Below are 67,610 nucleotides of genomic sequence, written 5' to 3' on the forward strand. Positions count from 1 at the left end.
TTAAATAAAATTTTTATTTGAATAAGATAAATTTTTTTTATAATTAAGCAGATTTAGCGCAAAATATAACAATATTCTTTAATAATCTGCTCTTGGGAAGGAAATTTTAAATAATAATTCGGCTTTAAAATAGAAGTACACAGAGCGTAAATGTGTCATGTCGCCAAAGACACTATTTGCTTTGATAGCTATCAACATACTACTCGCCACATCCGTTATCAGAGGCGATGAGAGAAATTGATGAGAATGCTTAAGGCATTCCCCGTTCTCCTCGCATTTACTTCATATTCGACCTTACCCTGCGGAAGCTTCCGTCCTCCACCCTTCCATGCCGAAGAGCCAAAAGGGTCTCTCTACCCCACGACAGAATCTTCAGCCGCAGCTTTTTACGGCGAACCAATAATGAACTTTTTTTCTCGGTATAAAACTTGATTTGTAGGGCTCTTTCTCTTTCTCTCTTGCCTTTTCCTCTCTCGCTGCTCTCGCACCCTTAACTTCTTAAAGCGGCGAGAAGTATCTCGTTCTCGCACGCTGATATCACTCGCGGCATTGCTCATTACTCACGGCGTCTTATCGTCCTTACCCCCCATCGTGGCACCATTCCCCTCCCTTCTCTGCTACACTCTCGTCTCACCTACCTTCACATCATACCGACAGCCTCTTCACTTTTACACCCCCGCCTTCACCCTTCCTTCACTCTCGCGACTTCTCTCTCCCTGGCCTCGTAAAATCTTATTTTGATCTTGAGATTGCGCTCCAGTTATGTTTCTAGCGACTCTTTTTTCCGTTCTTTCATGTTTAATGTTATTAAAAATCTTAAATATGTGTCAAATAAACAAAATATGGATATATTCTTATTGCATTAGGCGTATATTGCAATAAATTATTATAATTTAATATTTATATGGTAGTTTTATAAAGTAAATCGGTAAATTTTATTCAATTAGATAAGCATGTCGAGTAAAACGCTTATTTATCCTATCAGTTCTAGAAAAACTTAGAAAAAGACAATGCAAATCTCCGTATTTAGCAGCAGATTACGTCATTTTTGTACGCTCAATAATGAGGGGTGAGCGAGATGGCAGTAATTCCGGCTTTTTAAGATATCAGACTTCGCGCGCCGGCCAAGATACGAACCAATAAGTATTGAGCCGATGAGAAGGCGGTGCGATGGGGTGGCGAAGAGTCTTCGTGTGTTTCTTATCAGTGAATTAGCAGTCGGTGTGCTCATCAGATGGGTGGTATCCTTACCCAGAGTTGACGATGATGATGAGGCGATGTTTCGCGAAGTGGTATGTATCGAATAATGCACCACCCACTACTACGTATCGAACGAGTTTCTGATAAACTATATTTTCTTTCAAAGAATATCAATCGTAACGTTAATAATAATTAAGTGGTTAAAAAAGATAAACTGTCGTAATTTATTCCTAATCGTGTAGAAATCTGTTTTTAAGTATATTACGTTATATCTACTTGTTTCTTTGTAATTCGCTATAATTCGCTCGTTACATCTTTGTAACAAGAATGAATTTAAGAAAATTAGAATATGAAAAGTATTCTGATAAATATCCTGAAAAATATTCTGATCGCCGTCTCGGGATATTTCCATTGTTGATGTAAGCTGCTACGAGGATAGCTCTGAGGAAGAAGACGGAAAGGGACGATTATCCCCCGATATCAGCATACCAGGCGCGATGCACACCCCCGTGAACACTTCATTTATTATGCGGTTAGTTATCGCGTCTTTTCGTCTGATTTCCCTGGCAACAATGCAGCGTCACCGGCGCAGACAGGTCCCAGCGGCCTTAGAATCCTGACATGTCGACGTCTCGCTCTCTCCTTCTCTCTTTATCTATCCCTTCTCTTTTCTCTCTCTCTCTCTCTCTCTCTCTCTCTCTCTCTCTCTCTCTCTCTTCCTCTCTTTCTAGCTCATAAGATACTTTCTCATCCGCCACTCTAAGTGACGTTCCATGACGACATGCCATACGTCACGAAAGGGCTTCTTATCCCTCCTGCGCCTCTCGCCGTCCCTCTCCTTCTTCATTTTCCTACGTCGTTCTCCGCAGTCGCGGAACTTCAGCCAGGTACACACATCGCATGCCGCCATTTACGTATTCTTTGCTTTCCACGTTGCAGTTCTATCGTTCCTTTTTGCTCTTTCACGCTTCGTATTCCTTGCCGCTTTCTTCTACCGTTTTTTTTTTCGGCGCGACGCGCGGTTTCGCCTACCACGTCGAGCTACTGCGCGACGTGGAGAAGAGAAAAAGTCGTTCGTTGCTTGAGTTACGATCGGAGGCGATGGAGATGAAACGTGCCCGGTTCATATATTTCCCTGAATTTTACCGAAACGCCCTTCAATCGCGTATGAAGCGGTACGTGGAAATCGGCGCGCTATGTTGCGCAAGCTGTTGCTCGTTAAAAAAAAAATTTAGGGAAAAAGGACGCCGCACGCATGATCGTCGCGTATGTGCCCTATACGAATATGTAATTTCTTGAATTTGTGACGCAATATTCATAGGAATTAATTAATATTATATATATCGTTATTATTTTTGTTTAAATTACAATATATTGTTATTATCTTCTGCTTTTATTATTATTTTTGCTTATTTTGCAAGAATATTTGCGAGAATATTTCTTACTATATTACTATTAAAAGTTTAAAATAATGTTTAAAATTATATATCATCGAATTATACTTTGTGCATTGGATTTTATTAGGTATTTTCGCGATTTGAGAATACCGCAAGAAAGAAGTAAAAATATTTCCACGTGCTGTGTTTAAAGATTTGTTACATTGGCAATAAAAATTTTCGCAAAGAATTTTACGTAAGGAGTGAAGGCCGTAGGTCTAGGAGGGCCGAGAGGACGCCCAAGAAGTGATGGATGAACGCGGGCCGGTTTCTCGAAGACGAGCTTCGCTAGACTGACATGTTTATACGAAGCCTGTCTGTAAAGGTGCCCATGGCTTTGCTTTCGTGCTCCTCTTTTGTATATATGTCTCAAGCAAAGTGCGCTGCTTACGATTTATCCGGTGAATGTCTACGGATACCTATTGCCGCGTCGAGTAGTCGAAAAGGGGAACGGGATGCTTCTTCGGGTGAGGGACGTGGGATACGCGCGCGCGGTCTTAAATGGGAAGTAATACAGTTGAGTGATTAATTAAAGTTGACGTTTATCGTGCCCACCTACGAAGCTTATGAATGATCCACCTGACAAGAGTCCCTGCTTTCTATTATTCGATGCCTCGTGTCCTCGTCGTCTACGTGGAGTAATTTGTTATACTGTAAAAATTGTAGTTTTAACTGATCTAAGTGTTTTTCAGCACTTTTACCGTTAATTTTCAGGCACGTCAATTTTTAAATATTTCTCAGGGTCAATAAATTTGCGCGAGCGCAATATTTTCAACCAAATAATATAATAATATCTCTATATCTTTATATTGTAATAAAAATGTACTATGAATTAAGATAAAGCATAACTTTTATAAAGCCGTAAACAGAATAAAACTTTACAATGTATTTATTGTTATCTGTTTAGAAAAGGTTATTTTAATAAATACATTCCGTCTATAGAATAAAATTATATCTTTTGTTATACTTTTAAAAAATATATCTAACAGATATTCTAAGATGTAGGTACCTACGTTTTTTCTAAATTCTTATATTAAGTACTTGAAATGCACGTGTAATGATCACATGCTCGTGTAATGTGTCTATTATATCTAATCTTATTTAAATATTTAGATTAACAAACATATGTCTTTAAATTTCAAGTGGAATCGACGTCTCAAATAAAGTAATACGAGTCGTAGTCGCAATGATTTATGCAGAGCAAACATTTCGCTCTTCACGCATTAGGCCGTATTTGCATAGACGCATTTGCTCAGTCTGGATGAAGCAAGTCGCGATATAACCGACCCAGTCAATCAATAAGTATTTTACGGTGATGGACGATCTCTTTAATTGATGCAAAATGCAGCTTTGAAAAAGTAATATAAGAACTTATTTTTTATAGTCATACGAAGAAAAACATGTAATCAAATCTTTCATAAAAATTTCGAAGACACATAAGATAACTCGCCTAAATTGCTATCTATATTAATTTCTTTCTATAGACATTTTAGTAAATTTCTAAAAAATTGTTTGGTTTTAAAGAAACTATGTGATAACCATGTTGATTTTTAACTCATTGGCTTGGTATTCATAGTTCAATCTTATAATATTCAATATCGTCTTAAGTACGATTTCAAGATGCTGTAGTTTGTTTCATTGACTGGACGGACTCTCTCTTATTAAGACCACCCATGATCATACTTAAGACGATCTTGAATATAAGATCCGGACTATACACTGCCCAGTATCCAATTATTTAAAAATGTAATTGTAAAAAATATCTATCTTACTAACTATATGACTTCACATCGATATCTCATTGTTAATATTAAAATTTTATGTGCAAAATGAGAAAAAATATTGAGTTTTGTAAAGAAATTATGTGTTTACATAATCCATAAAAAATTAAGATTATGAAAATTAATATCTTTGTTAGTTACATTAAAAGTAGAAAAAATGGAAACTATAAAAACTGTTTTTATTACAATACAGTTTTCTTAAAACACAAAACGATAATCTCTTTAACTTTCGTGTAAAGTTTCTTGAAAGAAAGTTGATATGTGGGCGAACAATTTAAGTGAATCACTCTGTATACGCAATATTTAGTATAAGGTAATTATCTAAAATCGATGAGCAGTTCGGCCCGCTACCGAAACTACCCGCAGACCGCTTTGCGCGAATAACGTTTTTCGTGAAGTACGAAATAACGTACCGTAACTTTTGCGGCGGGCGTGGCGGTCTGCGGCATGAATAGAAAGCACCTTTAATTAAAAAGGAAAACTTACTACCTTGAAGAAGATTACGACCACGTGCATTCGTAAATTTCGTATCAAGGTTAAATATATCGGTCCTCTAATCGATAATTGTAAAATATGCAAAGAAGAGGTAAGAAGTATATATGTTCATACTATAAAGAGCAAATGAATATGGCATTTAAAAGATCGCATTGCACCTACCATTGAATTACATGTGACAAACAGCGTGTGAAATTCGTACATGTAGAATCTCTGCGAATACATCCGACAGGTTCCCAAGAAACTATCGAAACAATCAGTCATTCCGTATTTTTATACCGCGGCGGTAAGCGAAAACACAATCTCGTGAAACTCCGAATCTGAATCCGAGAATGTATCCCCACATTGAGAAAATTGACTGCAGTTAACTTAAGTGCACAGTGTAAAGTAACGTGACCGACTTAAGGCTGACGGATTTCGAGCGGAATATGAATAAATTTATCGAAAGAGTACGTGGACGGTGGGATGGGATGGAGAGTGAAGGAGGGTGCGGGAGGGTGAGAGACCGGGATGAGAGCTCGATGGAAAGCCAAATGGTGGTGGGGCGCGTAGGACAGGGGCAAAGGGGGAGTCAAAAAGAGTTTGAAACTGCTCGGGGAACCCCTGTATTATAAATATCACCTATGAAAGATGGCGCAGACAGCAGCAGGGAGGCGATGGGGCTGGGGGACGCCTGGGTAAAGGAGTGGAACAGAACCGGAATTAGCATAATCAGAATAATTTCCACCAGCTGACAGCGCCCTCATTCTTTTTCCTGCGACGCGATTCTTCCGCTGCTTTATTTTCCGTTGTTTTCCGCCTTCCACTGCCTCCTCCGCCACCGCCACCGCCACCGACCACAATCTCTCAGTCTCTCGAATTCTCGCGCCGTTTTCGCGACGCTGCATCGCGCATTGACCTATACACTTGGTAGTTACGAAACTGATTTAATTCTTAACGTGGCAAACACATCAGTACATGAGCGGTATCTTGAATACCTATTAAATGCAATTATAAAATACGTGTTATTATGTGCTTATTTATGAATAGAGCAATGCTCTTTCTTGAAAACCGAAACGATCGTCCTTTGACAAGAATATCGAAGCACGAATAATTTTTGAAAAAAGAGGATTTTGATGGATTAATTCTTCAACAATGTGTAATCGAATTTCATAAATAATAAAACCATTAACCGTCGCATTTAGCGTCGAATCGATCTATATATTCGTGTACCGATCGTGTACCGAGCTTTCTTTAAAATTGTGAAAATCCTTAAAGAGATAAGGTAGGCACAATTTCTTGGAAAAAGATGCTATCAGAAAGTTGCAGGTCACGTATGGTTCGGATACTTGCCGCGATATGGCGTCTTATGCCGCCATGCTCGACCGCCGCTCACCTTCTCCACGCTTTGACTACTTCTTCCCCCGTCTCCCCTTCCTTCACCCTCTCTTCCTACTACCTCACGAATATATCAAAGTTCATGCGTTTCTACCTAATATCACTTGCGTGCACGAGCAAACCGACCCCTCCTTTTCCCTTCTCGCAGCTTCTCCTCACTTCCTCGGCACACCAAGTTGCGCTTTACGTGCTGGCAACCCTCCGGGCTTTCCCCTCTCTCTTCCTCTTCTCTCTTCTTTATTCATTTTCTCATCTTGCCCATTTCAATTGTATGTATATATACATATACATATATGCTTTACGTTTTAACCGAAGGAAACTTGAATTTTGTCTCGCGTGCACATAAGAAACCTAAACGCGCTCAATAAATTTTGTAGTTTATGTTTATAACGTTGATCGCTTGTGTAACGCAATTAATTTCGGAATAGAATAGCAGAGTTTTGCCATTAGATCGCTTTATGAATTCTATTTTAATAATACATTTTGAACACAACTAATGCATACATGCTCATATTAAAAGCGTTATAAGAATCTAGGCAACACCTACTTCTATGAAAAAAAAATTTTTCTATGAAAATAAAATAACGTCGTTATTTTTCTTAATAGTATCTGCTTATCTTTTTTCTTTCTTTCCTGTCTCTCTCTCTCTCTCTCTCTCTCTCTCTCTCTCTCTCTCTCTCTCTCTCTCTCTCTTCAGTTCGTAATTAATATTATTGTGATAATGCGTAGAAAGAGAGTGTGAGTTACTTAAAAAATTCTAGAAGCTCAGCGCTCCGTCTTCCGATAATAGGCCGTCCTGTTTCGATATTATCCATCCATTATTCATCCGGAATAAAAGTGGAATCTCTTAGAATCGCATTCGCAGTAAATCCGAACGGCGAAAAACGCCTGATTCAGATTCAAATGCTCATAGATCCCGCTGTAGATCCACGGGCATTCCGCAGTCCATTGTATTTATTGGTAGAAACAGGCGACCGGGGTGAAAGCTACCTTATGTAAGTATACATGTACTCATACCTCACTATCGTTCACGCACGCGTGGTCGCATTCATCCGTACATGAGTACGTACGTTTACAAAGACGTTTCGGTCGAGGAGATCTCGCAGCGCGATCGACTGGAGGCCACAGTGCAAAAGTTGTGAACTCTCTCAACGATTTCGTAAGAGTTAGCAAAAGAAATATACACCTGTATGTATATCTAAGATGTAAGCGCAAGTGTCGTAATGAAGACAGTGATATCATTACAGTAGAATACATTTTTTTTAAATTTAGAGATTTTTAAAATCTTCATGTGTACTTCAACATAGGTTTTTTGAAATTATAGCTTTGACGCTCGCGTAGTCAAAGTCGGTTCTCTTGCAGTTAATGTTCGTTTCTTCTGGCGTAAAAGGAATCGGCATTACTGATCAGAAATTTTTTTTTAAATTTCTCTTTCTCGTAATTTCTTACATCTCTACGCATTGTGCTATATGTATTATATCGAGGGTGAGATATAAAAGCAATTTTGCTGTACGAGTGTCGCTGGAAACGAATTTTTCACACGGACGCGAAGTTTAAAGGCACGCAAAGCTTCACATAGCGCACTCACACTCAGGAGCACGCAGACACACACATACACACACACACAACATGCAAGACTTGCCACGTCACCAGCACTCGGATCCGCGTCTATCTGTCAGTTTCCAGTCTCAAACAAGATGGATGGCTGGCGAATGGAAATCATGGTTGAAACCCAACCCCATACCCTTGCTTCCTTCCACTGTGAGAGAGCGCCCCTCCATTCTGTTTGCGACCACCCTTATGCCGAGAGGGCCACCTCCCCCGCGTTATTCCACACTTCGTTCTCGTATCATCCTCCTGCCCGTCTCACCCTTCCCAAAATACAAATATATTAGGAAGAACTATTTGTCATATATTTATAATATTTTTGGCGATTTATAATTATTTCTATGCAATTTTCTATATTCATTTATATAAACACACACGGTGCAACAATTCTGTGATTTGCATATGTGTAGGATATTTCAGAATAGGTGTAAAAGAGTTTTGTCAAAGAGGTCATTTCAAGTAAAAAATATGCGCACACATATTTTATTGTAATTAGTTCTGTGAGAGTATAATTGTAAGAAATCTTTTTTTTTTCAATTCTACACTAATTGTAAATACATTTAATAATATATACTATACAATTTAAGATACAAAGAATGTAATAGAATGAAATCGTCTATGTCTTTCCCGTAGATGCAAAATCTAAAATAGAGGAAAATTTTATATATAATAACGAAAGAGTTAGTAGCGTCAAATCATATATAGTGTTGAGCAATTATTAAACTACGACATAAACTTAATAATTATTATGAAAATGTTGTATAACTTCGAACATTTCGCTAAACACTTGGATTTGAGAAGGTAGAGTTTTTAATAAATATAGTCATTAAAACAATGTTGAAATAAAAGAGCCTGCTCACTCTCGGTGTTTTCTGAAATATAAGGCGGGATCCAGAGTACATTTAGATATAATACTAGACCAACGTGAACCTTTATGTTTATTCGTAACGATGGCATTACGGTAAATTACGAGTCTATAGAAATATATTGCTTTCAGTCTTTAATCAAAATTCTTTGCTATAGATATGCGAGCGAGAAGAAATATCGGGCGATTATATCAAATAGCCAATTATAACTTTCTGCTTGTCCGTTGACATTTTTTACATAGGTAATAAGAGTAAGACACATGTATCGCGGAGCGAATTATACATAAAGACAAAGCAATTGCACGCAGCATGATTGCGCTGTAGTTCCCAAAATAATGTCTACGACCTTATTTCAAATAACGTCCTGTCATAATCACATAGCCTGACAATTGATATGGACTAGCAATTCGGAACTATTCGCATGTAGTTTCACAGTACAAATTACATAGAAAAAATTGAATCACAAACAATACTCTTACGAATCACTTTTCTCAATATTTTCTTAACTTTACGCTTATTTATATTGTACATAAAATATAGTATTATATGTGTTATATGCAGTTATATATGTAAGATAATACTTTGTTTTATTTACAATTTTAAGTAATTCTCCTCGTTAGAGATAGTTTTGACAGTTTCAAGTGAATGCGATGTAATTTGATCCTACATCGTTGTTAAAAAAATTCATTGTTGTTATATACATATATTATCTGCTTCTGCATCAACAAAAATTCAAATTGCTTGGTATTATTTTGCGTATGAGGATGGTTCTATAGTTGCAAGTAATTGTTGTTCTGCTGATGTAGTTGAGGGTAGTGCGTAACGAGATAGTCGGCCCGCTGCAGGCACAATTAATCGACAAAATATGTATCATCTTGTGAAACGTTGTAAGCGGACTGCATTTGCGTCTGTTGTGCTCGTATGACCACTTGATATTTCTGTGCTCCTCCGTGCTGGATAAGATCGAGAGACTTATAATTGAATATTGCCTGAATTGAATATCGCTGTTTTTTTGTTGCTAGGATATAAATTATTTACAGTATTTTATCCAGGCTAGAGTAACCAGCGAATTCAATGATGTCGAGTCGTTAACATTGCTTCAATAAATATATTCGAAGTCTTCGTGCTGCTAAACTACGTGCTTTGGAAAATATCATAGTCGAATTGTTCGATTCGTTCTTAGAATCTTTTTTCTTTTATACTTTATTTAATTATTTTCGAATTATATTTGTCTCTCGGTCAAGTTAAAGTCATGCGCTATATGAATACGTTGAATTTTGCTAAGATAATGCTCAGTGCTGAATACCATTCTTCAACGCCATCAAGTGCACTATATAGGCCGTTCTGATATGTTTTCTTTTCTTCTTCTTCACGGTTGCTAGAATAGAAAATTTATAATTGTCGCAAAGTAGATAAAACATCAATTTAAAACATATTTAGTATTTTCAATAAGAAAAAAAATATACTAGCTAAGAGTTAGTTTCACTTAAATAGCAATTAGAATGAATGCAATTACTTTAAACTATGTAATTTATTTGAGATAAGGAAAGATAGTTAATAAAAAAACATCCTTGTAATGATATATGTTTCAGTAATAATAATATATGTTTCAGTATTTATATAACATCTCTAATTAAAAAATAATATTTAACTACAGCTTTTTTCTTAAAAATAAAATTCATTGATCTTTTTTATCTGACAATGAGATAAAATATTAGTGACTAATACTGATAAAAAAAAACGTTGCTATACGCCTTTGGAAGCAGATTCATCATTAACAGATTATTACTTTAGAATATTTTGGGAAATTTATGTCTCTAAGAATTTATATATTTTATCTTGTATCTTGTATCTTATCTTAGTAAAAATTGAAGAATTATTTACTTTGTGTTCCATTTAAATAATAATTTAAATATATTTGCTTTATATGAACAATATTATTAAATATGCATTCTATATTATAATTACATGATTCAAGAAATTTTGTTATTAATTTTTTAATCAAATATATATATTCAAAAATACGCGAGAATCAGCAATGCTGACAGCGGACAGGAAAGTACTGTCAAGGGTCGCCCAGCGGGAAACTCGTCGACCCACAAGGAAGCCGCTACACCTGCTGAGCGTTTCAAAAGCCCGAACAGTAAAGGCGTGTTATTTCGATTAAACGGTCCCATTGGGATTTATTACTGAAGATTAATCAGTGACCAAAATCGGATGGAAATAGCTGTAGGATAGTTCGATTTAGTATACGAATTTAGTATACGAATTATTTTCTTAAAACTGGAACCTTAATTGCAAAAGTTTAGCTTGTGAGATAAATATCAATAGATTGTTTTGTTACTTAAATCAGCATCATTGTTGAATTCTTATATATTCTATACGTCGATATTGAATAATCGACGGATCATAACTCGAATATTATTTTGTTTTGTTTACGAGTTTGTGTTCTTAATATATAGTATTTTATATCAAGATTTTCGAACAACGTATACATCCGTATATCGGCGCGCGATAGATTTTTGACTACATAAACAGACTTTTTCTTCGAACTTATGTTATGAAATAGCGTTGGCGAAGAGAAGGAAAAACGCGGATCGGTTTGGGGTCTGGACTTCGAGATACGAAACCGGGAGATTGATCAGCGTCATCCTGTCCGTCTATCCCTGGACTCTTCTCCGGTATTTCTCCTCCCCTTTCACTACCGCGAGATTCTATATTGTCTTTTTGTCCATTTCGCGTCTCTTTTCTCTGCGCCTCTCTCCTTTTCCTTTCCTTTTCTCTCCTCACAGAATCAGCCATTCGCTATCCGCGCCGGAGAGCTGTCTGCAGATCCGCGCCACCGGTTTTCCAACCTTCCTTGCCCACCCCAAAGACGAACATCCTCCGACTCTCGGCCACATCCACCCCTCGCCGAAGCTTCCTCCGCGTCGTCTGAACGTCCTCTTTTTCTACGCCTGCTTGTTCCGTAGACAAAGATCGCCGCGATAGAAAAAGACGACCAACGGTTGTAGGGGGAGGCGATGAGTGTAGGGGTGAGTAATACCACAGGAGAAAAAAAAGAGAGAGCATCCTCTCGTTGCTTCTTTCATTCTTTTCTTGCAATCAACTTTTTGGATGGGATCACGCGTCCGCACCTTCTCCGTTTCCGCTACCACCGAAAATTATTGTTTCATGCTGCGATATACGCGCTACAATTCATGGATAGTTCAAGAGCTCATAAAATATTCATCCTATAAAGAAGGTATAAAGATGCGATTAAATATGCAAAAAAAACTTTTTTATTAATATTCCTTTGGACAGAAGCAAATATGTTTAACGTATATTCCGAGTATTATTACGTATTACAGATATGTTTATATTTAGTGCTCACTGTTATATTTGAATAGCAGTTATATGCAATTTTCTTTGCGTTTTTCACATTTATACCCGTACAGTAATGAATAATTATCGCACATCGTGCATACTAATAATCTTCGAGATGTCGGGATGCGTATTGATATAGAGAACAACAGAGATGGAGAACGGAGCAAGATATTTCAACCGCAAGAACGAGCGAGCTGACATCAGGAAGAAGGAGAAGCGGGTATGAAGGGCTTGGTTAGAATATGGGGAGATAGTAGACAACGTGCATACGTATACTGAGACGGGTGAGTAAGGCGATGGAGGACAGGAAGGATGATGAGGGGACAGTGGGGTGGGAAGGGGGGGATCGGTTGAAGTAGGAGGGTAAACCTTTCCCGACCCTTAGCAACGCTCTCGCGACGCGCTATCCTGCGGATAACATCAGCGGCTTCAGGGCAGGAAATGAAAATCGCGCCGACACTGTTTAATTTAGATAAAAGCATATGTTACACGACGAATGGCGTCGCGAGATGGTATATCCTTGAAGAGGCCACATTATGTCTTTCCTCAGAAGGAATCTACGCGGGGACGCACGCCGGGCACGGAAACATTCTATTTTCGTGCATTTGTATGCCCTCTGAATGCGTTTTGCACAATTCTTTGAGATGATATGTTAAATTGCGGTATAATATATAACATATATTATCACACATATTTTAGCATGTGATAAGTAAAGGTAAAGGATTTATATATGTGTACAAGAAAAATATTTTTGTAAACTTAAAAAAGAATATTATCCTTTTTTAATTATTAGATTATAAGATACTTGCTGTTTGTATTTCTTAATTTTCTCTCTTAAATGCATATCGATCTTTACAACTGATATATTGATGCGAAAATTGATCTCGATCATATTGAGATATCGTGGTTGCGGACATTGAAGAAGACGACGGTATTCGGCAAAATGAGTCGAAAACCGTTTTTACTAGGGATTGGGGACTTGGTTTCGCGCAAGAACCACCCGCGGATATGACGTGTTTTTATCGGCAGTACCTCGGCCAGACTCCGAAGAGCCGTCAACTTCAAGGCGGATGCCGAGATTCGTGCGAGCAGATAGAAAAGGCATAGCACTTTTATACTCTGGAGGTTAAAGTTTACGAAGTTATTTTGACTTTCGGGGTTGAATACCTCTGCCCATACCATACTTTGGTGGGAAAAGCAACCCTGTCAGCTTGGTTGACGTCTTCCGTCATAGCCACCCTCACCAAAATGTAGATCTTCCCTCTCATCGTTCCTCTCTTGCCCATCACTTCTTTTCTCTTATCCAATTATTGTTGTTACTTTCGAGTTTACTTTCTTTTAATTAAATTTTCTTATATATCTTATATATACATGTATATTATATTCTTTCTTATATATCTTATTATAATAGTTTTCTTTAGAAATTGAAGGTAATCAGAAGTGAGATATTATTGATTCTTTAAATAGTTACTTTAATTTTAATATCGTTTTAATATCAAATTTTGAATATCATTCTCTGTTTATTATTTTGTACTATTTTCTTATTCAGTCTATCATATTATTTTTTTGTTCTATTTTTTTCTGTTGTCCATTCGGTGTCCCCGGTTTGAGTAAAAAGTTAGCAATCTTATAATAAAACTTTGCTGAATACAAAATCAGTGGCCCGTCGCTCTTCATGGCCAACTTGTACTGTATTTTAATGGAACGAACTTGCTACGGTTATACACACCGTCTGTACAATACTAAAAAATTATTATTATTATTACTATACAAATTCCAATCTTTATAATATTCGTAAATATTCTTTTTTGTTAGAATTGAAAAAAGATAAATATCGTCAAATTTGAAGAAACTGACATTGTCCATGTATATCAATCAAGAATCTTCAAATCTTGGTACAATTATTATGAAAATAATATTACAAGTTACACAAACCTTACTACTCGTTAGAAGACATGTGGTCAACGGGGGACATCCACCATAATGCTTACAGCATGCCTTCCTTCAGGCGTGTTGCAAGTGTATGTACAAGGGTAGCGCGGGGAGTTGCTTGCGTAACGGATGATATATTATCGGGCGCTGTTTGCACTTTGACAACATCGCGGGGCATAAAAACGCTGACTCATTTAAAGCGGCCCCCGGGATTGTGCGGTGCTTCGGGAGGATCCGCGTGCCGGCCTCCCTCTGCCTCCCTCTGCCTCTCCCTTCGCCCTCGAGCCCTCCTCTTTCTCTCTCTTTTCCGATCCTCCGGTGTTCCAACTACCCGCCCGGCTTCCCTTTTCCGTTCCGGCGCAAACCACCACTACCACCCCAATTGCACCCCCCGACGTTCTCCTTCCCACCACCCTCGCTTTGTCCACCGGCTCCTCGTCCCAGCTTCTACCGCATCTCGGCCCCGCGACTCTCCTGCGGGTCCCACAAACCTACCCAGCATCTCGTGACTCTCTTTTCTTCCGCGCCAACGGCAACCGGACTCATCCTTCGTCCGCTTTCCCGCCTTCGTTCTCTCCCGCCGCCCCGTTTACTCTCACTCCTCTCCCTGCGTTGCCCGCAAACTGCTTCCAGCGTTTCCCATGACCTGCTCTTTCTCTCGCTCTTTTCTTAGAGATTTCTCCTTTCCTCCAGATCCATTGAAGCGTCGACCAACGATCGCTTATAATTGCGATTCTTGGCATAATTTGTATTAAGGCTAATTAATTGCAATGGCTTGTATAATTCAGTTCACTATCATTTTCCTCTTCACCTGTTCGCGACCAGTGGATGTTTATTCTACTATAAGGATTACTATTGGACTTGTAAGTTTTGCGAGATTGTTTATTTGAGCGAGCATTTATATATGTAACATTCATTAGTTTGAAAATTATGTTATAAAAACACATTTAATTTGTGCAATCCAAACTGACTCTACATACACACATATAAATAAATATATGTATACATATGTACACACACGCACACATATATAGATCTTACGCTTTTTAGCCTCCGGATTAGGAATCTTACGCAAAAGTTGATAAGTGGGATGAGGTGAAATGTGGGTCGCAAGGCTCCCTCGAGTGGATTCAGTGGGGTATTCAATGGGGTAAATGGGGTATTGCATATTAAATGCGCAGATAGGGGGTTATAACGGTAAAAGGAGGAAGCGCGGTATAGCTCGGGATTTAAGAGGAACGTGTGGAACAATGTGTGTAAGCTTGATGCGGTTATTGATTACGGATCACTGTCATTGACGGCCCGTCATATGGAAACAGTGATCGTTTTTCGTCACGCACACATACTTGCACCCGATACTTGCGCGGGTTTTGAAAATGTCAAAAAATTGTTTCAACTTTGGCCATTTAATAAATTAAAATTATTTTAGCCATTGGTTAGATTTATGTACAATTTTAATTATACATCATTGGTAGTTTGTAAAAATTAATATTTATTTAATTCTATCATGTAACATTCTAAATATATTGCCAAATTGTACAAAGAGTTTAACGGTTTCATTAATTTAGACAGAATCGGCTTTCCTTTTAATCAAAATATTTAAATGATAATATCTTCCATGTCATAATTAATTGAGATTAGAAGAGAGCAAGAGAGTTCTTTCGTGAATTAAGCTTTCATGAATTAAAAAATGATTATGTAATAGATATCTAAATCTTATTCTTTATTATATATTATAATTTAATTAAAAGTTTAATAATTTATTTAATTTCGTTTTTTATATATGTATATAAACGTTATTAATTTATTAAAATAAAATACAGATAATATAATTAAAGTTATATACAAAAAGAAAATTAAATTCAAATTTTGAGGCATATTGTCCTAGTCATTTTTCTAAAAATAATCTTTTATCAAGACCTCTAATTTTAGTTGCTAATTAAAAAAATGTTGATGCCTCAGTTTAGAGAAGAACTGATTGTAAATTGGAGACGGATTATAAAGAGATGTTATATTTAATTAAATATACATCAATGATAAGAGAGATAAGTCTGTATCTCGTAATAATTAGTGTAAATCGCAACGGATAGAAAGCCAGGAGGGAATGGACAGAACGGGAGGCTCGACGACGTATGTCCTCAAAAGCCGCGGAGCTTAGCGTTGAGTGATCGCCGCTCAGTCGACCTCGTAACCGGCGCCATATATCATTCAAGATGGCTGGCATCTCACGCTGTTCAGAGAGAGACAAGGGTGACAACCCTCCCGTCTCTGCTTGCTACTTTTGACTGGCTATGTCTACGCCTTCGCTGATAATCGTGTTAAGGAGATATCAACCCTGAAGCGGTGGTTTTTCCCTATCCACTGGCAAACTATTAGTGTAAAAAGTTTCAGTAAATGTGTGATTGCAATGAAATTGCGCATTAATAATAACATTTCTAATTACTTATTAATTATAGAAATTTTTTATTATTACAGAATATAATGAAATATGTTCAAAAAGTTAAATATTTCAATCAGTACATTAAATTTTTTTGATTATTTTAATCATAAAAAAAATAAATTAAAATAAAAAAGACTAAAACAAAAAATAAATTAAACAAAGAAAATAAAAATAAACTAAATAATGTTAAGCGTTAAGTTAAATTAATGTTTAATATTATAATATTTTGCTTTTAATTTGTAATGTCATATTAAATATAATTACATTTAAAAAAAATAAGATTTGTTATTAATATGCTCGGTGAAAATTTAATATAAAAGTCCAATATTGTTTCAAAATATATATGTCTACGTCTAGAGTTGTAATTCTGGGATAATGTATTGATTAATTGTTTTGTATAAATAATCAGGGGATTATCAAAAGCTAATTAATTTGCATTTGCGGATTAATTACATGAATAAATTAATTAAATGGCTAGAGAAAATGTGAGATTTAGGTTTATCTATAGATCCGAATTTACATGAACAATGCAATTACATAATAATATGGTATACAATAAGCACAATTTAACATTATTTCTGTATTTGCAGACATACTCTCACTTTGGAAAAGTAACTGATGTGGAAAAATATTTTCCTCGGTTCCATCTACCGTCTATAAATGTGCTTTAAGACAACGCATCTCGCGTCGGTAAACGAAATTCCTCTGCAGCAAACTACCTTACTAACGTTAGGTTCAGTAAATTAATCAAATTTTAGGTTCAAATTTTCCTATTTAGCGTAAATTAACACTATCAATTCTGTCAGTTTTCTCAGATAAGTGTGTTAGCTGTATCAAATAGAAAATACTTATACATATATCTGAATAGATATTGAATATAGGATTTCTTATCTCCTTCTCCTTATTTCTTCAAATTATTCGAACACTAAACTGTAATTACTAAATGTATCTAAATAATTATTTAATTTATATAAGTGTTTCTACTCTTACATAAAAAATTAGAAATGTATTGAATTTTAGCGTGCAATATATTGAATGTATATAAAATAGAAAAGAGTAACATGCCTACAATGTAAAAGTTTTAATGTACTAGCACTTTTAAAAAATAGATGGATACTTTCTATTGCATCACAAGAAGTGTATAAATTAAACTTTCAAGATATAAAAATTGTGTTTTAATATACAAGACACGTAAACAAATATAACTCGATATTCGCACGCTGTTTCGAATAAATGTTCCTTAAAGCTATATTCAGTACATATTTTTCAAACGAACGACTAGCTTTTTATAAAGACAATATAGCTCGTCTATCTATCATACAACGAGCAATATTGGCATGCCCATCGGTTCTAATATTGAAATTGTACTTTTTGCAATATGAGAGTTATTTATGAAACGTAGCAGGCAATATAGGAACACGTAGGGAGGATGTCGGCATGTGATGGTAGCGTTCTGATATGATGTGATGCGATGCGAGGAGGATCGAGCTCGTTGAGATATATAATGCTCGACGTATGAAGCGCAGCGGAAAATAAATTATAAAAGATTGAAAGGCAAAATGAGTGAGTTTTTAATCTTTCATACAATCATATTGTTTTTCGTAGCCTGTCTTCATATGTTTCTATCGTTATTTGATACATTGCTATTTTTAGAATAATATATGAAACGTTTTACTTTATATTTACTTTATATTTCCTCTATATATTTTTTATTGTGTTATAACGGATGTCTGTTACGTGCTGTATTTATTTTATAAATAACTAAACTAACAATAATTTTTTTTTTCATATTTTAAATGCATAACAATAATATTATTTATGCGATTGATTTTCTACAGTGTCCTTTGACTTTTTTTTGTGAAATTGCAGTAGCAACGTGTAACGTGTACGGTTAGAGCCCACCGAAGCGACAGCTGTTCACCGGTTGGCTGCACTATTCGATTGTCTCGCTCTTGATGATTGATGATCGTTCGGGGTAGCTGCTGCTGTGCCTTGACTCCGCGTCTGTCTTTTCCCTCTTTTCCCTCTAGCTTTTTTCGTTTCCCTAACAATTTCAATGCAACGTACCGGGTCGACATACGATGTTAAAATTTTTCTTTTAAATCGTTAAGAAAAATCATGGAAATGGGGCAACAAGCGTAAAGAAAAGACGGATGATGGAGCATCAAAGAACTCGAACCGAAGAAGAAAAGTTTAGAAATAACCCAACGATCATTTCTCAATATTTAAATTACCGTCCGAGTAAATAACAATAAATAATAGTACTTGCAATAAATATAGAATGCTGCAAATATTATTCAATTTTTAAAAAAAATAATAAAAAAAAATAATATAATTAAAAAATTTAGAATTTGCAAGTACATCAATGTTGTTGCGTTTAATTGATGAAAGTTAAGCTATTAACTCAACTGAGCTATTAACAAACATGCACTTTCTAATTTTCCAGGAATTCTCATTTTTCCCATTTTCTTGTTTCTCGCATTTATTGCAATCTCGCGTCATATCGTCGTACATTTGAAATTACAAGCGTATCTCGTCGGTAAAGATCAAAGCGCTGATGAACATCTTTGCATAAAAACAGCCGGTTGCGAAGCTTCGGCCGAAGACATCAGCTACACGGCAGCATCGTATGCGACACGGACGATATCTCTCTTTCGTCCCAACCCCTCTTATTTCTCACCGCCAGGCTGCCTCCCTCCCGCCCTCCCCCCGTCCCACTCCCCTTACCCAGCTACCATCACGACGGTCTGCTACCGTCTCCGTCCATCCCTCGTTCCCCATCGTCGCCCCTGTCTCACCCGACGACTACCGGAGCTCTGCTCTCGTCATTAGGCCAACGAGATTTTATTAAACTGCTCCTCCGCGCGCATAGGCGGCATTTCGCCTCTCTCACCTCCCCTCCTTCACTCTTGCCGGCCCTTTGCCAGTTATTACATGCAAAGTGAAAAAGTTGCCCATAGGGCTGACCATTATTCCGTTGCGCTGCTCGCGCGTACAGCCTAGCCTCCTTCCATGTGCGTGCGCGCGGCACTTATACGAGCTACCGCGAGCATTTCTTCATTCTTTTTTGACTTCTCGGAGCCGGCGCGAGTAGCGCAACTAGCATCTCGCATGCCGCATGTTACAAATTAAGTTACATCAATTACAACGCGTGTACTCGACTATTGCAGACTATGCGCGCCGCCGCGCCCGCGCCGCGCCGCGCCGCGACCTTCCGCGGGATAATTTCCTGCCAGTCCTTCGTTACAGAAACGCGATATCCGGCTGTCATTTTGCCCGAATGCTCGCGCACAAAGTTCTACACTATTGTCAATCGAATTTGATATCTTGGTTAAAAAGATCTCCATTTTGTCTCACGATATATTATGTATTATCTATGCGAACATCAGCTTTGCATATTTACTGCTCAAATATTACAATTTATCACTTTGTCACATCTCTCACATCAAAATGAAAACAGAAATTTGCCTTGAAAAATGTTTGGGCTGCATATGTAAATGCTATTTGTTTTTCAAATTTTCTAGTGTTCTCAAAATATAATAATTTTCACGTACATCAATTATTAGATGCTAATAGCTATATTTTAATTGTAAAGGGTCTATACATACCGAGAATAAAATGATTAAATCTGTTATGAGATATATTTAATATTATGAATAGAATAGCAATACTTACCGTAGTTTTCCCGTCATCACAGAAATCAAATATGGACAATCGATTTACGAACTGCGCTGCACATCACAAAAACACAAGAAGTTTGACGTGATTTATTTTAATCACTGTTTCAACCGCGAGGAACGTGAAATTCGTCTTATGCCTATTGCGTAAATAGGCCAACTGAAAACGCATTGACATCGCAAGTCACCGGGCTAAGAGAGGGAGCGTCGGAGAGGTGGCGGAAGAAGAGAACGAGCCTGGTGCTGAATGGCGCCCTACCTGGTCCCCGAAGTCATAAATCATTCCCCCGCAATACTACCCCTCGGCGTTTTCCTGCACCATAACATCGCTGATCGGCGAACGGTCAACATCACCTGGAGCGCACCACGAAAAGGACCGTGCCTGCTCTCGCGACGGAATCTCAGAGTAAAGTTCCACGGAAAAAATCAGGTATATACTTAAGATATTTATTAAAGCTCGATCTCTTCTTTCCATTTGCAAAAGTTGAAAGATATTGTTTGGGACATTTTCATTAAAAACTAAAGTCGAAGTAAAAGATAAAAATGTTGTCTCTCGGAACACGTATCCTAATGTACTGTCTTTGTAAACCGCGTTATTAGGATTAACGATGATCACTGATCAAATAACTTTGTGTTTACACATAATTAGCGTCGATACTATTTAAAGATAAAGGTATACTTTTCTGACCTTATAGAAAATAGAGACTGCAGGGAACGCTTGCCTGCCGCCCAACTACCAAACATAAAATTAATAGCCAGTTTTTACTACGCGGTACTAACGGCCGGAACTCTCCTGGTGGGAGGCCATAAATTTCAGCGGCACAGATTCAAAATGATCTCCTTTATTGCACGCAAGCTGAGTTAGTTTCGCTTTGGCCTGCCTCCTGTACAGTCGCACCGCTGCGCCGCGGCCGGTTTACGTCTCGCGCCGTGGAATGCGTGCTTCTTCCTTTTCTCTTTCCCGCTTTACCGTCAACTTTTATTGGCCGAAGCAATTAATTGTATGATCACGTGTTACTTCTATGCGCGATATGGCTCGGCCATATTGACTTTGCCGTGGTACACCAACCCTGGTGAGTGTATAATCGTAACAAATTAGTGATTGAAAAACAATAGCGTGTTTGACACGCACTTTTGTGCATATTTGTAAATATATTGTGATAATGAGTGTTGTGATATAAAATCGGTTGTGAGATAAGATGTATTAATTTTATAAGAGAATTGGTATATCATGAAACTGAAAAGGTCAATTTATAGACGCATAGAAATTTTTAGTTTAAATTTTGGAAGAATTTTCGAACAGTGAACTTTTTATAAAATTGGCATTATTATCTCGTACATTTTGCTTTCAATTATTAAAACTGTGTAATGTAAAATTTACCAGAATGGAATATTTGGATATTATATTAAGAGTGAATAAATGAATGAAAGGGTGGATCTTTCTTCAGGTTTTTTAAAGCAATAGATTTTAATTCTTTGACTCAAAAAGGAATGAAACACATAATTGCTGCCATCTGTAGGTGGTCTTTGCAAAATAGTGTCACAGCGTATGCAAAAGATGACGCTGCTGCAGCAATTTGTAGTGCTCCTTTCTTCTACAGCAGTCTCAGAGTAGAAGAACAGTTTACAATTAATTATATTGCGCAAAAAATTTAAACTTTTCTCTCTAAATGAGATTAGGTAAATTAATTTGAATAAACACAGGATTAAATTTTCAAACTAAACTATTTTATATTTCGGAGAAGAAAAAGATTCAATATTTATTTGTTTATGCTGCAAATGATTTCTTAGAATCTTAAACAATTTGAAAATTTAAATATATTTAAAATTTCATTAAATGCACTTATACTTTATAACATAAAAATATTTGAACGTTTTATTTTTGTTATAATTTTCAGATTTGTAATTCTAAGCAACATGATTGATATTATTAATTTAAGAATAACATTTTTATGGTAATTTTTGTGGTAAGATAATAATTTAATAATAAAAATCAAACGCTCACACGCGTTGTATATTCCTTGTTCATACATTTTAATTTTTCATTTTTTACATAATATGTAAAATAACATATTATAAAGAATATCTCATAATCAGAACCATCTTCCTATAGATTGTCCATTAAATTTAGGGTGTCACTTATATTGCCTGTTCTGTTTAATGCATTTTTAAAAACTACATTATATCTGCAGGTCAATTAAGATATTTTTATTTTTATCCGGGAGATTTATTTCTCAGATGAATAAATGCTTTCCCTTGTTCCTTCGCAGAGAATTTATCAAAATTTTCATCATACTAATCTTAATACAATGTTATCGAAGATATATATGAGATTTTTCTATTGTTTCACTGCAAATGTTTTTAAGCATTATTTTCTGTATAGATAACTGTAGTTTTTCATGTCACTTTAATAAAACAAGTTATTGTTTCTGTTTAGTCTATGAAATGATTAAATCTTTAGTTAAACATATTAACCGTGTAGTTGTTTTGATATTGCGCGATCATTCTTTTGTATACGTATGTAATCTATTTATCAAATTGCAATCTAAGTATGTCGTAGGTTTTTTAAATCTGAAAAACACATTTTTCTTTAGTGTAATTCAATGATAAAAATTAAATGTACATCGCATGTTGATCGTTCATATGTTTTTTTTTTCACTATTACCATAATACAAAATATGCCGATTGCACAAGAACCATCGTGTCCTATGTATGGTTTTCCCGTTAAATGTTGAAGTCACTTTAAGAAAAGAATAATAAAATAATTTATAAGCAAATAGTAATAATATTTCAATATTTAAATGTGAAATGTGTGTGTAGAATACGTTTAAAATACGCGCATGTTTACTAATAACGAGGTCGCTTTGCAGCGGATAACTACTATAATTTTTACAGATATGCGATAATAAAGAGAAAAAAATTACTCCCATTTGCGGAATTTACAATGGATACTTGTTTAATTTGTCGTCCTATGCGATATTCATTTCTCGTCTCCACGAGAGTAAGCGTTTTATGCACGGCGCTCCAAATACTGCAGCCATTTTATATAGATTGCAATGTATTGATCGTCTCCGCCAACTGCCGACATTGTACGTAGTATCAGAATGACAGGCTGGCAGATGGAATCGCAACTTCCTCTTCCCTCGCCACCACCTGCCATCACGATCCAACCCCCTTCAATGCTTTGGACTGCCTGCCAACCCCTCGTCTCCGCCTATGCCTATATATATGGATAGGTAGCTTCACAAGTCGCAAACACACAGACATACACATAAACACACACACACAGAGCTCCCTGAAAACATATCTTTTTAATTAAAATGGCGCAACCACGTGTCACTCACGTTATGAGTATTTGGACTATGTCGACTTATCAAGGATTCTCAAAGTTCTTATGCATCTACAAAAACGATTGTTATAGAATAGATTTTTGTCTGAGTGTCATAAAATAATTCACGTTGCTATATATATATATATATATAAATATATATATATATATATAGCAACGTGATATATATATATATATTCATATTAGTTTAAAGCTATGTTGTGTTACGTTTAATCTCTAGCAGCTTCTTATTGCCCTATGACGGTCTCGTTCTCCTAAAAATCTCTTTCTTGTAGGAGACGCGCGATAGATTACCTCGGTAGAGCTGTGATAACATGTTCACGTTCGCATCCACTTCACTTTGACAAATGATCGCCTTTTGCGGAATCTCTCGCGCCTCCTAAACTACGTTACGATGTTTTATAGTTTAATATTGCTGTCCACAGAAACATTCTTTTTTACTAATTTAAGAAAGAATCTAAAACGACGGCAGAAGAGCACTTTAATGTGTCAACAGAAAATAAACATAAAAGCTAATATATTATCTGACTGGATGATGGATATTAAGCGATGTTTGTTGTTTGTTACTAGGTATTACATTAATATGGGGAACACAAAGAAGAATCTGAGAAGAATTGGAGAAGAGATAAAAGAATATAAAAAAGGAAGACGAAAAGCGCAAAAGAAAATAAGAGGCTAAAGCAAAACGTTTCTTACTACGTCAAGTATAAGATAGGGTGGTCTTCATCCGCAAAAGTGCCCCACGGGAGCTGCGTCAACGTCCTACAGAAGAAGCAGAACCCCCTTCGTTTCCCGATCCTTTTGGCCTTTCAAGTTACCTCTTCACGGATCTTCACGGATGGGCAAGATCACAACGGCAACGAGTTTTCTGGACGGACGTCACTCAGATTCCGACCTTCTACCATTCTTCTTTCCCGTTATGATTTATGGATTCATTAATGCAACATACAACACTTTCTCGGCGCGGGAAAAAGGAACGTTGATTAACCGTTTTATTTTTGGTGCTGAAGCAAATGTAAGATACGACTATATCGAATTGCTCTATTTATTCTTGGCAAACTGCAAACAAACGAATTTTTTTATGAATTTTGAGAACATTTTACGCCTAAATTTAAGTTAAATATTTTATTTTTAATAAATAATGGAATGTTGATAACTATTAAAATGCAAGCATCTTAGTATATTACATATATACTACTGTATATTGTGGCAGTAAAGCGTATCACGAGTTTCGCGCAAGTTTTTATAGCGATCTATAAATGTGGCGGGTTATAACTTTCGGGGTAATAAAAACACTAAAAAATTTAAACTTGTAATTAAAAAGATTACCTTATACTTAATTTTTAAATAAATTGTGAAAAACGAGATTGTATAATATTTAATACTCGCAATTGTATAATATTTTTAAACAAGCTTCCTAAATAAAATTAAATATTATTTCTGTCAGTATGCGCGGTTTACCGTAACTGTGACAAAGACATTTTTTTTTTAACAGGAGCGAAAAGTACCTAAATTTCAGTATAGTGGGCGGCATTGCAGTTCGTTGTTAGAGTCTTTAACCCGCCCACCTCAATTCAGATTCATCTCAATAACATTAGCTTAATCGTTTAAGCTTTTAATTACGCCGGCTTATATTCATCCTACAGAAAATCTACCTACGTACGATTTACTGAACTTTTTTTGTAAACATATTAGCAATTCTGAAAACAGTTATAATTTTGGAACCAAAATTATGTTGCATCTGTATATACATAAGTTTTATATATTAAAAGTTATATTAGTATACAAAAGCAGATAAGTAAAATTTAAATTTTAAAGAACAAGAGCTAATTATTATATTGAACTTTCTCTAATTATTCTTACACAATTAAAGTTCAGTTGGGTATCGATGCTATTGAATCGTTCACGTAATAGTCACATGGAGCAATTTGATTTACACAGAATAAAACGCTGGCAATTCTTTTATGACAACTTTAATTTCAGATTCAAATTTGTCGCGAGTTACGAATGCGAATCGGTTGCCGTGCCGAAGAACAGAAAAGGAAATCCACGGACTAGCGGCTGGATTATTATTCCAAGCATGCCTCTCGGACGTCCATTGCTTCTGAAACATTCCACGATACGATACATGATGTCAGTCGAAGACCAACGCTTCTTCGTGAACGTGCAAGTGCGGCGCGATCGGGATACGCTTGCGAACAATAATCTCGCAGAAGGTATTCGCTTTTTAGATAATGCTTTTCAATTCTTAATATTTGTATAGAGACAATTGATTGTATTATATATTCTAACCGAATTAATAGAAAAGTTTGTATATATTGCGTCGTTTAAATTTTTATTTGAAGTTTATTTAAAAATATTTATGTAAAATAGTTTATTTTACATAGCACATTATAATTGCGAAGGTATGAGTACTGCACCTACACAAGATATATTCTTTGTAATATAATTAAAATACTGTGTCAGCGCTGTATTTAGAAAACTCACTGTTAAATTTTATCTGTCAATACGTTATCTCTCTGTTGTCGCGCTGGACTAAGCGGTCTTTTATGGCAATGACCCCCAGTGAATTAATCAATAAATACGTAGCTACACTGCGTGAACTATATTACGGTTTGCCTGTAAATGGTGTCTGTGAACGCAGACGCATTGCTCGATGGCCAAATATATTTTTGGTTATTTAGCCTACGTTTAATTATTACTAAAAAAAAAAAAAATGTATATATACGTGAATATTGAAAAATTAATCAAAATTACTGTTCCGAATTACTGTTCTTGCAATTATGTATGGAATAAGTTTCTGTGATGAACAGTGAAAGGTATTATTAATTGACCACTATGTTATGCGCGAATTAAGCCATGCATTTAATGATTAATCTCTGTCCAGGTGTCTAGTCAGTCTCTACGAAGTATAAGCTGATTGGTTTAACGAAGACCTGCTCAAAGTTCCGAAAATGATCAGGAGGCAGAGATCCTCATGTTCGTGTCAGAGATTCATCCACATTCGCAACTTTATCCGATGATGAGACGTAAGCAAACTTTAGGAAGACATATTGCGTGTGAGTTGAGAATGACAGGTGGAAAGGTGGTTGAATGGTATATGACATGGGGCCGATGTTATGAAGAGACAAATAGTACAGTTGCGATTTATCGAGTTAGATCCCGAATCCTCCTTTGTGTAATTTTAATTCTCTAGCATGTAGCGTGCATTAATTACTCCTCGTCTCTTTATCTACTTTTGATTTACTTAATATTGTGCTAGAAAGGCTTTTAATATATGTGCTGCGCAAGGAGAATTACGAATTGCTTTCAAATAAAGTATATTGGACAACATTGCTCTCTTTCTTCTCCGTTTCATTGTTCTCGTTAAATTTTTTTTTTCAATTATGATCGATCTCAAGTAATTTCTTTTCATTTTCACGTTTATGAACCGTCTTCTATACTTGTATCACAGACATACAAAGTATTTTATACGATTTCTTTATCGCTCGTCGCTTATCTTTCATATTTTGCGCTTCATTATTTTCATCCCTTCATCCCGGCGATATTTTTGATGGAAAAGGCGTGCAACGGCTCATCGCTATCTGCTTGATTCTTCTATCTTATCGCGATTCGACTCCTTCGCCGTTTTAAGCATCCCCCTCGCAAGCTGCGTGTCCTTTCTCCTTCTACTTAACTTTTTCTATCCGTTATACATATACACACACGGCTAACTCCTCCGTCTCCTTCCGTCGCTAAGCGTCGATGGAGGCACGCTCTACGGCACAACCCTCACCCTCCGACATAGACACGTTCTCTCTCTCTCTATCCACTCTTCTCGTTTCCCTCTCGTGTCAGCCTCCGCAGCTTCAGGAGCAGAGAGACGATCAATACGTCGCTCTAGAACGGAGAAGGAACGGAAGCTACGTCATTGGGAGACTTTGGTGCTCGCGGGGAGCGAAAAGGGGCCGAGGTAAAGGGACCTTTTCCAGGCGATTCCTCGAGAAGCAGAGGAGAGGAGAGCAGGCCTGGCTCAGACCAGATATGCCCAGCTATGAGCACGAAAAGATGATGAGACGAAGGGTGGCCCCTAGGTTTTGCATCTCTCTTTCTCTAGCGGGGCGGTTGACAGGGACCCCGGGCCGAGACTGCACGACTCGAACCGAACGTCAACGAGCGCAGGGGCGGCTTTGCGATCGGTTCCATCCAACGTTGATAAACTTATCAGGAGGACTGTGCTCATGATTTTTGCCGTTTCGCGTCAATGTGATCTAAGTAACATTTAACGTTTGCCATTCGCTATAGATACTCGTCTGACGATTACCGCTCGTACAAATTAATATCGACCGCCATGTCCAAGTCATGCTAAAATAATCCAATAATATCTTTCTCGCAAAGAAAAAAATAAATAAAAATTCTTCAAGATGTAAACTAACGTTCTAAGAAATATTTAGATATTACTTATAGAGAGATTTGCACAATATCGATAATTTCACTTAAACACAAAAACGTAATTGTCATGAAGAGATGATAAATGTATCGTATCTCGTGTATACACTTATGGAATTATCTTTTTCCATTTCATCGATAGTTCTTGATAGTTCAAGATTTATTTAAATTTTCACTATTCAAGTGTATTCTATGATATAGAAAGCTTTATCAATTGGCGTGCAAACGACAGATTATTACGCATATATTTTTAACTGTTTTCGGTAGGTTTGGCTTTTCGGCGAATACGTGCGTATATGAGGTTGTATCTTTCATCAGCTAACAATAATTAATACATCAACTAGCAACTAATATAACAATTCTCTATATGTTGAGGATTATGAATCAATGTTTAATAGTTTAATAGTCTTGTAATATTTCAAGAAAAAAATTTAACTTTTTAAAGTTTTCAATTATACGATTGATGTGCTAAAGTTACTTATGAACTCTGCACATAAAAATAACAAATATGCATAGAATAAGCACAATGATATATCTTATTCAAGTAAAATGTATTTTATTTGTCCATGACAGCTTGTTAGCTTAATAATAAAGTTTAATAAGAAGAAAGAAATGAGCAATGTATTTTTCTCGGAATATAATGTAAATTTTTACTGAAATAAAACTGTAATTTGTTAGCAAAAATATAAAGGAGATAAAGGAGATAAAGGAAATAAAGGAGATAAAAGGGAAGAAAAAAGAGAGAGTAATCATTATAAAAAAATTTTGATTTTAAAGTAAAATTTGATTACAAAAACGAATACAATTCGACGAATCGTTCTAATATTTAGATTCTCGGTAATAATAGAATTGATAAATGTTGCTAAGAACCGAAATTTCGAGTTGCGGAGGCACCGCGCAAACTTACGGCCCTGTGCTGTGGCATCCCCCGTGCCGGAGTGAGGGTGCGTGCGGTCCAATCATCGCAGAATCCGGAGAAAGCCCCTGGCTTCACCCGGGCAGCCGTGGGAGAGACGCCCCGCAACTCGAGGATTCGCTTGTCGCCGAATATCTTCTGTATCCGAGTCGTAAAGGACAGTCGACGGTATACAGCGTTTCGTTAGAGGGGCGTTGGCCCGTTCTTTCGCCCTGTGTGCCCTTGCAAATCTGAAAGAAAACCTGGTTCCATCAGAATTTCGTCATCTTGACACGTCTGACAAACTTGATTGGCACGCGAGGCTCTAGTGACAAACTGAAATCGACCTCGGATGACCTCGAGGATCAATCGAACGTGAAATAATGCCAAACTGCGGAAACTCTTAGTGTTTTTCGAGCGGTTCAAGTGTCTTTCTCCTTCACGCACGAATTTGTACAGTTTGTTAATAACAATTATCTAATACCGCTCCGTCAAGAGCGAACGTGCTAAATGTGTATTAAATGTGCATGAATGTGAGTTCGTCTGCTCAGATTATAGAAATATGTTTTGTATCATTTCACACTGTGTCGTATATTATTCTCAATGTATATTTATAATTAACGGATTGCGTTGCGATGGTTTAATGTTACACTCCGAAGACAGATATTACTTTTGCGCACGAATATCTCCGAAAATTATATTTTCGCATGATCGTTTTTACTCTAAACTTTTTATTGTATGCAACATACATTTGTTGTAAACAAATATCGTATATGTATGTAACAATCACGTGTATATGTATATACACATAGTTTTATTCGCCTTCTATTTGTATTTCAAGCATGGTTTCTACTGGCATGTCTTTTCGCACTTTTAATAATATCTTCTTTCATGAACATTGTCTAATTACAACTTTTTAGTATATTAGCTTTGATGGACAAGTGGTTAGTACTCTGTATTATTGCATCCATATTTATTATGACGCATATTTATATTTGTACAATTATAATATTGTCAATAGAAAAGTTTTCGTAACAGCAAGAGTAGTTATTATGTAGTTAGACAAATCATTTTACCTACCTTGTATATTATAAAATTATACCTCAGTTCCTTTTATAAATTACGTTTTCACTTCTAGAACCATGCATATCCTCCACTCTCCTCTTTCCCTCCCCCCCCCCCTCCTGCGTCTCCATATCGAATTCAATGCCAATACATATGAAATAATTGATAAATTACACACGCTATAAATATAAATATTTGGTCTATATTCTTATTATTCAAAGAGGATATTAAGCATTGGCCCTCATGTTATTCGTATATAAATACAAAAGCATCGAAGCGCGACGACACGTGAGTACTTTGAGTATATACTTGAGTAACAAATACTCAACATCTATATTATATTATTCGGAAAAAATAATATCAAAAAGTTTTAAAATTTTCAACAATTCTGATGTGAATGATGTATAGATGATCATGATACGAAGCACAATGCGCTAAATCAAGTATTAAAATCGAGGAAAGGTAATCGTGTCAGGTAGGCGCTATTATAATTCACGACTTCCTTTAACCATACCCCGGATATGCATGCCGGGTCACGTCCTGTTTCAGCGGAGGTTTTCCGGCGTCACGTACGCTGGCGCGGCTACAGCTGAACTTTTAATCTGCCGCAGCTTTAAATAGTCATGTCCGTTATTTGCGCTTCATATCAAATCTGATTAGTTGAAAATTCTCCTATTCCTCCACTTTTTTTTGCTGTTATGACTAGAAGTTGTTATGTGATTTAAACAAGTAAAATGAAATTATTATTTTAATCACCATATTAATTTTAGAATACAAAAAACCACGATTACGTATATCTAAGCTTATAAAACAAAATTATACGAAATATTTTAGACATAAATATAATTAAGATAGCAAGAGTGAATATATTAAATCGAAAATTTTGTTGCAGATTGCTACTATGTGGAAATGACAAAGGAAGGAATTGCAAAGAATAGGCACATTCGTGATCTACCCTGTAGATCCGGGCTTTTGTAGAATGTAAATATCAGAAGCTCGACTCTACAGGTATCTTACGGATGACATGCCACGCGACTCTAGATTGCGATGACGCCATACTTGTTTACAAAATGAGTAAATGATGACTCTCCGAGAATATGTAGAATAGTTTGAATATCGGTTTTATTAATATGTCAAGAACTATAAGTGTAAAAAATGAGTACATTTATTAAAAATAATAAATTATTATAATTTTTATCAGATTTTTAAATAAAATCCAATTAGATTTAAACATTGTAATAAAATGTATGCGTAAAAATCATATTAAAACTTTAATTCACTTTTGCATGACATGTTACAGTGTCATCTCTCTTTCTCTCTTTCTCTCTTTTTCTCTTTCTTTCTCTCTCTCTCAATATTAGAAAGTTATTTTATGTTACAATAGTGTTAACTAATTCTATAAATATTTTTCACAATATTTAATATTTATTTAAGAAAATATAAGAAGAAAGTTTTGATAAAATTTGATAATTGTCTAGAAGTTTTTCATTAACGAAAGCTGATTCTTGATTAATACGCTAGATGATCCTTGTTTATTTTGTTTGTATAAAAAACTTATTGTATTATGTAACAAACAAAACAAAAGCATCATGTTTACTCATTTTATTCCTTATTTATTTTTTCTACATAAAAAAATTTCCTTATATGTATATTACCTGTATATTACAATCCTAATGTCTACAGTTCTAAAAAAACTTATAAAGAATAAAAAGAAGCTTCCATTAAAATAAAAATAAGCAATTTTGTAACAAAATGTTAATAAAATTTTATTAATTATAATTAGACATCGGATTTTTTATATGCAGATTGGTGAAAAAGAGCAATTATAATAACTAATTATAAAATTTTGTTATTTATAATATTCAACATATTTATACCTAACATGTGTTGCAGTAGAAATATGATGGATATTATAAATAACCTTAGTTATTAATTGCTCTTTTCCACCAATCTGCATATAAAAAATCCGATGTCTAATTATTATATAATGCATTTATTTAAAAAATGCAATCTATATTTAATAGATATATTCAACTTATTTATTTATATATATATTATTTATTACAAAATTTATTTATTTAAATGTTTAGTAGAAATAAATTGTATTTTAGTAATTGTAACATTATTTGTTTAAATTAGGCGATTATTAATATTAAATTAATTAAATATTATATTAAATTATTATTTATATTTTCACAATGTGTGTGCTTACAGTTTATAATTTTTAAAATAATATTTAATAAGAAAATTAAAAAGAATCTGCATGCTTAAATCGACGATTTGCTCTAGCGGAAATTTCAGGTACGACGTTAATGTGTACCTATATGCGATGATACGACAGAAATCTTCTTTTCGACTTTCCTAGTACAGACATCTATATTACTAAATACATGTAAGAGAAAGTATTTAATTTTTGTGATTTTTAGTTTAAAACAATATATAACATAAAGCCAAAAATATTAATCTAATATGTATATTTTGTTACATATTTTAAATATAAGATAATTATAAAGCATACCAAGTGTATGATTTTATACGTTCTTTACTTCTTCGTCGTTGTAGCTTCTTCGTTAGATGTCACTAAAGTGTCGGAGAACACAGCAGCAAACGCTAGAGCAAATCATCGATATTTAATCGTTGTCAATTGGGAGAAATTTCCAAGAAAGTTTTATAATTTTCAAAAAATTTCTTGTATTTCTTTCGTACCAAAATTATTTTTGTAAATATATATTCTTTGCCACTTTTTTCTGTGTAAAAAATTAATATTATTAAAAAAATAAAAAATTGAAAAGCGCATAAAGCTACACAAATAGATATCTTAAAGCCACTTCGACCAAGCTCCGATTAACTTAATCGTTGATTAGTCCATTGGAAATAACCAATCGCATTTGTCAATTTGCTTCATGAATAAATGCGATTGGTCATTTCCAATGGACTAATCAACGATTAAGTTAATCGGAGCTTGGTCGAAACGGCCCTTAATGTTTCATTAAAAGCAAAAAAAGGTTTAATAATTATATGTAGATACAGAAATTAATAATTTTTCCGAGTAATAAGATTTGTTATTATAAAACAGTAAACTTTCAGTGTTCTGAGTTAATCCGCATGGTTGTTGAATGACGTCAGACTTGTTTATACAATACGTAATAATGATTACTTTTCATAACATCGGCGCCTGAGAATCTGCAGAATAGTGATTATCTATTTTATGTGTATGTCAAGAATTGTGTAAAATAAAAATAATAATTAAAAAATAATATATTATATAATATTATGAGTTATTTTTATTTTATGATGGCATACAAGATTAAAAGTTATTTTAGTTATTTATCAATTTAATATGCAAATAAATAGATGTTTCTATATGATGTTGTCTCCTCAGCACAATAAAAATATTTTATTTCTGTTATCTATTATAAAAAAATAATAAACTTTCGATATCTTAATTAACATTGCCATGAGAAAAATCAACGAATTCAGTTGTGTCGCGTAAAACTTAAATAAATGTTTAATCTCTTCCAGTTGTTCGTCCAGTTCAAAGTTGTTTAATAACTTTTCATTATTTCACTTATATTAAAAAATTTAAGATATTAAAATGTTAACACTAGATAATAAATTTATGTAGAGATAGATCATAAACTTATGTAACGCGATATGAATTTGTATCTCCCCTGTGATATGTTTTTCTTCAAAAATAACAAAATTGCTTTGTTTATTTATTCATTCAGTTTGCAGGAAGATCTATTTTTTGGCGGCTCTGACCAATATACAGATCTGCAGATTCGCACGAATGCTAAAAAAAAAGAGCGTGCAATAGCACGCGTGTGGATGAAAAGGCTAAAGGCAAGCAGATCTCGATGTATGGGAAGCACGATGTTTGATGGTGTGATAGCATGGTGGTACCTGGGGCGACGTGGTATTATATTATTGATCGTTCCACGAGCTCTGTCCCCATCAGCTGTCGTAATATCCGGCGTTCTCCTGGTACTACCGGGTTGCATGCTAACATAGTTGTCTAAAAAAATCATTCGCGCTAGATTGCATTATAAATACATGCTGCTTTGCTATGTTGCCCGACCTATATCAACTCTGAATCTGTTGTGGAATTTTTTAAAACCCCAGCAGAAAGATTAATAGATAATTATAAGACGATAAAGATCGATGAAGGAAAGAGTTAGTACGCTCTAGCGACTCATTGGTAGGTTAAATTAGTGTGATTTCGTCATTAGCTGTCAACATTCGGAATAATTCATGATATCCATTTATTTTAAATCTTGAGATTAAGGTAAGAAGATTCAGAAAAAAAGAGAAAGGCAAAAAAACAATATAGAGAGAGAGGAGTAGAGAAGAAAAGTGATTAAGATACAGAAAGAGAAAGAGAGAAAGAAAAGGGAAGAAGAGAAAGAGAGAAAGATAGGGGGGGAGGCAGAGGGGGGAGGGAGAAGGGGTACAATTTTCCCTTCTTGGACACTTTAAAGTGCCTCTTCCAATATCCTCAGTTATGCTCTACTTCTCATCTCCTTCCGGTTGGTCTACTATTCTGAAGGTAATATCCTGCTATCCTGAAACCTTAACGTGGCTTGAACTCTTAGTGTCGTCGTCCTCCAGTCTCTCAGTGCTCTCCTCTCTCTCCTCTCTTCTCCTCCTCCTCCTCCTCCTTCTCCTCTCTCTCTCTCTCTCTCTCTCTCTCTCTCTCTCTCTCTCTCTCTCTCTCTCTCTCTCTCTCTCTCTCAACTCTGTCCTGGCATCTCTTTGCATCCCTCTTTCTCCTTGAGATCTCGGCTCAAGTCTTCAACGTGTTACTAATACCATGAGGATTAATGTTATGTGCCGGGGCTTACTCTAACTATTAATTTAATTAGGAGAACAATACCTTATACGTTGATACTACTATCAGGTAAAAGTATGTTTTTGAATTCTTAAAGTGAGAGAAGGTAATTCTATTTTAATCAATCTCAATCGGAATTAAAGAAGGGTTTAAATTCGGCTAAATAAGCTAGCAAAATCATTGTTTTGACAAATACGCATTTAAGTTGTTTTATTTGATGTGTAGAATTGTTTTGTCTACTTGCAAAATGCTTAAATGACAATGTCATTAACATTTAATCATTATTTTATATGACATTTATATATTTTTTTATCAAATGTTGACTTGATACGCTATCTCTAGCTATCGTTTTAATAATATTAGAATGAATCGAATAATCTGCAATGCACCGATATTGAATTAAAAGCACAATTTCTACATGAAATAATTATGCACATAAATAATATGATATGATAAAAAATGCATTTATTGAACTTGCACAATCAAGACATTAATATCAATGTTGGTTAGTGTGAGAAAAATCAAGTTAAATTACTTTTAAACCTGATATTTTAAATGCGTCTATAGCCCAAAATCAGTATAATTAAAGATTACTACAGCCCGCGATAACATCCAGGCGCAGCTCACCGGTTTGACTGACGATCTTTCAGACGGCTCTGCAGGAGCACGCTATTCGCAAGCGCCGAGTGATATTTATCTCCAAGTAATTAGGAGTTGGGCTGGAATCACGCATGCTCATCTTTCACCATGGCAAACGCCCGTTGCCCTGTTCCATGCATAATGCCGAAGGCAATGATTATTTAGTTTCATCCTATTATCCGTATCGAGAATTTCTATCTGCGAGAAGATCGGAATTTTCCCTTGCATTATGCATAACAGCATCGCGAATAAAAATTACCACAAACTTTAGTTAAAAGAATTGTTCGTATATCTTTTACTTATACTAGTATCACGGATAAGGTTTCGTGTGTAAATTTAACGTTGACCTTGAACATATATATCTCTCTCTCAAGGAATTATAATTATTATAACTACCAAACAGAGAAATGGCAACGACATTTTTCCTACGAATATTTAAGAAAGAAGAAAGAGCTTCCATTAACTTTCATTCCTGTCATGGAAATTTACAAAGTACCTGCACGTTCAAATAAATCTTTCTACAACGGGAGCATGATGGCATGCCACTGACTTATTTATGACCGTCTTCTGTTAGACGAAGGGTTGGATAAAGGGTTAAGAGCGAAACAATGCCTAGACCGACAGTGCTTTGATGCGGCCAAACAGCAGGAGAAGTCGAATCGGAAATCGTGACGCAAACTAATTTTCCTATTTTCCGTTATAAATACTTAAGATTTGGAGCAAAACAGGTTATATAAATACCTATATAAAGTCCTGCCTTTGTTTTTACGTATAATAATTACATTTCAACGCATTTTCTTTAATAATAATAATAATCTATATTGATTATCGAATCTATTATATGTATATACAATTCTTAAAGTACACAAAAATTTTCTAATTTTGCCCAGACACTTTGGACAGCACGCTTGTCTAAAAGACATGTCTAAAAGACAAAGGCCCATTTGCGCGCATTTATCGATAAAAGTGCGTTCAGAATATGGGCCAAAGTCGTAAAGACATCTTTAAAACATCTTTGAGACATACATATTTAAAAGACATCTGCGTGACGTCTTTTAGACATGCATGCTGTCTGGATGCATTCTGACATTTTAATTTTTTCGTCGATCTTACTCTTTCTTTCTCTCTCTACACAAAGCAATATTCTAAAATCGTCGTTTCTCGATGTAATAGTGTTCAAAATTAAATATCTAAGAATAATCTCAGTATCATATCCGTCGTTCACGTGAGCGTGATAATGCTCCGTGCAATATTATTCACGCGCTCGGTTCTTGCGGGCGACGATAATGGTAATCGTCCTGTCTCCGTGTCGTCCGCGAAGGCTGGCTGCTCTCGGTCTTCAACGTGATCAGAAGAGCGGGAGCATCCTGGCCCTCCCCTTAGTAGCCTCATACCACTGCCGTATACCCTTAGTAAGGTACCCCTGGCGGCGTGGTGCTAGCCGTGACACGAGCACGTGATTAATGATCGCAACGGAGAGCCATGCAGCGCACTCCTCTCTCCTCTATCTCTCTTTCTCTCTCGTCCTCTCCCTTCGCCGTTCTGTCTCTCTGTTCCCCGTACCTTTCTCCCTCTCTCTTTCTCTCTTTTCTCCTCTTTTCCGCTTCTTTCTTCGTGACCGTCACTCTCCTGCTCTTCTCTCTTTCAGCAACCCCTGGTGATGCCGGCGGCATTGCTGCCGTTGCCGCTGCAATCGCCCAAGCACAATACCGGGTCTGCGATTGGACTCTTCTTGGTAACTTTCTTCTTTCTTTCTTTCTTTCTTCTTTCACCGGTGGGAGCCACGGGCATTACTGATTATTCGACGTTGGGTCTCATGTTACGGCTTAACCTAGTTTCAGTTATTCTAAAAGTTTTCGAGGTAATATAGGCAATCTATGAAAAATCAATTGACCTTCCGTTAATATTCACCAAAAACGATCAAATAATGGAATAATGGAATAATAGACTTGTCACAAATTTTACGAAAAACGGCATGTGAGAGGGTATATATAAAGTATTAAATACTAACTAAAATGCTTATTTAGTTTCTAAATTACTGGTTTTGTTTGGTCATTTCGTAAACTGTAAGTTTAGAATTTATTTCAATTTCGCGTTCTACGTCTATTTCAAATACTACAATATAAAAAAATTCTTCTTTATTTGAAAGAATCGGCCGATTCTCATCTGTATGTTTTCGCGAGTTGCATAAAATAAAGATGTCCACGAAGGAATTTTACAAGAAAATGAGAATATCGTAAGAGTCGACAAAGAAATCAGTCAATCTCTCATCTAGGATGACTTTGAATCTGTCGATGTACTTCCTGCCAATCTATCTCAAGTACGTCTTTATTTTGTAATAGAATGATTCACGTTTTCTATCAAATTCTTGTGTCATTAATAATATCAGAATAAAAAACGAATGCTCCTTATGTTAAAAAAAAAAACTGTAAAAATGCCGATTGACATCTTCGACATATGCTCACTAAAAAATAATATAAACTGTTGACTTAATCCTTGACACATTTCATATTTGGCAAAATATTCGTGACTTATTTGCCTTTGCGATTTGCGATATGCATTGAGCTAATAATTGACCATTATAATAATCGACTAACGGCTATAATAACGCTCATTAATGAAAAGTCAAAAGTGACAAGCGCATAAATCTACTTCAACAATCAATTTATCCTACAATGCATGATTTAATAGCAAACATATTATTTTAGTTTGCGATTTTTATTCGTGTAGAATCAATCGATGAATCTGGACGGAATCGATCGCGAACGTATGTGTGATTCAGGTTGCAATCGATAATAGTATCCAATTGCATGTATCTCGATGGGGCATCCCGATGTTAACCAGCACACAATCAAACCTCGTGCTCCCCGCGGAAATCAGCGGCGCCCGTTGTCAGCTTCGCCGACAGGGAGAGAGTGCGGGTGTGCGGGTGTGCGAGCGGTTCAGTGAAATTTCCGGCGTATTGTCGGCGAGTTCGGTTCAGGGTTGGATGATGCCGAACTACAATCGTCGGTCCCTGCAGGGGCAACGAATAGCGCGGAAAAGGGGGAAATAGCGGATAGTGGTCGCCGGGGCCACAGAATTGGAACGGCAGCGAGTCTAATGGGACGCGGAGGATGGTGACTCGCAGTGATGCTGAGACTTCTCAGCAACATGAGCGGCGGATGGAGTAGGCTGACTAGGTACGGGCATGTGCTCGGTGAGCCTTATATATAGTCGGTCAGGTTACCTCCACTTTTATTCACATATTGCCTCGAAATGATTGAAATAAAAAAAACAACTCACCGGCCGATGCGCAACAGCGGAGTTGTAAGTTGTAGCCCTGCGATGATCTGTAACATAGAAATATTTTTACATTAAAGCAGTGCAAGTGTCCAAGAAAATAAATAGGTACTTGAAGTAAATAATTATTATATCGCGCCCGTTAAATTTCTAAAACGTTATTTCAACAGATATGTCTGATTTTAAGATGCTAATGTATATTTCCGCGCATTAACTCGGTCGCATAATTATTCGCGAAAAATCATGCAAGTAATATTATACGAGCGTGCGAATAAGAGAGACGCGACGTTCGCGACGTAGTCTCTTCTCGCATATGCCGGAGATCGAACTCCGAAATTGCCGAAATTGCGCCGGAGTGAAATCTCGAGCGATATTGTACGAGTTAATGAGTATCGTGTAATGGACGAAATCGCGCTTGAAAAATTGGCGGAATCTGCCATCCGCCACAGGACTGACAGGACAGGAAAATAATAAAGGAATAACAACTACTCACCTCACGGTCGCTCCGCCGTTGCCCGATGCCTCCCAGGCCCCCTCCTCCTCTCCTCGATCCACCGCCGTTGGTCCATTGTCGCACTCACTCACGACGCGACGACGTTCATGAACGAAAATCGACGATATCGTCACTTATGATCGCGCGACACTGAAAGCACGGCACTCCCGGTATTAATCTCGCGACGCGGCGCGTCCTTAATTACACGGCGACGGAAGAATTACGTCGGGGAAACTTCGAACGAAACTATACGATCCGCTTGACACCCATGCATGACGCCGCGCCGTGACTTCCCACCATCCCGCGCGCAGGTAGACGCGACAAGTGAAGCGAACGTAGCGGAGAGAATTTCGTGCGTAAATCGTGTGGCCAACTTCATTCGTCAATAGCAATTGTCGCGAGGACGCTACTTGCTGCTCCCACACTTGTACTTTTCGCACTTTGAACAACGAATAATATCGAGATTACTTTTACGTGTTGCAATATAAGCGACGTAAGAGGAATAAATTGATGAATTAAAATCAAAGATCAAAGAGAAATATCCGCGGAACATGCCAACCGAAAATAATACGATCGCTATACTTTACCGATTACAAGGCGATTTTGGTTAACTGCAATTAAATCATCGATTTATGAACGTTTTATATCTATCCTCCACGATCGCCAAATCGTCAAACACGATTAAATATGAGGTTAAACGTACGTTAATAGGGACCGTGATCGCTAATTAAACACGTCGCGGCGTCACTCGATTTGGGGTCCGTTCGATCCCTTTAATCCGTGTTCCGAAAACGACGGACGGACGGCAGCGCACGGCGCGACGCGACGCGACGCGACGCGAGACGGCGAGACGGCGAGACGCGAGACGCAAATCAAGTTGACGGTTGAGAAAAGCTAAATCTGAAATCAATCGTCCGAAAGAATGTAATAGAAATTAAGTCACTATTATCGAATGCGACATACCTCGGCATCCGTATCAATTTCGCGAAGCACATGTAGTAAATAAACATTCGATATATTAGGGCTAACGCAAAACACAAAATTGCATGAGCTGCATAAGCATAGCATAAAACCGCCGCGCTGGACCAATGAACATCTTATGTAAATCAATATGGCGACTTTATGCTGGATGCTCATTGGTTTTAAAGCGGTCTTATGCTACGCTTATGAAGCTTAAAGCTATGTATGCATTTTGTGTGCGATGGCCTCGATTTCAGGAACTTTATCCGTTCCGAGAACGACGGAAACTTTTATTCTGAAACTGCGCGACACAACGCGAGACGCGAGTCAAGTTGACGGTTGAGAAAAGCGAGATCGATCATCCGAAATAATGTAATCGAATGTGATATACCTCAGTATCCGTACGTATAAAGTCCGCAAAGCACATGTATTAAGGCTGTTTCTGCAATTAATCGCATGTCGTAGTCGGATGTCGGAACGCAGCCGATGGTCCAATGAGATAATTTCTTTTTCGAAAAAGAATTTTTCTCATTGGATCATCGGTTACGTTCCGACATTCGACTCCGACATACGACTGATTGTAGAACCGGACTAAATGAACATTCGATGTATCACAGTTTTCTGTAATCTGAATAATCGGACCTGACGATTCGTATATTACTCCGCGATGCGATCCGCGAGCAACAACATCAGAACGGGCCGCGGGCGCCGCGGTAACATGAGCAGTGGGAATAGAGAGGGGTAGGCTTTATATACGCATACCCGGCATACCGAACTAACCGACCGCGCAGTGCCGCGCACCGTGTGTAGTCACCTTACCCCCACTCTGTCCCCACTACTCATGTATACCGCGGCGCCCGTGGCCCGTTCTGACGTCGTTACTCCCGCGCCCCGCGCTCCCCGCTCCCGTATCGCATATATCCGGAGTAAATACTACTAAATACACGAATCGCCGGGTGTCGCCGGGTCCGATTGTTTAGCTTGCGAAAAACTGTGATACAGCGAATGTTCATTTAATTCGTGTGCTTCGCGAATATACGGATTAATATACGGATGCCGAGGTATGTCGCATTCGATAATAGTGACTTAATTTCTATTAGATTCTTTCGGACGATTGATTTCGCTTTTCTCAACTGTCAACTAGATTCGCGTCTCGCTCGCGTCGTGTCACGCGATTTCAGAATGAAGTGGCCGTCGTCCGTCGTTTTCGGAACACGGATGAAGAATACGAGTGGACCCTGAATCGAGTGACGCCGCGAGCCGCGAGCCGCGAGCCGCGAGCCGCGAGCCGCGACGTGTTTAATTAGCGACAGTATCTAATTAACGATTTAACCTCATATTTAATCGTGTTTGACGATTTGCCGATCGTGGAGGATAGATAAATCGTTCATAAATCGATGATTTAATTGCATGTAGTTAATCAAAATCGCGTAATCGCATTCTCGCGACAGTTCCTCCTGGCGAGTGAAGTTGGCCGTGCGATTTACGAATTTCTCTCCGCAGTCCGCCACCTTCGCTTCACTTGTCACGTCTACCTGCGCGCGGGATGGCGGCGGGAAGTCACGGCGCGGCGTCATGGGTGTCAAGCGGATCGTATAGTTTCGTTCGTAGTTTCTCCGACCGCGACGTAATTCTTCCGTCGCCGTGTAATTAAGTACACGCGCCGCGTCGCGAGATTAATACCGGGAGTGCCGTGCTTTCAGTGTCGCGCGATCATAAGTGACGATATCGTCGATTTTCGGCATTTTTGCTCGTGAACGTCGTCGCGTCGTGAGTGAGTGCGACAATGGACAATGGACCAACGGAGGAGGATCGAGGAGAGGAGAAGGGGGCCTGGGAGGCATCGGGCAACGGCGGAGCGACCGTGAGGTGAGTAGTTATTCCTTTATTATTTTGCTGTCCTGTCAGTCCTGTCAGTCCTGTGGCGGATGGCAGATTCCGCCACTCGAACTCCTTTTGAGGTTCCACTCCGGCGCAATTTCGGAGTTCGATCTCCGGCATATGCGAGAAGAGACATTACGTCGCGAACGTCGATCGCGTCTCTCTTATTCGCACGGTCGTGATATTACTTGCATGATTTTTCGCGGATTAATTACGCGAACGAGTTAATGCGCGGAAATATTCATTAGCATCTTAAAATCAGACACACACACATATCTGTTAAAATAACGTTTTAGAAATTTAACGGGCGCGATATAATAATTATTTACTTTAAGTACCTATTTATTTTCTTGGACACTTGCACTGCTTTAATGTAAAAATATTTCTGTGTTACAGATCATCGCAGGGCTACAACTTACAACTCCGCTGTTGCGCATCGGCCGGTGAGTTATTTTTTTGATTTCAATAATTTCCAGTGAATAAAAGTGGGGCACGATTACTCCTACTCCATCCCTGTCGTTCATTTTGCGAGAAGCCGCGGCCCCAGGTATCTAGTGACCCCAGGCATCAGTGGTGACTTGTCCCCGACGACCGCAACGTCGGCGTCGGGACGCTGACGACGTGCCACGTTGCCGACGTGCCCGTACCCCCCTCGACTCTATTTCCGCATTTTGTTTGACGCGACCGGGATTAAAAGCTCTCGCTTGTTCCCGTGTGTATTATACCCACGGTTCTTATGACGTTCGTTCTTGACAATAACGTGCATTTCTTATTTCTTTTCTGTACTCTTTCTTTACAAAATTTTTATTTCTTATGGAAAGGCGCGAAACGAGGAAAAGCTTTCTATCATTTACGACTTTATCAATTTTTAAAGAAAGTGTGATAACATCGGGGATAATATATATCTTATAAAAACTAAGAGTATCGCGATAATCAAATTAAATTCGTAATTCAAAATTTTTTTATCTTGAAAAGGAGTACAAATTTTGTTAGTCTTAGACTTCTATATTTTTTCAGAGGATTAAGTATTTTCTTTATTCTAAAAAGATAACGATCGTGTTTACACTATTATAGACATATTAAAAATCTGTTTAACATAATCGAAGTTTAATATAATTGAATGATAGTTATGTAATTTATTAAATTTGCTTAGAATAAAACTAGAGTGCGAAAAACCGATGATAAAATCCAGAATAATTCATACCGAGGAAGAAAGGTTTAAATATATTTCGAGGGCCGCCTTTGAAAAAAGCTTCCTTTACATGCCGTGCAAAGGTGTTATCGTTGCTGTCCGTCCATCAGAGTCCATCCCTCCTGGCAATATTAGCGCCGCCACCGGTGGTGGCTGGCTGGTTGCTTTTAGTCAGGGGGATGAAATACTTGATGATATTAAACATGAATAATGTAACGACTCGGCTATGAAGGCGCGGAATAGCGAGTACGATAAGACCTAGAATGCTGCATACGTAAGATGGTATAATACGGGCATTTTTGTTTAACACGTTGACATTAAATAGCATAACTGTTAGTGCATTTCTAAGAAGTTATATTTACGAAAGTATAGAGTGTATTTATGTTTAATACAAATGGAAAATGAGAATTTGTCCGTGTTGTATATCGGCATATGCGTGCATGGTCTTAAAATGATATTAATCATGGTCTTAAAATGATATTAATTAGAGAAATATTACTGCAATATATATATATATATATATATATTTGAAAATATACAAAGTTTCTGAAAAATTATAATTCTGAAATTGAACTATATATAGTAGATAATATCTAGAAATATACATTTCCTCTGAATATACACATCGTATGAAATATTCACATCGTAGAATAGTCATAAAAAAACATAATTTCAAAATCAGATAAGTAAAATAATCCAGGAAATCTTAAAAATATCTGTTTACACTATTTGCTACTTTTAAAAATATACATTCCCAAAATATTTGATTTAACTTAAAATGGAATTATTTTTAAATACTTGATTAATGTCTAAACTGATTAATAGTAAAATATAAATAAATTTTTTCCATATTAAATGCTATCTCTTTATTAAAACGCAAGGATATTTAAAAAAATAATTGATCACATTTGTCAAATAAAATTTTTATAAAACATTGGATATGATTTTTTAAAGGCAATATAATATGATAAAAAATAATATGATAAAAAATAAAAGATATAAAAGGTAAAAAATATACAGGCAATTAATGCAAATTAATATGCATAAGTATTTTGCTGCTTGAAATCTTCAAGTGTTAAATCATAAGATATAAGATAAGGGGAACATGGGGAGATGAAGGGAGGGAGGGAGGGAGGGAGGGAGGGAAGGATCTTCACAATGTGAGGAAGCAATTTGACTTTTAATTTACTATCACTTCGTATTTCACTCAAGTAGTAGCGTTGCAGTAGGTTATTCAAAACAAGGGGTGCAGAAGGCAGAAAAAAATCTGTGTCGGATGACTGTGCTCTTTCGTAAGCGAAACAGAGTGACTAAGTGTGAATTCAATTAAGGGTTTGTTTTAAGCGTCTATCAGGCTCTGTTTACGGACTCGTTCGTTATCCGGATAACAAGATAAAATTGACAATTTAAGGGGAATCGATCCATGTAACAAGAACCTCCCAATCTAAACTCAGTTGATTATTTGCCCAGAAAGAATTCATTTACAGCACTTGCGTTATTGTATTTTAATGTTAACAGAAAATTCATTTGATTTTTAACAGATAATATTATCTAAATATACTTTTTAAAGAAAGAATGAAGCTAAAGTTTACGATGATTATAAATAATAAATTTGGAATTTCGAAATAGAATGATCTTCTTTCGACTGTCTTTCTCTAGCAGTCATCGTAAGCACAGAAAATGAAAAAAATACGAAAATGGTAGGGTATTCGGAAGGAAATTGATCCTCCCTTTGCTTCAATGCCGTCCAATCCCATATATGAGGAACCGTCCAATCCCATATATAACACAGGCTATTCCTGCATGCCGAACGAAATAGTTTGGGGCGGATCTTGGAACCATTCTTAATTGTATCGAGGGGTGCGAAATCCTTATCGAAGAACGACTCGTGAGAATTATACCGTATCGGCTGTTTCCGAAATTCGTCATGGTATAATGCACTATTAATTTCTATAAGAACTATATATTACTCTTCCCATCGAATTTTGTTTTTCTCCTGTTTCTAAATATTGCTGTAATTTAAGTCAATATATTATATATTAGATTACGTTTTATAATCTTTACGGTTTCTTGTTGCAATTTAGTCATAAAAAGAATAGAAATATATAAAATACATATTATAGAAATGTATTTATAAAATTAATGAATATATTACAGAGTCAATGTACTAAAACTAAATTATGACATTATTGTAAAATTGAAGAATATTAAGAACGCTTCACCATTCTCTTTTCCTCTCTCTCTCTCTTGCTCTCTTATTAAATTTTTATGCCAGGTAATATGTACTTATTGGTCAATTGAGGTATTTTTTTTAACAACTTCATTTCAGCTCAGCGTGAATAATTGCAACTCGTGACTGTATTGTCGATGCGTTGTATTTCAAACAGGCTGCCACAAAAGATCAAGATGAGTGAGACGAAAAAAGAGCAGCTGTGAATAGAACCTCGAAATGGCGATTCTCTGCGCGTCACAAAATACGCGGCGTTAATTCCTTTTTATCCGTCGTGAGTCGATTTCAGTGACCCTGAATCATTTATTAACAAGCATGATTGACGAAGAAATTTAATTTCGCAGGAAGATAAACATTAATTTAGAAATGTAATCAGCAAAACTATATTTCTTTTTTTTTGCGAAAAGTCATTAAATGACTAAAATTAGATATATGTTCACACACACACATCGTACAAAAATAAGTCAATTCTTTGTACTATCTATCAAAAATCTACAATAATATATAGATATATTATTGTAGATTTTTTCTCTTTTAAATTATTTTGATAAAAATACCAGATAAATGTCGTTCCTTTCCTGTCTGCGAAGCGCAGAACATGTCTACAGGATTAAGGGATTAATTACATGAAGGGCGTTAATACCCAATTCGGCTAGCGCTGAAGAGGGATGCTTATAGTGGGCTAAGGCAATAATATTAGCGGTCACTTAACAGTTGCCACAACAGCTTTGAGGAATTTACTACATAAAACACATATCATTAGGCTATATAGTTGCTAAGTTAAAAATCTAGTTAAAAATTGATTATTGTTCGTGTGTACTTGTGTATTCCGAAAAGCATGAAATAAGATAGAAAATAGTAGCTAAATATAAATAATATACATATAAATTAATAGGTATATATTGTAGTATAAAATATATATTGCTATTTGTTTATCTAGTAACATAGCAAATATTTAATATTGCTATAGTATGTAATCGGTTTCCATGCACAAATTTTTTGATCACCGTCGCAATTCATAGTTCGCTGTCAACCAGGGTAGGAAGCTCATTGCTATTCCGTGAGTAGATCGTGCGGAGCATTATGGTAGTCGCAGTTGGGGCTCTACTAAATTGAAAACAAGATCCATCACGTTTTCACGGAAGCAAAAAGAATTTTAATGAATTATAAGTAGGAAATGTGTGTGTGTGGGATAGGAGTAGAAAAATTAGTATTCAATTTATTCGAAATTAAATTACCAAACGTCGTCACTATTCTAAATAATCAAAACGAAACGTTTTAATATTTTTTCTAAATCTAAGTACAACTATAATATTAAAACATTTATAAGCAATAAATCTGTATAAATATAAAGCTATATAAATTTAGCTAATAAAGATATATTTTTGGATTGTGGAATGGGGAACTTTATAAATAGGATCTTTGTATTACTATTTTATTTGAATTAATTGAGATGATTGCAAAATGCATTAGAAATCAGGTTTTAAGAAAAACTAAATTTATAAAATGCATTATTAAATAAATTTAACTTTAAAATAACAATAGCTGGCTTTGTCCATACAATTAATTAATTTCGATAAACTGCGCGTCTGTGAACTAAGAATCAGATTATACAATTCTGAGAACCCATATTCGGAGATTCGGAGGTTCGGATGGAAGAAATTGGTCAGCGTGTGGACTGGAATTAAAATCGTCAGGCGTTCTCGGCGTGGCGCACTGTCGATCCGTTCCGAGGGTTTCCTCGCTCTTAACTTTCGGGTGAACCGATCTAAAGGCAGGGTCCTGCAGGAAAGAGTTCGAGGAGCAGAAGAAAAAGGAGCTGAGGGACACGAAGGACGGAGGGGGGGGGGGGGAGAGGTGAAGGAGAAGGTGGAGGCGATGGTACTAGGGGACTTGATGAGAAGGGGTGGTAGGAGAGGGTTTCCGAAACAGCTCGCCGCTATCTCGACTGATCCGATCAAGATTAATGAACGTGCGGCTTGCGAGTCGAAGCCTTTGCGCCGCCCAGTCTGTCGTTCTCATTCTCTATTTCTCTTCCCCCTCTCTTCGTCTCTCTTTCTCTCTTTTCCGCTTTTTCTTTTTCTATACAGAGGCAGCGACTAGCGACAGGTACCGTCGACGGCTTCTCGTAATAGTAGCACTTCGTGGTGCTTGTTGTTGGTGCGCAAACTTTAGGTAGCGTTATCACGAGAGAGCTGTAAATACGCCATTTCTTCTAGAAGATAATAAAATAGTCATTGAGATAGATATATATTATATAATAGCTCGATCGACATATATATATCTCATATTTGGACATGGCTCGAATTAAAAAGTGTACCTTAGTTCAATGTTTAATGAAATCTTAAATTGTGCCGATAATGATCACGTATTTATGTTTATACGTTAATGCTGTTTACATCACTAAGTATCTTAGTAATATTCATGAGGCGTCGTGTAACGAAATTAAAGGCATGAGATATATAACATTGAACTGGGGCTGGCATGGAAGATTATCTGCGGTGGGACGTGATGACAGTAACAGCACACTTTTTTCCTTTATATCCAGCTACTCGGAGGTAGATCACGTCACCGAGGCTAGCCGTAGATAAAAATACATGTCCCTTTCGGGCCGATGGTTTTTAATTAATTCTAGAGATGGACGTGGCCGCCCATGTCAGCTTTTGGAGCCTTTCGTTCGATCACTGGCGCGTGTCGTCAGACTGCTACTGTGCTGCGTGTTACGGCAGTCGATTCATTATCTGGTCTCTCGAAATAACTCCCCCGCTCGTCCTCTTTTGCGAATTTATTTTTTATTCGTTTCCGATCTTCATTCAACGGAAGCGACAATTAATAGCGCGCGCGAAGATCAAATATTTCCGCGCTCCGTCAGTGCGGTGGATTTAAATCCAATTTCGTGTCGGTTCCCTTCGATGACACGGTGGTGCCTGTTATCTTTAGTTACAGGCGAATGTGTATTTGAGATGCGAAACTGTCTTTGGGGGATGTCAGTCAGCCAGCGGAGTAAGCGCCGAGCGGAAAGCGATGCGGCGACCGCGCGAAAGGGCAAGGGTAGATTGTTGAGGGAGGTGGGAGGCAGAGATGCTTTGTAATTACGGTGGCTGATAAATGGAGTCGTGACTCGTTAATCCCCTCCAATTACATCTGATGGGGACCGTTCACACCAAATCTATCTTACATCAGTTTTGAAATTTCCAAATGCGAACGATACCAACATAATTTTATCGAACTAAACGCTTGATTTTTGTGTTACGCTTTAAGCAGAAACTTTAAAAGTAACTACGAAAATAATTTTTGCAGTCACATTAGGGGCTTAATCGATATGTGATAAAAACGCTGCCGTTTAACTTTTACAATAACACATTGCTATTGCTGAATGCAAAATGTGTGGTCGCGCTACAGTTAAATGACGATAATAAGAGATATGACACAGCTTGCGCGCGAAATTCTCGTTGTCTGTCGCTGCATTCGCTAAACGAGCAATTCAACGACCACCCACTTCACGTTCAGCACCGTACAGGTTGTAGATCGGAGCGATTGTGATGCGGATATAGACGAAATGACCAGCATGTATGCATCATTTGTCTTAAGAGCACGGATATGGAACGCGACGCGTAGGTGTAACGACAGGCAGCGAAGAGAAGGTTCGGAAATGCATCGGTTAAGTATTTATATACAGAAAAATGGCAATCTAAATAAAGGAAAAGATTCTTTGATATAAAATCTCGAGAAAAGGAGAAAAATCAGTAACAAGCAAAACGTAATTATTAATAAATCTATTGTAAATATTTATATCGTAAATGACCGTTTTGATACCAATCATTTATCTATGATTGTTATCAAAACAATCATTTATAACTTAAATATTTAACTATTAGCAGCTATATGTCTTGGCCCTTATTGGTTCTTTTTTTTATTGAACTATCTAAATACTCTAAATAATCGATAAGCAATGTTTGAAAAGATTCTTCTATTTTAAAGATATTTAAAATATATTTACGTAACTTATTACGAAAAGATTATGTATTCTCGATTTATATTTAACGACTGTCTAATTGATGATTTTTATTTTAAGAACTATAAACGCATTTATAAGTGATATAATAGAATGCTGCTCAGATATATATTTTTTTAATAAAGAAGGACAAGAACATATCAATTTATTATTATAATTTATTGTCATGACATTTGCTTTTTCTAAAATTTGCATTATAAGTATAAATACGTTATTGATATTTTATATTTTGCATAATTGTTAATACTTTTTCTCTCTTTTCTTCTCTCTCTTTCTTTCTCTGTCTCTGCTTTTCTTTCTCAAGTGGAAATTCACTGTTATTATCTTAATACAAACATAACTGCAATCAATTTTGCATTATATCTTGCTCCACTTTGAAACAATAGACTGACCAAAATGTCTACAATAATTTCCAACTAATCCACATCCTAGAGAAGTTAGCGAAGGTGTTTAACATCGATACCTATAGTTTATCTACCCACGGATAGCAAGCAGACAACAGTACATAGATCTTGCAATTAGCGGCTCTTGTGTACTTCCTTCCTTCTACTCGCTTGGAAGCTTGCTATTAATCGTATCGTCTTGCGTTGGATAGAATACATATATTTTAGAATTAAACTATATCGTGTTTCAGATCATGTTTTCGCATCATATGTTAAAAATGTTTTTTTTTTACAAAAATGAAATATTGCGTACATGCCATATGCAGCAGTTAAATGTCATCTAATTATAAGCTGTGTCACACATTAACTATATTACCTTGTAATTAAAACTTTTAGATTAGACTTTTTACATTAATTTGCAGAAAAAAAGAATATATAACAAAATATAACAAAATATACAAATTGTAATATTCAAATCAACTTTACAAAATTTTTAATTTCAGATCTTTTATAAGAAAACTATACATATAAGTATATTCATTGATTTTGATAGACTTACATAAATTAACAGTCGCCTATAAATTAATTAATTTAAAATTATTAAAAAATTATAAAAAATAGAACATATATTTTACTAATATAACTTTCTGCATATTGTATGTACACATGTAAAGTCGTACTTACTTATAAAAGTCAGTAGTCTGCTAATTGGAGGTGTTATAAATTCAAAAGCTGTCAACAATTATTATGAACATTATAACAAACGTTGCAATTTTATCGATTAACCAAAAACATGTATTAAACACATAGACATTAATAAAAATAAAAATAAGAAATTTCTTTAAATATCACTATTGTTATTAAAATTAATATAATTTTATAAAATTAAAAATATAAAAGTGCTATGTATACATTATAATATTTATAAAGTAAAATTTAATGAAATTATAATTAAATTTAATACGCTTCTTTATCATCATTTTTTTACCTGTTATAACAATGTAAAAAAATTGATAAAAGATTATTCCACAGAAATAAGGAACAATAAAACTGTCTAATCATGACCAATCAGCAAAATTACATGTTTCCCATTATCGTTAGAATTTTGTGAAAATCGGAGCCGATATCATTAAATAAATGGAGTTAAATGTAAGAAGCGATTTTGTGTATAGAGATACTATCTAGTATTATCAGCATTCTTCCAAAATCCCATGACTCCGCGGTGTGTGTTGTATGAGTAGCGACCTTGGTTCACGCCATAATATGTCTGACTTTGGAACCCGGTTGGTAGCAACATATCTAGGCAGTTGGCCGGGATGTTCGTGGCATGGGCGGAGGCAGAACTGCACAGGCGGCCCCCCATTCGCTTTCCGGGTGCCACCCTTCTTTTCGAGCTGCTGCGAGGTATTCCTTGCCCCGGGCTGCGGCAATCACGCACATGCTCGCGCATGCGCTGCTACGGCAACGTCGCACGCATGGGCGCCCACACGATTATATGGGGACACAGGGGGGGGGGATACAAGAAAACAGTAAATATATACTTATGATATACAGTATACACCATAATGCCTTCTGTGATACCTGTAAATTACAATAGCGTATGCATTTAGCACATTGCTTATTTTTCTATTAACTCAAGTATATCTGAGTGTGATACGTTCAATTGTTGTCCCACAAGTTATGTTGCCAATATTCCTTAAGTCATCACTATTGCAATTTCAAAGTGTGAAGGTATAATAAACTATATGTATACATAATAATATAAATTAACTAATATTTAAATTATTCATACAACACAATTTTATAATATAGAAATTAAATTTTGCAAAAATAAAAGGTATTTGTGTTTTATATTGATTGGATTATTAATTTGAAATAAATCCTTTGTGTATCTATTAACATGATTATTCTGAATTATCCAGTATAAATAATTATTAATATTTCTGGACTATTTTAATGTTGAATACATGTGGTTTTACATAGCTACTATGACACTTATGACAAAAATATCTGTTATAATGTTGTCAAATTTATTTATTAGTTTTTAACTTGTTTCATGCACAATATTGCTCTCAGTTTTAGTTTAGTTCTTATCGAAGTTAGAATGGAAACGATATATTATACACATACAATTCAATGCGAATGCACCTGAGGAAGAGATAACGTCAAAACTTAAGATAACGAGTGATGCTAGCTTTAACTGATTAACGGTGTTTTCTGACAGAATAATAAATAGTGCTAAAAGATTATGAAAAATATTAAAGCAGGAAACTGTCGCGTACGTAAAAAAAAAATATTGGACGAAAAGAGTTGATGGACAAGGTTAAATAATGTATACGTGGGAATACGATTTGGAAACATAACGTTATTGTAAATTATGAAACATTTATTTATTCATTTATTTACTTGACAGTTGTATAGTTCATCGATCCTTATGATCAATATAAACATAAGCATTGAAGTGTGCCCAATGATGTCCTTATCGTACATGCTATATACAATTAATAGTTATAGCAAAGAGGGTATAATGTCACACTTATAGAACAATCTCGAAACTCATACACTTATTCTTTATGTTCTTTCACTAGTTACACTAATTCGATTCTTTAGAATTAATGTACCTTAACGTTTATAACTCTGTTTCTTATATCTAATAATATTGTTTTGGTATATCGTCACAGCGGTTCTGTGCATTAATTGTTTGATTACTACTCGCTTAATAGTACAACTTCCGATTTATTCACGGTGCAATTGCGTCCTAATTATTATTGGTCATTCCTCGTTCGCTTTCGGTAAAAATATATACTATTCATTTCGAATTATTTACAATGTCCCGTTACGGAAGGATGTGTTCAAGTAGGGTAGTTTTAATTAACATGTATTATTTTTTTTAAGGTGTTTAAAGAGATCTTTTTTGAAATATTTCGTTTCCGGTAATTAAACTACTCCGGATGGATAATAGTTTTTCAGAATGAGTATGAGATAACATATATATGAAAATTATATGTATTTTTGGTATTACTGAAAATTTGCTGCATTCTAATGTTAATAATAAACACTCTGAAGTTATATCATAATGATTAAAATTTTCACTTGAAAATCCAATTTTCATCTATAATGTACATTATATAAAACGTTAATACCAACATATAATGCAATAATATATGAAATATGAACATTACTTCGATCATGTTGTAATAAAACTCTCTTTACACTAATATATACATACATAAAATTAGATATATACAATTCACATTTCATCAATTTCCTTTTGGATATTGATATTTATATGAATATAATAGAGAGATGACTAATATCTCAAATTATAAGTTTTGATAAGGGATATCCAGTTGTGTGCTTGGAAAGACATAAAGAAAGTATTAGAATGGCATTTACAACTTCTTTTACTAGTATAATTTTTTAATTGCAATGAAAAACTACATTATAATTTAAGGGAGTCTGCTTACATTTGATTTTACAGTTTTAGTTGCCAGATGTAGAATTCTAATTTGTCAGATATTTTTATATCATATACATTATGCGTACATGCACAATTTTTTTATCATATTGTACAGTAGAAATATATGTGTTATTCACATGAAGTTAGTAGACATGTTTGGATATAATATAGATATTCATGCGTTAAGAGTTTGGGCCATGCCTAAGTGTTTGACGTGCGTAAAAATTATAAATTCAAGAAATAAGTATAATAACAGATTATATAATATTAAATTAAACAATAAAACGATAGTTTTAGAATTTCTGATAATTATAATACATGAATATCTAGATGCATATATTCAAAATATGTAAACACGTTAAACTTTATGCGATAAGAATATATATCATCTACTGTAGATATGTTATTGTTCAATTTGCATACACTAAAACGCTTATTGTTAGTATCAGGAATCTTTGTTCAAATTTCATCATTGATTGGAATTCACAACAATATGAAAAATTTGATGACAACTACAATTTAACAAATGCTAGTAATAATTACAAGATTTGTCACAGCATTATTATTGAAATATTTATTGAATTCAATTTATTCAATTCTCAATAACTAATGCTTGTAAAATAAAAAATATACAAATTCAGTCATGTATATAACAGAAAATTATAGCAAAAATAAAATTTCTGGTTATTTTGGTATTAGCAGATTTATTATTAATTATGAATTATTAATAATAAATTTATTACTCATTTATTATTAATGACCTGATAATCTGACAATACTTTATTTTTCATCCAGCAATTATTTTTGTTTACTACAGAATTATGTTCCTCTCTATCTTTTATGTTTATCTATGACAAATTTTTCAGACTTGGATTTCAGGACTTTACAAATCAAGGAACATTACATATAATAATATTTAAGAAATAGCTAAACAATTTTGGATCTAGCCTTTTACGTCTTAGTTAATGGATTGCAATTATAGACATTTGTCATATTTATAATATGTACGTAAAAGAAAAATAATACTGCCTTTTGAAGATTGTGAGATTTTAACTCACAGTTTTGAGACTATTCTCTTTGTCCACGCTGCAATGAGAAGAACTCAAATTACGTTTACCTAATTTGCAATAAATATCCAGTCAAACGATGGAATTATCCACGGAGAGCGGTCGTTAAATGGTATTGAAAAAGTTATATCGCTGAATATACCTCACGGAATGGATGTTACAGCGCCGTGAGTCCATAGTCGGATTTTATCGCTGATGGCGGCACAGGAGCTGATACTTGCGACAATCCGGGAGGACTGGTAGCCGGGGCGAGAGGACTGATACTTCCGGAACTTATGTGTCCCAACGGTCCTCCCGTCGGACCGTCCATCATTCCACCCACGTGATGATGACTCAGCTGTGCTTGGAGATGAGCCAGAGAATGAGGATGACCTTGAAAGCTCGGATGAACCACACCAACGGGATGAGGAATACCAGAGCTGACTCCATGAACTTCGTTCATATCATGACCAATATTTGAGTCCAGACTGTTTTCCATACCGCTGGAAGGCGAGTTGTTGTTTTTCCTTTGGCTATTGTTATTACCGGTGCCGGACTTTGTCCGTGTCGCTGAAGTCTTCGCCGGTTTAGCTGCCGTTGGCGGCGCTTGGCCGTTCGCATTCTTTCTACGTACGTTCTTCGTGTTCGGTAGCTTATGGTCCTTCTTCCATTTCATACGGCGATTCTGAAACCAGATTTTGATCTGTCGCTCCGACAAGACCAGGGTATGAGCGATCTCGATCCGCCGTCGTCTCGTCAGGTACCTATTGTAGTGAAATTCCTTTTCCAGTTCGAGTATCTGATGCCTTGTGTACGCAGTTCTTTGCCGCTTTGGCTCCATTCCAGGTTGATACGAGCCGTTCGCTGAAAGAAGGAAATAGAAATTCAAATATGTTAGTATTATGAAACTATAAATATATAATAATAAATTATCAGTTTCGGAGATAATACTTTCTTTTTTACCTGAGAAATATGTGGCTGTACAAATTGTATTCTAACACATGAATTTCACTTTAATAATAGATTTTTTTTATAATTTTAAGTTAATTCTTTTCTATCAAAAATTTGATTAGACGTTCTCTTTCAAAAACTTGGACGAACGATAATATTATTATTTCTTTAATTGCATAGATATGGCATAAAAGCTGACTCTAAAATTTTTTGACTTTTTATTTACAACTTTTCAAATTATATTTGTATGGTTGTTTTCCAAAATTTCGTTAATATAATTTTTAGACCTTGAAAGTGCTAACGTGTAATATATCTGAGCGCAGCGCTCATGGAAAGAGCAAATACGTACAGTCGACACTTGCGACTCGCGCTGTTGCCAAACCTAAGCTTTACTGTGATAAATCGATGTACTGGTCGATGTCTCTTCCTCTTGTTCTTACAAGACTGTGTTAAGGCCACTATTTCCAACGTCTATTAACCAACTTCTATTGACTATTCTGAAAAGTTAGCGGTCGGTTAGAGTTTAACAGACGTTGGAAATAGTAGCCCTTGATTTGAGAAAACTATGTAATAATGTCGCATTAATACAGTCATATACAGGTGCTAACACGAGAGCATTGACGTTCGTTTGTTAAACGACGGCAAGAGGGTTAAATATCTTAGCAGTGAAGTCTCATATTAAAACTGTTCTGAAATAAACGTATAAAATTGCCGTATAAAATTGAATAAGAAGTACGCTTTGTCACGCTTTACTATTTATGCTTAAAGCTTTTTTTTATATAAAACTTTGCAAAAAGCTCTTCATATTTAATTGTTCAGGATACAAAACTATTGGTATCTTAATATTTTTGCTAAAGACAAATTGACATCTAATTCACCAAAAAATTTATTCTTAAAATTGAAATGAAATTTATGTATTTGGATGTTCTTCGCATCTTTTATATTTACTAGCACCACAGACGCGCGCTTCGCGCGCGCTATTTAGCTTTAACATTATGCTATTACTATTACACTATTAATTTCTTGATACACACAACTGTCAAAATATACGATGACAGCTGCAAATGAAGTAAGCGCAGCGAGAAAACCAATCAGCATCGCGGAAAAGCGGCAACAATAAATTCGACTATCGACTTAACATGCCTTTTTTTAGAAAGGATATTATTGTATAAAATGTTCCGCGGATCTACCCTCCTTCACTCTTTAATTAATTAAGGCATTAAAAAAAGATATCAATATTTCTGAATAATTCCAATAATTCTGAATCTTTGCATTACAAGCGATTAGTAACGAATAGCTTTCTATGAATAAAACTCCGAAAATACAAATAACTAACAAAACATTAATTTTACTTTAACTTCTAATAAAATTTACTTTAACACAACTTCAATTTTTTTGGATTAACTTATTAATATAGTATTTAATATTAATTTAAAATATCAGTTTTAATAAAACATTTTAGAAAATTATATTTAATATTATTTATATTTAAATAATTATATTTATTACCGCAAATATATATGCACATCGAGAAACAAAAAAAATTCTTATAATACCTATTATATTAATAGCGTTTATATGATGCTTTGTAAAATAGTATCCTGCATATGGCATGAGAAATTTCGCTGCTTAATTTCTGTACAGAACTCATTGTTTTCATCCGAAATTAACTATTCTTAATTTTCTTAATATTCTCATCTCTAACGTTCTTACTATAACCTAACAAAGTATTACATATAAATCTTTGAACAATCTTGCTAAGCTATTTATTCCACGCACATTGTTAGTTCTTTTATGACTTTTTTAATAGACGTTTCACATATATTATTTACAAAATCATAGCAACAAGTTTTGCAAAAAAAGGATTAATATAGAATGCTTGCTCAACAAAAATCTATTTTCTTAGGTCACTAAAATGTAGTGCAAAGTGCAAAGAAGCATAAAGAACGATTCGCTTAAGTGGCGCCTGAAACATACCATGCTATTTCAACAACAAAAGAAGAAGAATTCGTTGTATGATTATTACTTTGTATGATTATTACCATAATTATAAAATATTCTTTACGTTGATGTCTAGAGAGATATTATACAAATAATATTTTTATAGCATATGACCATTCGTCACGTCATGGCCGTTTTGAATAGCATCAAAGTCGGCTGAAGTGACTTTTGTAATCTGATCAATCCATGAGATACGCCAGTTGAGTTGTGAAGGTAGAATACGCGTATGCAAATTTACGAGGATAAAAAGTGTGCCAAGCGTACACGCGCATTGGTCCCGCTGAGCATCCTCTAAAGAAATGCAGGAACGCTAGATTATCCTTTGAGAAACTCAAGGTTAAATAATTTGATAATTACCTCGTCCATTAAGTCTGTTTAGTTTTTCAGGATCTATTTGAAATATGAAATTCGTCATGCCATTGATTAATGCTCGGCAGAAATGTCTAAGAAATATTTAAGAACGCGCAAAGGTGAATATTAATAACCGCGAAATGTCCAAAGTACTTTATAAAATAATCAGATACGATTGAAACGCAACGAACGACTGAACAAGTAGATTGGAAAAAAAATATCCTGCTGTGGCACGTTGATGTTAATATTTGTGAGTCACGCTAGTAGCAATCCGTGGTGGTCTGTTCAGTCCGATAGAGGAAACATGGGAACGAGTTCAGTTTAGAATCCGTGCAGACATTCCATTCCGAGCTGACCGTCGGTCTCGCAGAGGTCCCTTTTAACTCCGACGTCCGGCGACCGTACTTCGACAACCAAAGGGGAGAGATTGCAGTCTCTGACAGCCCGACGGACGAGCATACCAAAGTTCAGAGATTTCAAATATTAAATCGCGCGATTCCTAGCATAACGGAAAGTGTAACTTACAACATCGTACGTTTGACGGAATATTTTTATAACAGTTCATAACAGTTATAAACGATTTCATCAATATCTCTGTGCGAGTCATACTTTTTCGATAATATTGAAGATTGTATTTTTTAGTTTCGCTAGACTGACATGTCCTCTCTCATCTATTCTTTATGCAATAATTGAAATATGTTCTATGTTTGTATTCTTATATGGATTAGAGAAGACATATATCAGTTTAGCAAGATTGAAAAAGTAGTCTTCAATATTATCAAAAAAATTTGATTATATACATTCTATATGTATCTCTCTCTCTCCTCTGTTAATAAATACTTGTAATTTAATATACAGATCCATATTATTAGCAAATATTATTTTCAAAATATTATTTAGGGCACTTTTCTTATCGAAATAAAAGTTTTATAAGAGATATTTGTTTTTATCATACATTATAAAGTATCATACATTTTTTTACATAATATTGAATCTTCTTAATACACTATATTAAATGTTTAAAGAATATTATAGGTAAAACAGTATCTAAACAATACTTGTTTCCTTAATGAAATTAATTTGCTGTAAAAACGTATTTTTGTTTGTTTTATTATATGGATTTGTATAACGCGTTAATAAAAGAAATAACAAGTTTTCGTTGCAGACCATTTTATTTGGAATCATAAATTATAGTTCAGTTTTGCAGTATAGATGGTATGGGATTTTCTTTTCTATTATATCATGTGCAACGGGCTCAATAGAAATATTTGCAAGCTGTAATGACCATGATGTTTTCCGACGTCAAATGAAGTAGAAATTTTTGTGGCAACAAAGCCAGCCTAATTCTGAAAGGATATTACATTGCAAAAACTATACCTTTGAGAATTCTTTATATATCCGCAAAGTAGTTTCTAGCTTAGCGTGACATAAAATACTACAAATTCTGGAGAAACGAACGCGTTACAGATACACTGCTTATAGAGGCATTGCTCTGTAATTTGCGAGACATTAATTAATACACCTGTGTGTTGTGGTTATGCTCAAAACGTCTTTCTATCTTTATGAAGATAGGAAGCACGCGTATATTAGTTCTGGAAGTAGTTGTCTGATTAATTATGAAAGAAGAACTACATTCGCGCTAATTGCCTTAATTACAACAACCAGGAGCGTTATACCATCACCGGCATCTGTTTCAAGTCTCGAGCGCTACGCAACCTTGCACAATGATGAACGTCTATTTAAAACGCGCTAGAATCTCTGTGTCGAATTTCGAAACTTATTTTTGCCTGCAACACTGAATTGTGTGCTGTGGACGTCCCATTATTGTAGTATACGTTCGCTACTGTACGAAAGATGAAGATATATTAGGCGTAACCAAATTCACCTATAAAACGAGGTGCCGCTACACCTCGCAGGTGATCGCAAGGTGTTAGGATAAATTTCAGCCCATAACTCTTCGGAAACCGTTCTAAAGCTCGTCACCTTGTAAACACATAATGTAATGTGTATACCCAGGAAATACAAACAGATACTTTCGGCAGGTCTCTCGCATTCAGAAAAAAAGTTTTCATAGGCGACGCTTTCGTATCAGCATACCTTTAAATCTGTGAATATTTCCGCTGTTTTATTTTCGCTTATTATTCCACTGTTTCGAACAGTATTGATAAATGAGTATATAATAAAGTAAGAACTAATAAATGCGTTAACTGGTTTTGTTTTAAATTTTTGTTTATCTTATTGTTAGGAGGAATAATAATTCTTGAGAGAGAATTAAAACAAATAAAAACATTAATTTATCGTAATATTATAAATAATATATATAATGGATTTTATGTTTGAGATTATTGAGTGTCTCATATAAGATATAGCAGTGTCGCTAAGAGCCGTCGGATATATTTCTGTAGCGATTAATTGCACTCTTCACGATATAAACCGAAATATCGATAACGTTTATTAATTGTGGAGCAAGATTGAGATCAGTGTCTTGTTAATTGAATTATGTACGTTTATATATATTTATAAAACAAATGGTAGTTTCAAAAATGGATATAAACATCTCTTTTTAAAAGTAAGATGATGCAGGGATAAAGATGAAAAATGTGATATTCCGATATAAGTAATGGAAATAGAATAAAGTAAATTTCAATATTACTGTAACAAAGTAGTAGTATAGTGTATTCCGCTATCGGGAGGGAATAACAGAAATAACTGCAGATTTATATGGTTAAACTCACCGACGCCTGCAACATGGATTTTTTTCATCCACGGGTAAATCGTACGATCTCTGTTTTCATCATCTTCTTCTTCTTCTTCCATCATCCCCGGTGAACCATCCATTTGACTATCTTCTATATCATCCGCATCCGAGCTGTCTTCCACATGGTGTTGTTGTTGCTGCTGCGGCGGCGTCTGTTGTTGACCGCTCTGTATATGTTGAGATTGCTGAGACAACGACTGTTGCGTCTGAAGATCAGGTGAATTGTCTCGGTGCAACTGACCCGAACCGGCTGGACTGCAGGCATTGTTCTCGTGCTGGTGATGCTGAAGGGCATCCGGCTGTTGCACATGATTTTGCATTATAGATGGTGACAGAGGCGTGGAGCCGAGGATAGTTGACGTCGGTACGGATGGTTGTTGTTGCTGTTGTTGCTGCTGTTGACTCTGTATCGACGACGGACACGTGAGCGGTGGTGGTTGAGCTTCCGGCGGCATCGCTAAAGCACCCACCGCGTGATGATGAGAATGTAAACTGGCGTGAACCGCGTGCACTTGGTGATGGTGAGGCCCGTAATATCCCGTGTATCCTGTGTATCCTCCGTTTAATTGTACCGCGGAGGAAGCCCCGTAAGGAGTCGACGCCGCCTGATGATGATGCTGATGGTGATAGCCGTACTGCAGCTGAGATTGTGGATGGCTTAAATGATGACCGCCGCTCCCGCTCGTGAAAAAGTCTGCTCCGGTCGAGGGTATATAATTACTTTGACTGTATTCCTCGTTGGGAGGAAACTTAGGATCGACCAACGAGGAAGCGGCTAGATGATGATTTCCAGCTTGCTGTTGATGCTGATGGTGATGGTATCCACCGGCGGCGGATGGAAGGAAGGAATTCATGTTCCTGAATACTTTCTTGGGAAAAACACACGCGCACGATAGTCCAAACGAATTTTAAACGACCGCACTCCTCGATTCTTCTCTCTTATCTCGCTTTTTGCATCAATTCTTCGATCCGGCACACCATTTCGAGTTAATATTCATTCTCACAAGCTCACACTGCACGGCACTGCGCTGTGGTCCATCGTCCACACCTCACCGCCTCTTGCGAAAAGGGGTGACGTTTTCTCGAAAGGAGGAAAAGAGAGAAAGAAGGAGAGGGAGAAAAAGAGAAAAGAAATGGAAAGAGCGGGGCCACAACGGAGCACAGGACTCCCGGTGGACAGCTGCTTATTCTCTCCTCTCCTTCCGCCACTTTCGCGATCCTCCACGACCTCGTTCGCTCCTTCCCGCCCACCGGAGCCCAATTACCATACCACGTGACCACAAAACCGACCAATCGGAGCTGCTCCTAGTCCGCGACCATGATGGATAACCACGGCACGCATGCAACACGTGAGTGGCGCCGCGAGAACCACTGCGGCAGGTGCAGCAACTTCTTGCTTTGCTTCTCTATTTCACGATTGTCATCGGGAATTCCGTAGACACTCCGTAGCTTATTAATTTCTACGCACGTTCCCAAGTCTGACTCCCTAATACACCACGCACTTGTCTTTTTCATAAACTTTCACTTCTTCGTTCACATCGTCAGTTTGATGCGAGTATCAAATTGACTTTCCTGCAAACAATTCGGATAAGTCAAGCATTTTCGTACGAATCATTTTTTTTTTTTTTTTTTAATAAATGAATATGTTATCTTTGCACTGCACTTCTGTCACTGCTCCGTTTCGAACTGTAAGTGATTTGTACAATAAATATAGAGATCGAGTCAGACGAGAAGTTTCGTCGGAAAGCTCTGAAAGTGAGCTCGTCCCTCGTCGGCAGAAACTCGTCTGGCAACTCTGGTTTGCCTCCAACCTCCAACTCCCTCCAGCTCCGTTCGCGCCGGCTGGTTTTGAGCCGATGCAGAGAGCGGAGTCCCCTCTTTCTCGTCATGCGTCTTCTCTAGAGTTACCCCCCCACTCCGCGGCGGCATGAGACCAACCCCCGCCGCGGAAACAGTGGATCTTGTGTGCCCTTATGGAGCATACTCGAGGGTACCTATAACCGTGGAGTCACTCCTACATATCCCTTTAACCCGCCTCCATGCTTCTGAAATTCATCTTGTACCGGAGTCAATGCTGAGAGAAACGGTGGCAATGAACGTTAATACTGTTGATATCGAATACTATTGCGAGGGCAATCGTGCTACTAATTCAGAATTACTTGTGATCAGCAGGTGTTACCATAACCGCCCATTACACCTCCATTTACCAATATTATTGAAACCTGAGAGTTAATTGATCCCTATTAAGTCTTTTTTCTATTAGGTGGATATAATTTATTATCTAAAGTTGCTATTAATAAAATACTTGTCATTAATTGATATCCGTAGAAATAAATTAAGGTATTTCTATATCTATGTCAAGTAAAAAATAGATACGTTTATTAATTTTATGTTAATTATTACGAAACAGGGATAATGAGTAAAGTTCGAATGAAAGTGAATGATGTGTTTTATGCTATTGTTAAATCAGCTATCTTTAATTTTATAATTAATTGGCATTCCAGTCTGAAGATGTTACGTAAAGCGAGTTCGAATTGGCTAAATTAATAGTAATAGATCTGCCGTTCGATTACACTCTGCTTATATTAATGCACTAGTGTCTCGGCGTACTCGGTCAAGTACGTCTACTCGCGATCAGCTGCGTGGCATAGAGAATATAAAACGCCGAGTCATTACACAAAGAGCATACTCACTGTGTTTTGCCTTGGTACGACAATACAGCACGGTAAATTTAAGCTACATTTACTGTGCCGTATAAACTATCCAGGAAATAACAGTATATTGCAGAACGGTATTATAGAACAAAGGTATTATAGAACGATGTGAGTCCAAGATTCGTCTCGTATGAGTTAAATAAATTTTATTTCAAAATTCAATTTTCTTGGAAAACCGTTTCGTTGTTGAAAGTTCTTTAATTAATGTCAGATACGCGCGAAATGTAGAGAAAATGGATACGATTTAGGGTTGAACATTTGAGGAAGGCTGAAAATGCATCGTCCGTTTTTACGAGATCTCCCTTTCTCTCTTGACTTAGTTTTTCGTTTACTCGAATACGCCGCGGCTTATTTCTATTTTTCTTATAGCCACTTCATGTCGCTCCAAGCAGGAGAGCGCAGCTTTGAGTGGAATCTGGAAGAGTCCAGAGGGGTTGAAGGGGCCGCTGAATGACGTGGAGGAGGCTAGAGGGGGTTGTCTCCTCGTTTTGCGACACAACCTCCTCGTCTTTATCACCGACGACGCTCGGGAACTGCTGTCCTTCTCTCTTTCCTCATCCACCGCCATCTTACGCCATCTCTACTTTCGTCGTCTCGCTCCTTTCCTCCGGTTCTGCCCCGAGTCTTCTGCTCTTGTCTTCCGGCGAAACACGATCAATCACCTTTCCCAGTCCGCCGGCATGACACCCCCTTTACACCCACGGCTATCCTCGAAGAGGGCCTGCTTCGTCAACGACGAGTCCTTTCGGCTACCGGACGAATGTGTGATCATCCAAGTGACGATTATCGTGAGATCACACACGTGGGTCTGTCATATCGCTTCATGAATTTTGTTGTCTCACAGAGGATTGTCGATGTCTCGACATCCAAAGCGAGTTATGTTTCTGAGAGGCGAGAGGTATCTGTATTGACATCTCAGCGTGTATCGAATATTGTTGATATATTAATGAATTTTTAAACAGTAAATTGATAAATTGGTAATTGAATGAAATATTTGTTTGTTGAAGTTTATTTAATAGATTTAAATATTTTGAAGAGTCAAAATAAATGTTAAAATGACAATGCGCTTTTTAAGTAATTGATCTTAAACTATAACGTGTGCTACCTCTCTATAAAAACCCGCTTTGGCAAGAATTCTTCGTGGATTCAAGATTTAAAGAGTTCAACGGACTTGCATCGTGATAATGATAAATGAGGACGAAACAGTTTACGATTTAATATCAATCTTGGCCAAGGCTGGTGCTTATTATTGCCCATTAGTAAAGTTTTAATAACGCAATACGGTGCTCGGACGGGGGTGGAACCGTTGCGATTTATCATTTTCATCGCTTTATTAACGGCGTTTCAGTTATATTCAACTTGTTGATCGCTTATGAAAGAGGAGCATCGTCTCTGATATTGAAGCTGCGCGAATTTGCGTTTCCGGGATTATTTTTAGTGAGGTCCCAATTGATTAATCATCTCGACCAAAGGCAGAAAACTGCAGATGGGATATTTTGAGAGAAATTGATATAATTAAAAAAAATTTATGAGTTCGATGTTGAAGTTTTATCTCCATAGTTATAACAAATAGTTTGTGGAAAATAGGGTACATAATATGCATTGTTGAATAGGTGTTGCTTTATTTCACAAAGTTGTTTCACAAGTCAGCTTTCAAGGTAATCACAATATCTAATCTATTATACTCTTCAGGGAGTTATCGATCGACGATTCGTTTTAAATTCAAACTACATTCAAAATATTTGCGAAGCTATATAATTTTCTACAATAGAATCATGATCGATAGATCTTTTGGGAAAAATCGTGTGCGATACATCTTACGCACAGCATTTCAAATTTTAAAATTTAGAAAATGTGAATGTTTTTCGCATTCGTTCAAGCTCAAGGTGTTGGCAGCGGATCTGTCCGAGGTGAGAAACATGAGTCTCCAGAGATTCGATTTCGCTGCTGAGTCACGATCTCGAGCTTGCCGACATGAAAAGGGGTCCATGTCCCCTTGGGGACATCCAGTATACATCTGATGCCTTAGATGCCTTCCGAACGTTCTTCAAGACCGCTCCTTTTTACATGTACGCTCGATTAGACAGCATAAAAATATGCACAATTTTCTTTAATATACGAAGAGAGAAATTATAAGCAAAAAGTTTATTATTATAAGAGAAAATTGTGAGAAATAGTCACAACATATTTTTGTTGTTGAAATATGAACGTTATAATCTTTATATCTTTGAAAATACAATGATGAAATTTTTGGATGATCATTTATTTACAAGCCGTATCGAAAAGGTAATTTGTTGAAAGAAAAAATGTTGTCTTTAATAATATAAAAATATGAAAAACCGCGCGAAGCGACAATAACTTGACGAGCGGCATTGACGCAAAGTCACGTTGATGGCAATGAACATGACATCTTTCATCAGGCAACTGGACGAATACCCCAAGCTCGATGTCTGAAGCAGCGTGTGAGTGAAAGTGTCAGCTGTAAGTCATTTCTTGGCCAACAGTAGCCCCACTTACAGGATGGGAGAAGATGAAGAGTCACTAGAAGCGCAATAATTATCGGCTGGGCATTTCAGTAAAGATGTTAACGCGACCTTCGATCCGTAACCTCGGACAATTACCACCTGACATCGCCGCTTGAAAGCAATTTGCATATACAACGCACTTTTCCAACTTCCTTGAAAAGATAGCGGAAAATAAAAAAGTGTCTGTAGCCGTCGACGCGTGAAGAGGCGCAAAAGTGGCTCGTTATACCTTTGCAATTCGAAGCGTCGTTAGCGCCAATCCCTCTTGACAATCTTGACACTCTTCCTCAAACAAATCCGGGGTCAGCTAACGCGAGGACATGCGTGGTTCGTACAGACGTAGATAAAAGTGTCAAAAAATAAAAGTATCAAAACTAAGCTTCAGTATGTTTTTAAAAACAATGCATGTACATATAATACTTGCAATAGCAAATTTGTTGAATAAGTATTTGCTAACTTTATTGAAAATAACTTACTGAGAAATAACATGCAAATCCATCATCATTATGCTTATAGCAATAATTAATGCTACAATATGTAGCTCCTTTACCATGACTTTCTTTCACATAGGTATGTTGTATGTGTATATACGTATATATGTATAATATACATATATAATTATATAATATGTATAATTATTTATTCTAGCTATTTTTAAATTTTACGCTGACCTAAAAATCCAAAGTAAATGTATTCTTAAATGTGTCATACGATATTACAAACGGTGACGGGTGCATATCTTACGTTATAGCATTGCCAGCTGTTTTTATTTGCAGCAGCATGGCTTGCTGAAGAGGCAGCATTTACGGGAACATTTACGCGTTCTACGGGATGCTGTTGATTACTGCCTGAAGCAGAAGGAAAGAAGGAGGTAAGGAGGTTAAGGTCGTTTACCACCCATGACCTCGGCAATTACCATTCGACACCCTCCGTCTTCCGTTTCAAAAGCAGTTTGCATACACAAGAATGTTTCGGCATTGTTCGAAAAGGATAGGTCGGGTCTGATCGACAGATGATGACCCAAAATCTGTCTCACCGCTAATTGTCTCCGAACATTGGCTTTTTGCGAGACATTGAGTAGCCTGCTTTGACTGATGTTTTGAATAAAGGACATTTCATATTATTGATTACAGTAACCTTGAAATATAAAGAGAATTCTTAAAACTATTCTTCTTATAGCAAAAAAAAAAAAAGGAATGCGAAGAGTCCTAGAACATTATATATTTTTAAATTATAAGAAATTTTTGCATAAAAACATTTCTATTATTGTTCAATAATAATAGAAATAGTTAAATTAAAAATTTGAAACTAAATTGTATAATATAAAAAATTAAACCATTTAAGCATTTTTAAAACTTTTGATAAATTTTAATATAATTACAACAAAGCTATTTAAACACATAATTTATGCAGTGCATATAACAAGCGTTATTAAATAATTGTCTGACTATAAATAAACAAGTCTGTTATACATATATCTAAAAATAATAAGTGATAAAAGATTAATAAAGTCTAAGCAAAATAATGTATAATTTGTTAACGTATTTTCTCCACATTTTCTTTACAATCAGCTTTATTATTTTATCGTATTGCAAACGAGCAGTCATAACAGATGCCATTGTACATAAACAGTGAATATTGAGAACGAAAACATGAGACCACAAATATTATGTAAGACATAATGTTTTTATTCTCAGCAATACTTACAAAGACAATATTAAAGACATTGATGCAAGCAGTACCAGTGAGAATAAATTTAGTTTACATATGCGAATCTTGTAAATACTAAATAATTTTTCAACTATATATTAAATATTAACTACATAATAAATAAATAAATGTTGAATAAGCGATAATATTAAATTGAGCTTGATTTTTTATTTCATCATTTGTTTCTCACTATATTGCTCTATTTTTATTAATGGTCGAGAACTCGAGAACAATTAATCGTAGCGACTTTTAGTTTTTTTTTATAGCCGGCACTTA

The 67,610-nt window shown here is 36.1% G+C and overlaps 1 protein-coding gene and 1 long non-coding RNA gene across 4 annotated transcripts; one reads left to right on the top strand and one right to left on the bottom strand.

The window, feature by feature from the left end:
* Positions 1–21,063: 21,063 nt before the first annotated feature.
* Positions 21,064–26,860, top strand: LOC139770438 (uncharacterized). The gene is made up of 4 exons (XR_011717740.1): positions 21,064–21,251; positions 24,098–24,542; positions 25,511–25,743; positions 26,415–26,860. It is a non-coding gene; the product is annotated as an uncharacterized lncRNA (long non-coding RNA).
* Positions 26,861–38,602: 11,742 nt separating this feature from the next.
* Dfd (homeotic protein deformed) lies at positions 38,603–62,543 on the bottom strand. Of its 3 annotated transcripts, none has more exons than XM_071702460.1 (3): positions 60,363–62,543; positions 54,488–55,188; positions 38,603–38,714 (listed from the first exon to the last, which is right to left on the bottom strand). In XM_071702460.1, the coding sequence occupies exons 1-2, from the start codon at positions 61,237–61,239 to the stop codon at positions 54,503–54,505; spliced, it is 1,563 nt and encodes a 520-aa protein (XP_071558561.1). In that variant the 5' UTR covers positions 61,240–62,543; the 3' UTR covers positions 38,603–38,714; positions 54,488–54,502. The 3 variants fall into 3 exon arrangements, with proteins under 3 accessions (XP_071558561.1, XP_071558560.1, XP_071558558.1); XM_071702459.1 differs by lacking the exon at positions 38,603–38,714 and adding an exon at positions 52,184–54,364; XM_071702457.1 differs by lacking the exon at positions 38,603–38,714 and having other exon boundaries at positions 52,184–55,188; positions 60,363–62,542.
* Between the last annotated feature and the right edge of the window lie 5,067 nt (positions 62,544–67,610).

Source organism: Temnothorax nylanderi, unplaced genomic scaffold (genome assembly GCF_030848795.1).
Source record: "Temnothorax nylanderi isolate EJ_2023f unplaced genomic scaffold, tnyl_v1.0 TNYL_tig0030_pilon, whole genome shotgun sequence".
Lineage (NCBI taxonomy): Eukaryota > Metazoa > Arthropoda > Insecta > Hymenoptera > Formicidae > Temnothorax > Temnothorax nylanderi.

What these genes read in the sequence shown, in the direction of transcription:
- Dfd (XM_071702460.1), bottom strand. Translation starts at nt 61,239, where the DNA reads ATGAATTCCTTCCTTCCATCCGCCGCCGGTGGATACCATCACCATCAG. An exon ending in AATCCATGTTGCAGGCGTCG is followed by an intron (nt 55,189 to 60,362) that starts GTGAGTTTAACC and finishes TCCTTCTTTCAG; the next exon opens with CGAACGGCTCGTATCAACCT.